This window comes from Staurois parvus, unplaced genomic scaffold, assembly GCF_062004578.1.
Source record: "Staurois parvus isolate SC_StPar_1 unplaced genomic scaffold, SC_StPar_1.0 ptg000004l, whole genome shotgun sequence".
Lineage (NCBI taxonomy): Eukaryota > Metazoa > Chordata > Amphibia > Anura > Ranidae > Staurois > Staurois parvus.
In genome coordinates, this window is record NW_028317800.1 from 4,460,227 (window position 1) to 4,532,315 (window position 72,089).

Genomic DNA, 72,089 nt, shown 5'->3' on the forward strand with positions numbered 1-72,089 from the left:
GGGCCACAGTTTGGAGACCACTGCTGTAGACCAAGATGGCTATGGACATATATCCCTGTGGGACTGCATAGTTAGGTGACAATATAGTTGCTGCCTTTTCTTTTTTTTTACTTAAAGGGTCCCAAAGGAAGTAGCCAGCAAAGAGGCAGGTACACCGCCCTCTGGTCCAGTAGACTCGTGGGGGGGGGTGCAAATCTGGCGGTGTTCAGGGTTGTTTGTCTGGCATTGCAGCTATTCCCAGTGGCGGAGCTGCAATGGACAGGGTAATGACCCTCTACACGCCTGATCTCGTCTGAACTCGGAATCTAATCCGGGTCAAGTTCTGGTTACTACTTGGAGGGGAGACTGCCTGGGCATACCAGGTAAGCTTTTGAAGGCTTTTAAAGTTTATTGCAGCCTGGAGGGCTCTAATCCAAGACAAGTGGGTAATTTCCAGAATTTCTCTGGAGTACAGACTAGAATTTTGGGAACACCCCCCCCCTTTCTAAAATCAAATGTACTGATGAATCCAGAGAAGAGAAAAGCTTTGTTACAGACACTCAAATCAGTTTCTAAATGTATGGTCTTTTCATATGGAATCAGTTCGGTCAGTAGTGGCCTCTTTACAGGAAGGAGATTTTTTTGCATCCATAGATATCAAGGATGCAGGGTGGTATCAGGAGTCAAGGGGCTCAGGCAGAGGTGAATTGCATTCTGACCTGGGCAGAGAGATACAGTTGTGTTCAAAATAATAGCAGTGTCTTGAAAAAAGTGAATAAAGCTCAAAATCCTTCTAATAGCTTTTATTTCCATACACAAAAATGCATTGGGAACACTACACATTCTATTCCAAATCAAAACATGAAGAAAAATATATCAAATTTGTGTTGTTCCTCTGAAAAAAAATTGAAGAAAAGTGAATATTAGACTGTTCAAAAAAATAGCAGTGTTTGTATTCTTCTTTACAAACTCAAACATTCACTATATAAACTGAAAATGTTTGAAGATTTTGCTTTCCTTTGAATCAATTAATATTTAGTTGTATAAGCACTGTTTCTGAGAACTGCTGTACATCTGTGTTGCATGGAGTCAACCAACTTCTGGCACCTGTGAACAGGTATGTCACCCCACAAGTTTTCTATTGGATTAAGATCCGGGGATTGGGCTGGCCACTCCATAACGTCAATCTTGTTGGTCTGGAACCAAGATGTTGCACGTTTACTGGTGTGTTTGGGGTCGTTGTCTTGTTGGAACACCCATTTCAAGGGCATTTCCTCTTCAGCATAAGGCAGCATGACCTCTTCAAGTATTCTGATGTATTCAAACTGATCCATGATCCCTGGTATGCGATAAATAGGTCCAACATCGTAGTATGAGAAACATCCCCATATCATGATGCTTGCACAACCATGCTTCAGTCTTCACAGTGTACTGTGGCTTGAATTCAGTGTTTGGGGGTCGTCTGACAAACTGTCTCTGGCCACTAGACCCAAAAAGAACAATCTTACTTTCATCAGTCCACAAAATGTTGCGCCATTTCTCTTTAGGCCAGTCAATGTGCTCTTTGGCAAATTGTAACCTCTTCAGCACATCTTTTTTTCAACAGTGGGACTTTGCGGGGGCTTCTTGCAGATAGCTTGGCTTCACATAGGCGTCTTCTAATTGTAACAGTACTCACAGGTAACTTTACACCTTCTTTGATCTTCCTGGAGCTGATTGTTGGCTGAGTCCTTGCCATTTTGGCTATTCTTCTATCCATTCGAATGGTAGTTTTTCGCTTTCTTCCACGTCTTTCAGGTTTTGGTTGCCATTTTAAAGCATTTGCCATCATTTTAGCTGAGCAGCCTATCATTTTCTGCACTTCTTTATATGTTTTCCCCTCTCCAATCAACTTTTTAATCAAGGTACGTTGTTCTTCTGAACAATGTCTGGAACGACCCATTTTCCTCAGAATTTCACAGAGAAATGCACTGTAACCAGCATGTACAACATTTGCTGCCTTCCTTCCTTAACCACTTGCCTACCAGGCACTTATACCCCCTTATTTACCAGGCCAATTTTCAGCTTTCAGCGCTGCCGCACTTTGATTGACAATTGCGCGGTCATGCAACATTGTACCCATCTGAAATTTTGATAATGTTTTTCTCACAAATAGAGCTTTCTTTTGGTGGTATTTAATCGCCACTGGGCGCTTTACTTTTTGCGCTATAAATAAAAATAGTGCAAAAAATGTGAAAAAAAAAAAAGTTTCTTTGTTTCTTTTATAAAATTTTTCAAACAGGTATTTTTTCTCCTTCACTGATGTGCGTTGATGAGGCAGCACTGATGGGCACTGATAGGCAGCACTAAAGGGCACTGATAGGCAGTACTAATGAGGTGGCACGGATAGGCGGCACTGTTAGACAGCACTAATGAGGTGTCACGGATAGGCGGCACTAATATGCAGCACTGATAGGCGACACTGATTATGGGTACTGATAGACGGCACTGACTGGCATCACTGCTGGGCACTGACTGGCGGCACTGACTGGCAGCACTGCTGGGCTGCACTGGTGGGTGGCACTGGTGGGCAGCATTGGTGGGTGGCACTGGTGGGTGGCATTGGTGGGTGGGCACAGGTGGGTGGCACTGGTGGGCGGGCACAGGTGGGTGGCACTGCTGGGCACAGGTGGGTGGCACTGCTGGGCACAGGTAGGTGGCACTGCAGAGTGGCACAGGTGGATGCACTGCTGGGCACAGGTGGGTGCACTGCTGGGCACAGGTGGGTGATCTGCTGGGCACAGGTGGGTGGAGCTAGTGGGCGCACTGCTGGGCACAGGTGGGCGGAACTTGCGGGTGGCACTGCTGGGCACCGATCATCAGGGCACTGATCATCAGTGCCCTGATGATCGGTGCCGATCCCCGCTCTGACAACTGCCGGTTCTCGGCAGTACTTTCCTCACGATCTGACAGCGTGAGGAAAGTGCAGCCGAGAACCGGCACTTGCATTTCCCTCTGATCAGCGTGTCATTGGACACCGCTGATCATGTGGTAAAAGGCCGCTGTGATTGGCCTTTTACCACATCACGTGATCAGCTGTGTCCGTAGGACACAGCGATCACGGAGATCGCCGGGTGCGCGCCCCCTGGGGCGCGCAGGAGAGCGCGTTCTGGAAGGACGTCATATGACGTCCACTCAGAACTGGCCGGCCACAGTGCAGCCGTCATTCGGCTATCTGTGGTCGGCAGCTAGTTAAATAAGGGCAATAATTGCCACCTGTTTTTCAAAGAATGAATGACCTCACTAATAGAACTCCACACTGCTATTATTTTGAACATGCCCCTTTCAATTGGTGATTCAATTACACAGAATCAGCAGCATGTATGTCATGACTGTTGGGTCTGTTGGATTTCTATTACTCTACTACACCTGCTAGTAAATTATTTGCCATGTAGAAATATCATTTCTACCAAAAACAGTGATTGATCAGGTTAGTGATGTCTGACTGCTATTATTTTGAACACAACTGTATGTACGAAGTTTGTCAGCAGTGTTCAGTGGGGGGGGTGGAAGATTGGCAGGTGGATTATCTCAGTTGCTGGTGATTGATTCCAGGTGCATGGGCTTTGTATTTCAAGGTTTTTAATGGAACCTGCCAGCAATGGGGTTGCTCAGATGTAGATCTATTGGCAAGGCTCAACCGCAAAGTCCGTTTTTTTTCTTTCCAGGGTAAGGGACCCTCACGCGACAGAGGTAGATGCCTCACTGATTTATGCCTTCCTTCGATTCAGCTGCTGCCACGTGTCTTATGCAGGATTCGGGAGGAGTCTATTCCGGTGATACTGATTTGCCCAGGAGGGCCTGGTACATAGTGAAAATGGCAGTAGACGGGCTGTGGTCTCTGCCTTGTTGGCTAGACTTGCTGTCTCAAGGTCCTATATTGCACCCAGCTTTATGGTTGCTAAATTTGATGGCATGGCTATTAAAACACAGATTCTAAAAGATAGGGGAGTATCAGATTCTGTCATCACTATCATGTTGGGGGCTAGAAAGGTAGACTCTAAGAACATTTATTACAGAACTTGGAAGGCTTACATTTCCTGGTGAGAGGTCCAGAAATGGCACACACGAAAGTATGTGATTGGTAGGATTCTGTCGTTTCTTCAAACAGGTTTGGAGAAGAAATTGGCTGTTGTTACCATTAAGGGCCAGGTTTCAGCATTATTTTTTTTCCCCCCAGAGGCCCATGGCGTCTCACTCTTTGGTTTGCACTTTTTTACAAGGAGTAATGCATATTGCTCCTCCTGTCAGGTTACCTTTGTGTCCTTGGGACCTGAATTTGGTTTTGGAGGTTTTGCAAAAAACACCATTTGAACCTTTTAGAGATATTCCACTGGTAAGGTTTTGTTTCTAGTGGCAATCACTTCTGCAAGAAGGGTGTCGGAGTGGCAGCTCTCTCTTTCAAAGAACCATTTCTGGTTTTGCATCATAACATGGTTTTGCAACCTCAAATGATTTTTTTTCAATAAAGGTGGTTTCTAGTTTTCATCTCAAATCAGGACATTGCTCTGCCTTTATTCTTTCCTAGGCCTCAGGCAGCAAGAAAAAGATCTCTGCATACTTTGGATGTGGTACGCTCTGTAAGGGTCTTCTTGAAGGTGATGGCACAGGGCTGGAGCTCAGATGCTGTTTGTGCTGCCAGAGGGGCCTAGGAAGGGACAGGCGGCATCCAAGGTGACTATTTAACATTGGTTCCACCAATTGATCATTCAAGCTTATGGTCTGAAAGGTAAGGTCCTACCCTTTCGGGTGAAGGCACACTCTACCAGGAGTGTGGGGGCATCTTGGGCAATCCGCCATCAGGCGCCAGTGGCTCAGGTTTGCAAGGCTGCTACATGGTCTTCGGTCCACACATTCACAAGGTTCTATCAGGTGGATGTCAGAGCCACAGAGAATTCTGCCTTTAGCTGCAGTGTTTTACAGCTGGCTGAGTAGGTCCTGAGGGATTATTGACTGTGGCTATCATGGTGTCAGCCTGCCCTCAAATTTCTTTGTTTTAGGACATCCCACATAGTCATAAATAGCCTGCTCTGTGTCCCGTGATGTACAATAAAGAAAACTGGATTTCTCCTACATACTTACCTGTAAAATCCATTTCTTGGAGTACAGTACATCTTTCTGGAATTTCATTGCTTGCTACAAAAACTGAAGTACTTCCTGTGTAGGATGGGTTATATAGGGGAGGACTTCCACTCTGATTGGCCAGTGTCCATTCACCTATAGGGGGCATATAACCCACGTAGTCATGAATAACCTGCTCTGTGTCCTGTGATGTACTCCAAGAAATGGATTTTACAGGTAAGTATATAGAAAAAAAATCATGTTTTTACCGCCCACCAATCCCTATCCCCTTTAGCTGCTGAGCAGCAGCCAAAGCTGTACACATACCGAAGCAGGTATTAAAACCCCTGTTGTTTTTGGTAAATGCCTGCCAATCATTACTCATTCAAGTAAATGGGTCCACTCTGCAAGCGCTCTACAATTGCATGCTTCTGTGAGGTCCAAGGGGTTGAAGCAGGTGGTGAGAAAGCAACACACTGCTGCCTGCTTTAACCCCTTGTTTGCTGTATTGCGCAAGCTTGCAAAGCGAGCTAATTCACTTGAATGGGTCATGCTTGGCAGGTGCTACACCCATCAACTATGACAGGTCATATAACTCCTGCTGCAGCATGTGTACACCCCTGGCCACTGCAACTAAAAGGGGTGCCGGTGGGGCAAGGGTGGTAAAAACATGTTTTAGCTATGGGTGTTTACTATCCCCAAAACTGCAAATGTAAATGAATCCTTGCTGTTCTGAGCAACACAACGCTACTTGCTTTAACTCCTTGTTTGCTGTATTGCACAAGGTTGCAAACACTTGCAGAGCGGCCTTATTCACTTGAATGGATCATGCTTGGCAGGTGCTACACCCATCAACCATGACAGGGCATATAACTCTTGCTGCAGCTGCAACATGTGTACACCCCTGGCTATTGCAGGTAAAAGGGATGCCATTGGGGTGGCAAAAACATGTTTTAACTATCGGTTTTTTACTACCCCCAAACTGCAAATCTAAATTAACCCTTACTGTTCTGAGCCCCCTATAAGGCTGCTTTCACATTGATGTGCTGTGGTTTACCTGCACCTCGAGTGCAGTGCATCTGCGACTTTCCTGGATTAGCTGTACTTAGCCATAGCCTTCTATCCTATCCTGCAGGTATGGTGCACCTCCTGAAAGTGCACTAAAAGTTTAGTTTTGGGGCAATTTCAGAAAGCGCGCCAAACTTGCAGTATATAGTAGAAGTCTATGGCTAAGCACAGCAAACACGCAGGAAGGCTGCAGGTACACTGCACAGCATCCAGGGTGTGGGTAAATCACAGAGCATCAGTATGAGAGCAGCCCTATACTATTATGCCCAACGTATTGCTTCACACTGACCTGAAGATCTCTTCTTTCCTGCTGCTGACACCACTCCGGAGACTGCTAGCCGGGATAAGAGGTGGAGTGCAGTTGTTATCATTCTGCATGGTACAGGATCCAGCACTACTGAGTAGGTATTGGCTTATGTGGCTCTTGCTCCTTACTACAGCTCCAACTTTACAAGTAATCCTTCTGCATTGCAGTCTATCTGGGATGGCGGGTCAGCAAGCCCATATCATGATCTACCAGGCACCTGCCCGAGTCTACTGGTTCCAGACCCCCGTACAGTATATAAATACAATATAAAGTTGCAAAAATCAAGGAGAGTAGTAGCTATAAGAAGAGAATGGGGAGGGGCAGTATGGCAGCCAGATAAGCATTGGCTGTACATATTCACTCACACGTTTGGCAGAGGCAGATGCATAGCCCTAGGTGCACAAACTGCAATCGTACCTGTCAAACTCGGCTGTGTCGGTGAATCCGAACAAACAATGCATATCCCATTTACTTATAGAGGTTGCCTACAAGCAGCTTCATGCTGGTACAAAAAGATAAACAGCACTCTACGCCCATGTGAACTAGCCCTTACAAGCAACCTATCAGGGATAGGAGTAAGATGACATTAGCATTTTTATTTTTAATAAATTACAGGTCCAGGGCTTTCCATCCTTCTCTTTTTACACTTGCTGATTAGGATAAGCGTGTACATATGACAACACACTATATAGGCTTGTTCCTGCACAGTGACTAAGTAGTGAAGCAAGGAAAGTACCTTAATAATATATTAGCACTTTCAATATTCTTATTGCTGACTCATATCATGTACCTGTCTTCTTCTGAGTATTATAACGTCTTCAGATGAGCATTTGCAGTAAAGTTAAAATATTTTTGAACACTGTCTACCATTTTCACATGGTTATAAAGGACAAGAATACCACATGGTCAGATTAACATATTTACATTTATTTAAAAAATCTTTTTTAAAAAGAGGTATTAAAAAAATTATTTTAGTCCTGCCAGTCATCCACTTCCACCACAAATGGTTCTTTGACGTTGATCTGGCCACTGTTCACTATAACACACTCCTGGAAAGGATGGTCCTTGTCATCTGTTGCTTGGAGCTCTACAGAGTGCACCACAGCCTGGAGAAAGAAGGTGGACAGAAAGCATACCAGACATAAAGATTTATTTGAATGAAAGCCAGAAAGGTAATGTAACACTGCAGGGAACACTAGATTAAAGGAGAGCCCAGTCCCATTATCTGTCAGTCATGTGGCGGGTGTCCTCCTCCCGGCACTTTGAGGGTTTGTAAAGCGCACAGCACAATGATGATTGTTTGTTTTTTAAGCAGTGTTATGGTCATAAGACAATATTGGTGCTTCATAAATGGAAACTAGAAAAATGTTTTACTCTCACAACATATCTCTTATAAAAGTGCTTTTCTGAATTATTAGGTTGTGTATAAGAGTTTACAGGGGTCAAAACACCACCAATAAAATTATAGGTGTGTTTATATTAATGGGCACATTGTTGACATTCAGAATTTGTTTTGTCCAATACATCACTGAGAGATGATCTAGATTTTTGGTTTGTCATGGGGAGGTGTCACACAAGTCTTTTTAGGCCAATGATTGCGCTAAGAATCATCTCCCTCCTTACAGTTTCCTGAATCTCCCTATTGAGACTGCTCATTACATTATAAGTGTATCTAAAAACTAAACTTTTTTTGGCTAGAGTGCAGAAGGGTTAAAGTGTTACTAAACCCAGGCCCCTGCATTCACTATATCTGGTCTCCTACAGTACACACAACATGGACATGAATGATTTTAGTAAATATAAACTGCTAAACACCTTTTTCTCATCAGCAGTTAGAGCAGTCTTGTGACTTCTATCAGTGTCCAGCAGAGCACAGGTTAAAGTTTGTAGTTTTCATTCTCCCCTGAATGTCCTGTGAGGTTACATAACCCCTGACTCTGTCTGGACAGTGCTGATTGGCCCTGTGCTAATCACATGCAATTTCCCAAGAAAAGAAAAAAAAAAAAAACTAGCACAAAAACACCAAACTGAGCATGTGCAGCTTGCCCCCCAAGGCTCTGTTCTATCAGCAGATGGACTGGGGACAGTAGGAGGGGAGCATCAGAGAAGATAGGATCAAACCATCCTTTTTACACAATGCGGAGGATTAACCCTTTAGGTTCCACAGTGAGTATATCAAGCATGCTTTACTGCATATACAGACTGATTTTACTGTTGTGGGTTTAGTAACACTTTAAACCCCTTTTCAGATTTTTTTTTTTTTTTGCTGTCTATTAGAAGATTTTTTCTGACAACCACTGTTAGAACGACATCTTCAAACATAAAACACAGTAAAAGGTGAAGTATAATCTGCCTTGTCTGCAATGCAAAAGCATCTCAATAGGGCCCGCTGTGTTCAAATAAATGCAGCACAAAGTAAGTCAAGTACAGTCTCAGAACTGTCATCCACACCACACATTTGTAGTAAATGGAAATCTGATCTTCATTTGATGTGCGTTTCAAAATTCAGGAAAACAGCACCTATTTACACAGGTCTCAACTGTTTGTGGAAGGAGTACAAAATAAATGAAAAGCTGCAGCCACTGAACATAGTTATTTATATGCAATAAAAGAATACAGTTTTCTTACCATGCCGTCCAGAACTTTGCCAAACACAACATGTTTCCCGTTGAGCCATAAAGGTCTTGTTGTGGAGATAAAGAACTGTGACCCATTGGTATCTGGCCCTGCATTAGCCATGCTCACCCAGCCAATGCCATAGTGCTTCAGCTTAAAATTCTCATCTGGAAACGTATTCCCATAGATACTCCAACCTAAAAAATTGTAATATTCAGTTTGCCATGTTATCTTTTAGCACTATACAATATGGGGTTGATTTACTAAAACTGGAGAGTGTAAATTCTGGTGCAGTCCTGCAAAGAAACCAAACAGTTTTTTTTTATCAAAGCTTAATTGAACAAGCTGAAGTTAGAAGCTGATTGGCTGCCATACACAGCTGCACCAGATTTTACACTCTCCAGTTTTAGGAAATCAACCCCCAAATGTATCTTATGGCTTTTAAAGGGGCAAAATTCCTTTTCAGACAGTGTCAAAAATACCTGCTTATTCTAACAATAGAAAAATATATATTTATATATTCCTCATGTGACATGGAGTCCCCTGCAAAACAGAACTACATTACAGCATTTGAAAATGTACATCTTTTATGGTTTGGCCATGCTTGTATTTGCTATCTGCATGTGCAAGAATTTGTACAATTGTTACTGTAAATGACATTCATTCTCCTCTTTAGCATGTCATAGCTAAGCGGGTTTAAACCAGGGACACAAAATGCTTAAATTGTGCATTCCTAGGAATCTTATGGGGGTTGCCATTGCTGACTTCATACTAAAAATGTTAGTTGCCTGGCTTTTGTACTGACTGACATCAATGCTAGGACCCATCGACTCGGCACATATCCAGAAATCATAAGAGAGACATTCATATCTGTTCCGAGTTATTGGCTTAGAGTATTGAAACACAAGGCTCAGTATTACAGCCAGGCAATTAGCATTTGCAGTTAGAAATGGTGGCCTCCATGTTTCCTATGGAAAGGTTTCCTTTAACTCCTTTACAGTAAGGTCTCGTTCACACCATACGTGCAGAAAAACTGATGGAACCTGACATGCAGATCTCATTTGCAGAGACATCAGTTTTCATGTGCGCTTCAATGAGTTGTATACATGTTGCAGATTCCTGTGCAGAAAACACCTGTACGTGATATCAGTGTTGTGGTGTGAACAGGACACATAGTGAACATTTGATTTTGTTGTGTCCTTGCAGAACGCATGCAGAAAAATTGACGTCTCTGCACACTGGTGTGTACAAGGCTTAAACCTAAGAGAACAAATGAAAGAAAATCCCCAAGCCACCCTCACCTGCCCTAAGAAACTTTATTGATGTCTTTCCACCACTGTTGCGCTGTAAAAATAAATCCCAGTACTTTGGGGTACAAAGAACATGTGACATGTCACCTGCTTCCCCACAATGCAGTGCTTGGTAGCTGGGTGATCAGTCACTAGGGCCCAACATCGGGGCAGGATATGTCATTGGATATGCAGCTGTCTGCAATGGTTAGTCACCTTGTAGAAGTGGCGGTGGAGATTTGAATTCCAAACGTATGGTGGTAATAGGCACAGGTGGATGCGTAGGACAGGATGATGGGCTTGTGCCATGTCAATGGCTGGTCACTTTGCAGGGGTTGGTGGTGGGGATCAGAGTGACAAGGGAGTGCAGTTAAAGGCAAATAAGAGTGCCTAGGACAGAGGGGTGGTTTTTCTTCCTGTACCAATGTAACAGGAGCTTAATAGGTTCTCTGTTGTATTTCTAATAAGCAAAATATGGGGAAAAGCAAAACGTTTCTTAATGTATTCGATTATTTTCATCTATTAGCTGCATCTATTGCAAGCAGAATTTGATAAAGGGTAATTAAAAAACATTCCTAAGTGGGGCACGGTTAGGAGGCAAAATAGCCGTCTCATCAGCCTCCATTGAAGGATGCCATTCCCCATCTCTTGAGCCACAAACTAGTTAACTGCAGTAACGCTGAGTATGTCCAGCTTAAAGGCTAGGTTCACCTTTAGCAACTTGTTGCACCCTAAATATGGGTGCTGGGTTGTTAATCGCCACTCCCCATCACTCTGTGAGTCGTCTCCCCCCCTCCCATGACAGCAGACGGGTTTGTCTCTCCCACAGCCACTGTCACACTTAAAATAGGCATGACTGTGCAGGGTTCCACCCACACAACCACATCATTTGTTTACAGCAATCTCTCAGCCATCGTAGCCGATGGACTAGTTGTCAATGGATTAAGGACATGCTGATCATTGCCCTCGTAGTCCACTGACACTTCCTGCAGCTCAGCAACTGTCTGCCTGAACAGGGAGCTGTACGAAGAGCCTGCAGGAGGCCGACACTACACTCACGATCCGCAGATTGCAGGTGCAATGACAAAAAATATTTAATGCATATTTTTATTACTTTTTTTTTTTTTTTCTTTACACAAAAGGTGAATTTGGTCTTTAACCAAAAGTGATTACTGATATGTGGCAAGAGGATACTGCTTTCACCAGAGGATTCTGAGACACGCATTTCACTCTGCCAGTGAAAGCAATTTTTTTTACACAATAAACTAAATAAATGAACATTCATGAGTGTTTCACCCTTTTGCAAAGATGTAATAAAGACATTTTTCTCTTTAATTAAAAGCCTTAAAAAATGTACCTCCTGTCCCATCTCCAACTGAGAAATCCCCTCCTTGGATCATGAAGTCTTTGATAACTCGGTGAAACTTGGTGCCTTTGTAGCCATAACCTTTCTGAATTAGAAGGAAACAAAATGTTAGGAAACTGCTGTAAGAGCAGAGATATTAGAATACATTGCTGGAATACCACACTGTTTGCATTCTATGACAGCGGTTTGCCACCATCCAGGAAAATGTATGTTCTTACAGTCAGAGTTTGCAGGACATGCCTTTCGTTTTCAGCAGTATTCATCAGACAAGGCTTTTTAGATGCGGGTGCCTGATCCCATGCAACGTATATCTTGGCGTATTGCCCCTGTCCAGAAAGAGCACACATTGTGTACATCCACCCCCAGACATGAATGACTGTACTGGGGTATATACGCTCAGTTGACTGGCTATAGGCATCTGTGCGCAGCACCTGGTCTTTCTGTATGGGGGAAATGTGCCAGAATTGACATTTCATGGGCTCAGGTGCCTGGGTGCAAGAGGCCTAATTAGGAAATGAAGAGCCATAATGTCAGAAGTAAGAGCCTGGAAGGAATATTAGTTCAGGTGAAATGTGCTTGGGTCCTGTCCTTCACTTACCACCCACTCAGCCAATAACATAGTAAATCTTCCTGAGTTTTTCCTCAGTTACGTCTTACACAGAGTAAGCCAGCACAGCTATTAAGCAGCATTTACTTCTACAGAAAACAGAGGAGACATTGTGCATGTCACATCCTCCAGCTGCTCTCGCCATTATCCAAGCCTGCGCACTTGCCCCCACAGGAAGACATGAATCACATTTATGGACACCGACTATCTCTCACCAAACATTCTGCAGCCATTTCCATTGTACCATCACCCAACACACACAGACCTATGTACACTGACCCACTTCGGACATGCCCAGTTTTCATATTAATAAAAACAGGCTGGAAAAATAAACTTGGTTTCATTTAGTGGTGTGCTCACATGTTATTCTGGACTACTGACAGGGAGTCATATGAGGGATGCATTTGTTTCTTTATTTCTCTTCACCTTCTAACTGCTCCTGAATTACAGCTGGTAAATGATCCGTAAGGAAAAGTACTGCAATAATACAACTTTAATCTTTTCTATTAAATACTTTTAGGAACATTTTTAACAAATTTGTCTTGCTGCGCTTTTACATTTTTGATGTTTTCCCATATCTGGCTCCTCTAGGTTTCTATACAATTTAATTTGTGACTTGTACAGGTAAAACTTGAAAAATTAGAATATCGTGCAAAAGTTCATTTATTTCAGTAATGCAACTTAAAAGGTGAAACTAATATATGAGATAGACTCATTACATGCAAAGCAAGATAGTTCAAGCCGTGATTTGTCATAATTGTGATGATTATGGCTTACAGCTCATGAAAACCCCAAATCCACAATCTCAGAAAATTAGAATATTACATGCAATCAATAAAACAAGGATTGTACATAGAACAATATCTCTGAAAAGTAGAAGCATGCATATGTACTCAGTACTTGGTTTGGGCCCCTTTTGCAGCAATTACTGCCTCAATGCGGCGTGGCATGGAAACTATCAGCCTGTGGCACTGCTAAGGTGTTATGGAAGACCAGGATGCTTCAATAGCGGCCTTCAGCTCTTTTGCATTGTTCGGTCTCATGTCTCTCATCTTTCTCTTGGCAATGCCCCATAGATTCTCTATGGGATTCAGGTCAGGTGAGTTTGCTGGCCAATCAAGCACAGTAATCCCATGGTCATTGAACCAGGTTTTTGAGCTTTTAGCAGTGTGGGCAGGTGCCAAGTCCTGCTGGAATATGATGTCAGCATCCCCATAAAGCTCGCCTGCGGAAGGAAACATGACATGTTCCAAAATCTCCTGGTAGACGGCTGCGTTGACCCTGGACTTAATGAAGCACAGTGGACCAACCCCAGCAGATGACATGGCTCCCCAAATCAACACAGACTGTGGAAACTTCACACTGGACTTCAAGCATCTTGCAGTGTGTGCCTCTCCATTCTTCCTCCATACTCTGGGTCCTTGGTTTCCAAATGAGATGCAAAAGTTGCTCTCATCAGAAAAGAGGACTTTGGACCACTGAGCAACAGACCAGGTCTGTTTTTCTTTAGCCCAGGTAAGATGCTTCTGACGTTGTTTGTTGTTCAGGAGCAGCTTGACAAGAGGAATACAACATTTGAAGCCCATGTCCAGGATCCGTCTATTAATGTGCTTTGATACAGAACTTTCGAAACATCCAACTTATTTTTCAATTACCTTTTGAGGGTTTCCCTCCTTATGGAGGGTGTCAGTGATGGTTTTCTGCACAACTGTCAGGTCAGCAGTCTTTCCCATGATTGTGATTCCTACTGAACCAGACTGAGAGACCATTTAAAGGCTCAGGAACCCTTTGCAGGTGTTATGGCTTAATTAGCTGATTAGAGTGGGACACTTTGAGCCTAGAATATTGCACCTTTTCACAATATTCTAATTTTCTGAGATTGTGGATTTGGGGTTTTCATGAGCTGTAATAACAGTTATGACAAATCACGGCTTGAACTATCTTGCTTTGCATGTAATGAGTCTATCTTATATATTAGTTTCACCTTTTAAGTTGCATTACTGAAATAAATTATTATTATTATACAGTATTTATAAAGCACCAATAGTTCACTCAGCGCTGTACATTACAAAGGGGGACAGAACATGTGACAGAACAATACCAATACAATGCAAAACATGAGGGGATTGAGGGCCCTGCTCTTTCGAGCTTACAATCTAGGAGTAAATAAATGAACTTTTGCACGATAGTCTAATTTTTTGAGGTTCACCTGTACATTGCCATCCACAACATTGCCCCCAGCTACATCATCAACCTCATCTGTAGATATCGCCCAAACTGTCCTCTTCGCTCCTCCCAAGACCTCCTGTTACCTTGTTACCTCCTCCCACGTTCATCTCTAGGACTTCTCCAGAGCCTCTCCAATCCTCTGGAACTCCCTGCCCCAGTATGTCCGGTTAGCTCCTAACCTGTTTGCCTGTAGACGATCCTTAAAAAGTCATTTATTCAAGGAAGCCTACCCCACCTCCACTTAAGAACTTTTGGTATTCTAATTTTTTGAGTTTCACCTGTATAGTACCAACAACGGTCCAGTTACTGCTGGGTAATTTTGATAGGGCATAAAAGTCATCGAGCTACCAGCAAAGCTGTATAGAAGATAACATATGGCGTTTAACCACTAGCCTACCGGGCACTTTTACCCACTTCCTGCCCAGGCCAATTTTCAGCTTTCAGTGCTGTCACAATCTGAATGACAATTGTGCGGTCATGCAACATTGTACCCATTTGAAATTTTTTTTCACGCAAATAGAGCTTTCTTTTGGTGGTATTTAATTGCCACTGGAGTTTTGATTTTTTGCATTATAAACAATAAATTTGAAAAAAAAAAGGTTTTCTTTGTTACTATTATAAAATTTTGCAAACAGGTAAATTTTCTCATAAACTGATGGGCACCGACGAGGTGGCACTGATGGCCATTGATAAGAAGGCATCGATGATGCTTCACTGATATGCAGCAATGATGGGCAATGAAGGGTGGCACTGATGATCAGGGCACTGATTGAGTACAAATCTGCTCTGTGACATTTGCCATTTATCGGCAGTACTTTTCTCACACTGTGACAGCGTAAGGAAAGTGCTGCCGATAACCGGCAACTGTATTTACTTTGTGATCTGCTGTGTCATTGGACACAGCTGACCACGTGGTAAAAAGCCGCTGTGATTGGTCTTTTACTTTGTCATGTGATCACTGAGCCAGAAGCATGCCACTGGGGGCACACGGAGGGGGGGGAACGTGTTTTGGGAGGATGTCATATGACACCCTCCCAGAACTGGACAACCACGCTGTAACCGTCTTTTGGCTATAGTGCAGTTGTAAAGTGGTTAACCACTTAAGCTCCAGAAGATTTTACCCACTTCGTGACCAGGGCATTTTTTTGCTAATTGGCCCTGCACAAACTGGTAATTTCACAATCATGCAACACTGTACCCAAGTGAAATTTACATAATTTTTTCACAGAAATAGAACTTTCTTTTGATGGTATTTGATCACCACTGGGTTTTTTATTTTTATTATATAAACAAAAAAATATAGAACATTTTGAAAAAAATATAAGTATTTTTTACTTTTTAATATAAAACATCCAATAAAAATTTAAAAAATAATTTCTTCATAAATTTAGGCCAAAATGTATTCTGCTACATGTCTTTGATAAAAAAAAGATCCCAATAAGTGTATATTAATTTGTTTGCATGAAAGTTAGAGTCTGCCCTACAAACTATGGTGTATATATACTGGAATTTTTTTTTCATATACTAGTAACGGCGGTGATCAGCGATTTATAGTGGGATTGTGATAGCACAGTGACCAATCTGACACGGATACTTTGTGGGAGCTGGTTAACTGCCCCTGACACTAATACTGTGATGAGTGCTAATATTACACATTGTCACTGTACTAATGACACTGGCTGGGAAGGGGTGAACATTTAGGGGCAGAGAGTTAAGTGTTATGTTTTATAACTTCTGGCTGTGAATCTATATGGATCCGGCCTCTAGTTCCTATAGCGTAAGGCTGGGGTGGGCAACTGCCTCACTATGCAATGATACAGCAAGAATGTGGGCAGTAAAAGTGGGATCTCTCTTGGCAGCTTGAAGTAATATATGGTGAAAAAAAACAGGAAATGGGAAGCAGCATTGATACCCCCTTTCAAACATACACACCAACTGCAAGATCAATTGTACCAGAGAAAGCTATAGCACAATGCCAGTCCAACAATGTCCTAGCAGCCGATCTAAGGTGAGGGGATGAGCTGGGCCAGCACGGACAGTAATTTGACACTTCGGAAGAGGAGAGGGAACTGGGACTGTGCATGGGAATTGGCTATTCCTGGAGTTGTGAACTTCCCTAGAAAGTTCAAAGACACATTTCAAGTCAAAGATTTATGAAGAAAAACATCAAAGTACAGCTCTAAAATACTCGATTTTTCTACCAAGATAATAGGTTGTAATGGAGTAATACAGTCTACATATTGAATGCCACTCTAAAAAAATGGTAAGAGATTAGGTTTAGGTGGTGAAGATGTTGCTGAAGGACCTATGGAATGGGGACAGACATTCATTTCCTCATTCCAGGCATGTCTAGAGGTAGGCATGTGCACAAGGACATTTTGGCAACAGTTCACCCCAAGTTAAACTACTCATTCATCTGGGTTGGGAATCTGTCAAAGAGATGATTATTATTATTAGGGCTCATGTACACTGCAGCTGCTAAACCAACGTTCAGGAGTTGTTCAGCATTTTTTTCAGCAGTCCCTGAACTCTCCCTAACGTTTTCCTATGTGCCCATGTACACAGTCGTTTACAGTCATTTACAGGCAGTTGAGTTTACAGTCATTTTCTTAAAAGCAACAAAATCACGTTCAGGAGTAGATTCTACCGGTGTTTCAAACACCAAATGCTTATAAACGCGGTTAACCACGTTTATGCGCGTTTGCGTTTAGATGCTTTTTTTTGGCTGGTCCATATCTAGGGCACAATTCACTAAGCTTTATCTTATCGCATCTGAATATGATAATAAAAAAAAAACCTATTTGAATCCATTAAAAAAAGCTACTAAAATACAGCATCAATCCATACCCACTCCTAACATATATAAGAACTGTCAAACCAGCGTAGAGGCAGACAGCCAGGAGCCAGCGCTGGGAGCAGAGTGGCGGCAGCAGGCAGGCATTGTGATTGACATTGTCTTTTATCACACTACAGCTTTTTCTTTGTGTATGGGTAGCGGTGCCATGGACTCTATACTCATTCACGTGGGGGGGGGGGGGCAGGATCTGGGGCCCCCCCTGCAAAAGCCCATGGTTGTGGGGAAGAGGCCCTTGTCCCCATCAACATGGGGATAAGGTGCTTTGGGGGGGGAGCTCCCCCTACCCCAAAGCACCCCCCCATGTTGAAGGCATGTGGCCTGGTATTGTTCAGGAGGGGGGGGCGCACACTTGCCCCCCCCCCCCCTTTCCTGACCTGCCGGGCTGCATGCTTGGATAAGGATCTGGTATGGATTTTGGGGAGGGAACCACACACCTTTTTTTTTTTTTTTAATTTTGGCATGGGGCTTCCCCTCAAAATCCATACCAGACCAGAAGGGCTTGGTATGAAAGGGAGGACCACACACCGTTTGTTTATTATTTTTTGCTCTTTAGTAGGTTCATAGGTGGTGTGGGTGGAGGCGCTGCGATCTTTCATTTCTAATATCCCTGTGAATGTATCCCAATGTCAATAAATGAAACTTTGGCATAGAAACTAAAAAAGAGGCATTATCTAAACTGATCTGACCAGTCTGCATGTAAATATTAGTCGCCTCGCTGTCATACTCAATGATCAACTTCGATATTAAATTAGTCACTTACCCAGAAGAAGCATACATTATGCAGATGATGAGTTCTAATTCTACCATGACTTTTACTGGCTACATGCATGTTCCATGTTCGTGGCAGCCACACAGCTAGTTTCTGAAGAATGGCAACAAGGGCTGTCCTCTATATTTCACACAACAAGTTTTCTTTGTAAAAATTTGTAAGAAACAGTTGTCATACTTAATAAAAAAAATTTTCAGAAAGATATTTGCATCCAACAAAAGTATTATAGTCCCAATTAGGGATACAGTCAAAAGGAAGGAGGATGGGGGAGTAAAAGGTTCTAGCATAGACATCTGCAGGAGGAGACTGACATAGAATAACTGACAAATTCCTAAATTTAGATTGAAGGATTACTAGATGAATGGGCTCAGATCGCACTGCAAAGCATTGCATGTGATTTGAACAGAAATGCAGCGCGATTCCTGCCCAAAAGTGGTTTCCCTGCAGCTGTGGTGCAATTTGCAGTGCGATTTGAGCCATTCATTTTGTATGGGCTCAAATCGTACTGTAAAGGTATAGGTAATCGGTATCGGCAAGTACTAGAGCACAAGTATCAGTACCCGTACTCACTGATGAAAAAGTACATGGTATCTGTGCAACCTTACCTGTCAGTTTTCACTGCTATCCATGGCTCTGTTAGAGAGATTTTCCATCACTTCCTGTTCTGGAGACAACTTTTTACAGGGAAAGAGGCAACAATAAAAATCTGACAAATTCTTGCATTCTCCTACTTTTCTTAAAAAAAAGAAGAAGTAAAAACGTCTTCTGTATGTGTCACTGCTGGAAAGTTTCCTTTGCTTCCTCTCTGGTGAAAAGGTTTGGGGGCAGTAATGCTGGCAATACACAAATAGTTCAGCCAGCAGCTAAACATAATGAAACTAAACTAACAGATGCCTCCATCCACACAAGCAAGCTGGATGGAATATTTCCCCCCACAAGGACAATGTATCTGAGGCTCCATTCACATATGGGCATTTTTTATCGTGGGCAGAATTGTGTTGTTTCTGCCCGTAATCCCAAGTGGGACCTGCTGATTGATGGAACTGAGCAAACACACTGACCCTGGAGCATTCTCCTATATCTATAACCAACCTCACAGATGCTGCAATTAACAGACCTCCCATCACTCCCTCTCCCTATCCTCTCTACCTCCATTTTTTTTTATCAGCCCTCTCCTCCATGAACACCCTGTTGTGTCTATTAAAGAGCCCACCAACTGCCGCACAAAAAATGGGGAGATACATACCTGCCATCCAGGATGCATCCCCCTTAACCAGCATATTATTTATAAAAACAAATCAAACTTACTGTGGCCCTTGAAAATGTTAATATATAAATCTCACAGTATAAGCTGGAAATATTACACAGTAGAAGCCACAAAGTCAAACTGTATAAACAAATAGTCCTTCCAGCTGTTGGGGTCAGGAGCTGAATACAGGTCCCAAACTGTCCGATCTTGCTGAGACTTGCAGAGCAGGTTGGCAATTGTAGTTCCCATACAGCAGGATGACTGGGAGGTTACAAAGTAATACTGACAGATAAACTGAAATACTTCATAAATAGGAAAAGGATGTATGTACAGTAGATCTACATTTCCTATCTTGCAAAATAAGATATATACACGATTATCACCTTTTTTTTATCACAAAAAGGAACTTCAGTGTTATTTTCTTTTTAAAGGGTAGTATGGCCACAGCTTTTTTGGTCATGCTTCTCTTCTGGGGCACAGGCGTGCACTTACTTGTGCTCTCTCATGACACAAAATCTGCCGACAATGGGCAAAAGCCCACTGTTGGCTGATGTAGTCTGTGGAAGGATGCCTGATTGGAGCTGGCTCAGCCTCTTAATGAGCTGCTGGGAGTTCAGTTCAGTTATGAAGGGATGATGCTTGCTCGGTACCCTTCAATAAAACTAAGGCTTAGTTGCTTCCGTTTTTTCATAGTTACATAGTTAGTCTGGCTGAAAAAAGACAAACGTTCATCCAGTTCAACCATTAAAAAAAAAAAAGTTAGAATCCTACACCCACAGTTGATCCAGAGGAAGGCAACAAATCCAGCAAAGCATGATCCAATTTGCTCCTGCTGGGAAAAAAAATCCTTCCTGATCCCCAGAGAGGCAATCAGATATTCCCTGGATCAACTTTACCTATAAATATTAGTAACCAGTTATATTCTGTGTATCCAAGAAACAATCCAGGCCTTTCTTAAAGCAATCCACTGAGCTGGCCAGAACCAACTCTTGAGGGAGTCTATTCCACATTGTTACAGCTCTCACTGTGAAGAAACCTTTCCGTATTTGGAGATTAGATTTCTTTTCCTCCAGACGTAAAGAGTGCCCCCTTGTCCTCTGTGATGACCTCAGGGTGAATAGCTCTACACCGAGTTCACTATATGAACCACTGATGTATTTATACATGTTGATCATATCCCCCCTTAATCTCCTCTTCTCAAGAGAGAATAAATTCAGTTCCTCTAACCTTTCCTCATAGCTGAGCTCCTCCATGCCTCTTATCAGTTTGGTTGCCTTTCTCTGTACTTTCTCCAGTTCCCCAATGTTCTTTTTGTGAATTGGTGCCCAAAACTGAACTGCATATTCTAGATGAGGTGTTACTAATGATTTGTACAGGGGTAATATGATATCTCTCTCTCTGGAGTCTATACCTCCTTTAATAAAAGAGAGGATTTTGCTCACTTTAGAAACTGCAGCTTGGCATTGCATGCCATTATTAAGCTTGTGATCTACCAGAACCCCCAGATCCTTCTCCACCATTGATTCCCCCAGTTGTACCCACCCTAGTATGTATGATGCATGCATATTCTTCACCCCCATGTGCAGAACCTTACATTTATCAACATTAAACCTCATTTGGCACATAGTTGCCCAATTAAACAGTGCATTGAGGTCGGCTTGTAAGTTGGAGACATCCTGTTAAGACGTTATTCCACTTCACAGCTTGGTGTCAACTGCAAAGACTGAAATGGGATTTTTAATCCCAGACCCTATATACTTTATAAATATATTAAAAAGTAAGGATCCCAACACTGAATCTTGGGGTACACCACTGACAACCCTAGACCATTCGCAGTATGAATTATTAACCACTACTCTCTGAATACGATCTTTTAGCCAGTTTTCTATCCATTTACATACAGATTTTTCCAAGCCTGTAGACTTTACCTTACACATTAGCCGTGTGTGGGGAACTATGTCAAACGCTTTTGCAAAATCCAAGTATACTACGTCCACCAGCACCCCTCTGTCCAAGGTTTTGCTCACCTCCTCATAAAAAGAAATCAGATTTGTTTGACAACTTCTGTCTTTCATGAATCCATGCTGTCTGTTGCTTAAAATATTTTTTTTACAACAAGAACTCATCTATGTGGTCTTTTATTAAACTCTCCAGTATCTTCCCAACTATAGAAGTTAAACTAACAGGTCTATAATTACTTTTCATCATATAACTTTTATGACCACTTCTAAGATGGCGTTTTTGAGACTTCCGGTTTTAGCATGATGGCTTCTTGTACACTTCTGGTTCTTGTTTGCGATTAGATGAAGGAGGTCGGAGACCATATTCCCTATATAAGTTTTCAGCACTATCACCCCTTGAGAACGTCCTATTGGATGAAACGCATCGGGTGGAGTTATAGTGCTGACTTCACACTGCTGCATGATCCCGGGTCGGCAGCGGCCACACATGTAAGCCGGCATATTTGTGTTTACCTTTATTTGTACACATTTGGTTTTTGTAATAAATACTACACTGTGGAAAGCACTTTTTGCTCTTGGTGAGCCTTGTTTTGCTAGATTCTGCACTAGAGAGGATGCTCTTTTTACACTGATTGCCATGACAAGCTGCATCTGAGACTGGCTGAGGTTTACAGGCATTTATGCTGCTGTAGTGGCAGCCGATAGTTCCGGTCAGTTTGCAATTCACTGGAAGACATGGTTGGTATTCTTGTTACTTATTTGGCTGTCTGCTATCAAGAACACAGTTTGAGGGTGATGGATCAGCAAATACTTACTGAACACTGAATTGTGTACATGGACACTGATAATATTCACATGATCATTGTTTTTTCACTTTAATTATTAAGCCCTGCACTTATTTATTTCGTTATATTGGGTCTATATACTACCTTTTGTGCTAGCTTCTTCATTTTAGCAGTCAGCACGGATATCTGGTTTTTATTTATTGGATCAAGGGCCACTTGTGGAGAACTTCAGAAAGACCTGGAATTAGCAGGTACAATTGTTTCAAAGAAAACAATAAGTAATGCACTCCTTGGCTTGTACGCACGCTCACCACGGAAGACTCCATAGCTGAAGAAAACTCATGTAGAAGCTTGTTTAAAGTTTGCTGCACAACATTTAGACAAGCCTGTGAAATACTGGGAGAATATAGTCTGGTCAGATGAGACCAAAACTGAACTCTGTGGATGCCATAATACCCACCATGTTTGGAGGTCAAATGGTGCTGCACATCACCCCAAAAACACATTATACCAACAGTGATGTTTGGAGGTGGGAACATCATGGTGTGGGGCTGTTTTTCAGCATACGGTACTGGCAAACTTCATATCTCTGAAGGAAGGATGAATGGAAAAATGTACCAAGACATTCTTCATAAAAATCTGCTGCCATCCACCAGGATGATGAAGATGAAAAGGAGGGTGGACATTTCAGCAAGACAATGATCCCAAACACAAAGCCAAGGAAACTCTCAATTGGTTTCAAAGAAAGAGAAAATAAAGCTGCTAGAATGGCCTAGCCAATCACCTGACTTGAATCCAACAAAAAATCTAAGGAAAGATCTAAAAGATCAAATTTCATAGAAGATGCCCACAGAACTTTCAAGATTTGAAGACTGTTTGTGTGGAAGAATGGGCCAAAATGGGCCAAAATCACACCTGAGCAATGCATATGGCTAGTTTCTCCATACAGGAGGCCCCTTTAAGCTGTTATTATCAACAAAGGATTTTGTACGAAGTATTAAATACATTTCAGTTAGTGTGTTCAAAACTTTTTCCTTGTGTCATTCCATTTTATTACACATAACATAATTTCTGATTTTATTTGTTTTGGTTTCTTTGTATGTCTGGATTGCATGGATTACTGACGTGGTGAGAATTTCATATCAATAGCACCTTTAGAAATGTATTTACCTAGAAAATTGGTGACGTGTTCAATATTTATTTTACCTGCTGTATGTTTTTTTTTTGTTGAATTCCCACTTTTCTCCTTTAATTTCTAATATTACCTCCTTAATAGGTTTCTCTTAAAAAGATTAAAGCTTGTGAGACTAAGAACACAGAAATGTAACTTATTGTTAAAGGACATTCTCATTATATCCGTATTGCTATATATTTAAGATGCTTACTTCACCAGTTGCAAGCGCAACAAAGTTTTTCACTGTTTTTGGGACAACTTTTCCAAACAATCCAATGATAACACGTCCAGCATTTCTATCACCAATCTTTATATCGAAGAAAACCTGTAAAATACAAGAGCAATGTCACAAAATACATCACAATGTAGAGGAGATATCAATAAATAAAAGGCAGAAACAAATAACAAAATCACTTTACTAAGGACTCTTTCACACAAATGGCTGGAGGGTTTTACCATCCCCCCAGCTGCTTCCATAATGCTAAGGCTGTATTGACATTTGAGCGATTGGTTGCTTGAAGCTCGAAGCTCCAAAAACGCTCAGACTTAAAAATCAATTGTTCTCTATGATGCCTGTTTGTGCAATCAGATGTGAACAGGCACCATAGAGAACAACTGATTTTTAAGTTTGAGCATTTTTTTAAACTTCGAGCTAAAAAAAAAAAAAAAAAAAAATCACTCAAGTATGAATGCAGCCTCAAATTACAGCCTGATAGGGCTGTACCCATGCCACGGCATTTTGATTTCGGACTGCAGAGTTTAACAGGCTGCATCATCTGTCAAATTTGCTTACAGAGATAAATAGGGACGTACAGCAACTGAGAACCAAAAGCTTGACGCTTGACTCACAGCTGTGCCCGGTTCTGCAAAGAAAAAAACAGACATCAGGAGGTAGCAATAGCCCCACTTGAAAGCCTGTCAGTTGCTGCTCTACCACCCTCTACAAAAAAAAAAAAAAACCGCAAATCACTTTTCAAAGGGAGGTAGGGACTGCAAACAGGTCTGAAAAAGATCTTAGAGATTATTTAGATGTGTCAAAAGAAGGACATGGCTTTTAAAGTGATTTTAAGGACTGGTCCACCAGATATTTCAATTATGGGCAAACACTGGTTGGCAGAATCACTATCTCTCAAAAATTCCAGAAGTAGGAATTTTACCCTGCTCCCAGCATGTTCACAAAGTCTCACTGCTTCTGCTGCAGCCTTCTCTGTAATGTATAAATTGAACAAAGCAAAAAGCAACGGGTGATTTACAAATAACAGCCACAACTAGAGGATTAATAAAGGGTTTCCTGGACCAAGGTTTGCCCCAAAAGATATACGATTATGGGGGGGGTCATGAAACCTGTTATTACCCACTCAAACTGTATATCAACCTTTTATGAACACAATGTAAAGGGTGATGATGATGTACAGGACAGATAACCTACTCTGTATTATTTGAGCGATGCTTTTTCCATTTACTATGGGCAGACAACAACATACAAGGCTAGATTTAAGCACTTGAAAGTCAATGGAGCCATAGATTGAGCTGGTTTATAAAAATGAATGCAAGCGATGTTGTCCAGAACAGCATTGAGGAATGCAAGGAAGAGCTGTATGATCTTGTTCGTGTAAATGTGACACCGACTAGCTTTCAGGTAGAGGTCTATGAAACCTATTGGGGTCACATTGTTTGAAATCCTAGCAGTTTGCCCTGCAGTCTCCACCATAAATGTGGTTTTTTGATGAATGAGAATTCCTTTGTATTATTGATTAGAACTACATCTGTCAAATAAGAATGTGGTCAAGGTTACTATCAAAAGAGATAAGGAAATGATCAAATTATCTTGGATAAGGAAAAGATCAAATTATCCTGGTTTCTTTTTCTAAGCAACACATTTATTCACTGATTGCCTGTCAGTAAATATAACAATATTACAGTGTACCTCCGGGCAAAGACTTTTTTTTTAGTTTTGGATAGACTAGGGAAGGACTGGTCCATTGTTGTCTGAGCCTCCATTGAGAAGATTTACCTCTGTCCGTACTGGTGACTTACAGGTGAAATTTGAAAAATTAGAATATCATGCAAAAGTTCATTTATTTCAGTAATGCAACTTAAAAGGTGAAACTAATATATGAGATAGACTCATTACATGCAAAGCAAGATAGTTCAAGACGTGATTTGTCATAATTGTGATAATTATGGCTTATAGCTCATGAAAACCCCAAATCCACAATCTCAGAAAACGAGAATATTGTGAAAAGGTGCAATATTCTAGGCTCAAAGTGTCCCACTCTGATCAGCTAATTAAGCCATAACACCTGCAAAGGGTTCCTGAGCCTTTAAATGGTCTCTCAGTCTGGTTCAGTAGGAATCACAGTCATGGGAAAGACTGCTGACCTGACAGTTGTGCAGAAAACCATCATTGACACCCTCCATAAGGAGGGAAAGCCTCAAAAGGTAATTGCAAAAGAAGTTGGATGTTCCCAAAGTGCTGTATCAAAGCACATTAATAGAAAGTTATATGAAAGGGAAAAGTGTAGAAGAAAAAGGTGCACAAGCAGCAGGGATGACCGCAGCCTGGAGAGGATTGTCAGGAAAAGGCCATTCAAAAGTGTTGGGGACTTTCACAAGGAGTGGACTGAGGCTGGAGTCAGTGCATCAAGAGCCACCACACACAGACGGATCCTGGACATGGGCTTCAAATGTCGTATTCCTCTTGTCAAGCCACTCCTGAACAACAAACAACGTCAGAAGCGTCTTACCTGGGCTAAAGAAAAACAGACCTGGTCTGTTGCTCAGTGGTCCAAAGTCCTCTTTTCTGATGAGTGCAACTTATGCATCTCCTTTGGAAACCAAGGACCCAGAGTATGGAGGAAGAATGGAGAGGCACACACTGCAAGATGCTTGAAGTCCAGTGTGAAGTTTCCACAGTCTGTGTTGATTTGGGGAGCCATGTCATCTGCTGGTGTTGGTCCACTGTGCTTCATTAAGTCCAGGGTCAACGCAGCCGTCTACCAGGAGATTTTGGAGCACTTCATGCTTCCTTCCGCAGACGAGCTTTATGGGGATGCTGACTTCATTTTCCAGCAGGACTTGGCACCTGCCCACACTGCCAAAAGCTCCAAAACCTGGTTCAATGACCATGGGATTACTGTGCTTGATTGGCCAGCAAACTCGCCTGACCTGAACCCCATAGAGAATCTATGGGGCATTGCCAAGAGAAAGATGAGAGACATGAGACCGAACAATGCAGAAGAGCTGAAGGCCGCTATTGAAGCATCCTGGTCTTCCATAACACCTCAGCAGTGCCACAGGCTGATAGCTTCCATGCCACGCCGCATTGAGGCAGTAATTGCTGCAAAAGGGGCCCAAACCAAGTACTGAGTACATATGCATGCTTCTACTTTTCAGAGGTCCGATATTGTTCTATGTACAATCCTTGTTTTATTGATTGCACGTAATATTCAAATTTTCTGAGATTGTGGATTTGGGGTTTTCATGAGCTGTAAGCCATAATTATCACAATTATGACAAATCCCGGCTTGAACTATCTTGCTTTGCATGTAATGAGTCTATCTCATATATTAGTTTCACCTTTTAAGTTGCATTACTGAAATAAATGAACTTTTGCACAATATTCTAATTTTTCGAGTTTCACCTGTAGAGTATTACTAAACCCAGGACCCTGCATTCACTATATCTGGTCTCCCACAGTACACAAACAATGAAAATGCAATTATTTTAGTAAATGTAAACTGCTAAATACCTTTTCTCATCAGCAGTTAGAGCAGTCTTGTGACTTCTGTCAGTGTCCAGCAGAACACTGGTTAAAGCTTGTAGGAGGAGTTTTCATTCTCCCCTGATTGTCCTATGAAGCTGTATGACCCCTGACCCTGTCTGGATTGTGCTGATTGGCCCTGTGGTGATCACATGCACTCTCCCAAGAAAAAAAAAACTCTAGCAATACATACCAAACTTAGCATGTGCAACTTGCCTCCAAGGCTCAGTTCTATCAGCAAATTGACTGGGGGCAGTGGAAGGAGGGGAGGATCAGAGAAGACAGGATCAAACATCCTTTTTACACAATGCAGAGAATTAACTCCTTAGGTTCAACAGCGAGTATAACAAGCATTCTTAACTGCATATACAGACTGATTATACGGTCATGGGTTTAGTAATACTTTAAGTTGGCCATACATGGATCAAAATTCAGCTGGTTTATTAGGGACCGGATGAATTCCGATCCATGTATGGGAAGGCTGGTTGTACAGAAGTCGATCTATCACCGAAAGACTTCAGGGCAACCAGCCGATCAGGTTTTTCCCAATCAATCAGTGCCGCCAGCAGCACCGATCAGTTTGTTGTGACGCCGGGGAAGTCTCCCCAGTCAGAATAAAATAACTCAATGGGATTCCCCCATTCACATTGAGTGAATAGATGAGGGCATCGGGTCATTTTTTTTTTTCGTTCAACTCTTTGGCTAAACAAAAAAAAGTGAAGCATGCACAGTATATGTCTACCGATCGACTTCTGTACCAGCCTGTCAGGTTTTTCCCAAACAATCAGTTCCCTATAGGGTATTTTGCCTATAAATTCTGGGGCATGTTCCCCACAAATTATGGAGTATGCCCTTATAAATTTGGGATATGCCCCCTATGCTGGGGTATGTTTCTTATAAATGCTAAAGTATGTTCCCTATAAATGTTGCAGTATTTTCCTGTGTGGTTAATCCCTGGGACAGGAAGGGAAGAGAATTACCCACAATGGTATACAGATAATGATAAATCAATAATCTGGCAGGGGTTTTATCTCTTCCCTACTCTATCACAAAATAAAAATAAAAAATGGCTATAAACACACTTTAAACAAAATTCTGGAAGCTGTGCTCAAAAAAGGGAAAAGGGCCCATGGGCTCACTGCTGCCGACCTTATCCCATTACTGACTTACCATGCCTTGTTCTGCATGGTCTCTGGGTGGAAGCAGCCATGTTGGTGGAGGCAGGGCCTTGCTTCCTTTGTCAGAACCTCCAGCATGTAGCACAGTAGTAACATCATCGAATCTTACTCCAAATCAACTGAGATTAGCAGCAAGTGGCAGCAGTGCCCTAGATCTCACACTGCAAATAAACAGCAGTGAGTCTGTAGGCACACTCACATACAAAGAAATCAGGGATATTGATTTTGTATCGCCCGACACGTGTAGTTCCGGAAGCCGCAGGTAGTTTTTTTTCAACCTTCAGCCCTGCTGCTTGCCCGCAGCAGGGCTGAAGGTTGAAAAAAAAAAAAAACTACCTGTCCGGTGCCCGGAAGTACATGTCCTGGGCGTCAGGCGATACAAAGTCAACATCACCTGTCAGGTGGAAGCATTCGGGCGGCAGCACTACTGCCAATTGCTTCGACACAGTGCCAGCCTCACCCCCCCCCAGTGTAAACCTCCCCCCTGGCTATGTCTCCAGGGCCCTGCTTGCCCATCTGCGGGCCCAGGACCTGTTCACTGCCGTCAGCTAAAGCGGAGGGAGGAAAGCAGACACGTCCGCTCCCCTCCCGTTCTTGTCCTGTTCTTGTCCTGACCCAGAAGTGACGTTCTGATGTCACTCCGGGTCCCCATTACAGTTACCTGGCCATCAAGGCTGGGAAATGCGATGTGTGACATTCAGTCGAACACAAGGGAGACATGCAGGGTCTTTTATACCTTGGATGTCTCAATAAAGAGAACCTGTCACCAAAAATCATTGTAAAAAATTAAAGTTACACCCAAGCACATAACATCCCCCCCCCCCAAAAAAAAAAAAATGCAGGCCCCCCCACCCCCACATACAAATGTAAAAGTATACGCATAACGTCGTCGATTGCGATACACATTACATATTGCCAAATGAGAGTGAACATTCTAGCACCAGATCTCCTCTGTAACGTTAAACTGATGACCTATAAGGAGCTTTAAAAGTGTCGCCTATAGAAAATATAGGGTACTGAAGTTTGTCGCCATTTCACGAGCACAAACAAAATTTAAGGTTTGACAATTTGGATATATATTTACTCGATGCAACCTTCTTTTATATTTTACCAAAAAATAGGGTAATTTATTGCTTTTTTGTGTCCTAAAATTAACTTAATTGTATTTTTTACTGAAATTTTGCGGTAATATCATGCAACATAAAAAAATGGGAACTACCGCTATTTTATTCTCTAGGGTCTCTGCTTTCAGAAAATATATCATGTTTGGGGGTTTTATGTAATCTTCAGACCTAAAATAATTTTTTAAACTTGTGCAAAAAACGCAGCGAAAGGGATGAAGGATAAACCCAACACTCCCCTTTCCTGACAAGCACCCAATCGGTGCACATTTTACTTCAAGATCTCTCCCCTCCCTGCTAGTCCCCGGGTGCGGTGGTGGAGACAGGCAGGGAGTGGAGGAGGAGATAAACAGCACAATGTTAACAATTTTAAAAGCTTAAGTCGCCATAAAGCCCCTTTTGTTTTTAAAAGCCCCAGACATTCCTAAAATCATCTCCAATTTAAATACGGTTTTGGTTATTTTTTTTTTTTTTTTTATCTGGACAAGTAGATTGTCATGAGGGACAAATAGATTGGGGTCCTGATTTAGTCCCCGGACAAGTATTTTTTTAAAAAATCTCCACGCCTCTGGAAATGTACTGTTATTTTTCAGGAGGAATTCAAGACAAAGGGTACATTTTCCAGGTACTACTTTGGCACAATTAACATTTCCAAATATTCCATACATAGTTCACTTTCCTTTTCTTAAAGTGTTACTAACCCCCAAAACAATAAAATCAGTCTGCATATGCAGGAAAGCATGCCTGTTATATTCACTGTGGAAACTAAGGGGTTAATCCTCTGCATTGTGTAAAAAGGATGTTTGATCCTGTCTTCTCTGATCCTCCACTTTTTCTGCTGTCCCCAATCCACTTGCTGATAGAACAGAGCTTTGGGGGCAAGCTGCACATGCTCAGTTTGGTGTGTATTGCTAAAGCGTTTTTTTTTGGGAAGAGTGCATGTTATCAGCACAGGGCCAATCAGCATTGTCCAGACAGAGGGTTAGGGGTCGTGCAGCCTCATAGGACAATTAGGGGAGAATGAATCAGGGAAGAATGAAAACTCCTCCTACAAGCTTTTAACCAGTGCTCTGACTTCGGATGAGAAAAGTTATTTAGCAGTTCATATTTACTAAAAAATAGTTGCATTGCCATGTTGTGTGTACTGTGGGAGATCAGATATAGTGAATGTAGGGACCTGGGTTTGCTAACACTTTAAATTAAAAAAATGTGTAAAAAGAACCCCCCCCCCCCACAAAAATCAATTACGTTTATAATCATAACATTGCTATGATTAAAGTTGACTTCTTTCTAAGTGTGACTGTACGAGTCAGGTTAGGTAGCTCTGTTTTGTGTACAAGCATTTAACCTCGGTGTGACAGCTAATTTTGTAACAAAGAAATCCCATGACGATGCCACTTTTGGCAAACTTCCTCGTTATTTTTCAAATGATGTTAAAACTTTGTTTTCATTATTTACCCTGCCCAGAGATCCCCTTGCTTTATGTTTTACACAATGTAACACTTTGATTTTAAAAAATAAAAGGACATTTTACACTAGACCATTGCACATGTGCCTGCAGCATCAAAGGGCCACTTCAATCACAATGCAGTGACCACTTTCATCATTCATGTGTACTGAGCCAATTACAATAAAGATAACATTTTAGTAAAGGCCTTTACGGTCTTCCCAACACCTAGGGTTAGTAAAAGAATGCAGAGACAAGACGACAGCTTCCACCAATCAGCAGATCTGCAGTGTTCCTCTCTTTATATATTAAAAGCAGTAGTGTGCCAAGGCTAGTCACCTTCATAAGCTTTTATGGGCTGCCTTACATGGACTAATGTAAAGTCATTGACTAATGTACAGGCAACCAATGAACACTGGAATGTGCAAGAATTCCACAAATACTTACCTCCCTGGTCAAAAGTTTTCAGAATGACACAAATATTACATTTCACAAAGTCTGCTGCTTCAGTGTTTTTGGTTCTTTTTGTCAGATATCACTATGGTATACTGAAGTATAATTACAAGCATTCCATAAGTGTCAAAGGCTGTTATTGACAATTACATTAACCACTTGACCTCCAGAGGATTTACCCCCTTTAATGACCAGGCCTCTTTTTGCAACTCTAATTCAACTGATAATTGCGCGGTAATGCAATGCTGCACCCAAACAAAATTTATGTCCTTTTTTCACACAAATAGAGCTTTCTTTCGGTGTAATTTGATCACCTGTGTGCTTTTTATTTTTCATGCTATAAACAAAAAAAAGCCAAAAATTTTGAAGAAAAACAATATTTTTTACTTTCAGCTATAAAAAATATATAGTAAACTCAAAGTTGGTTATAAATTTAGGCCAAAATGTATTCTGCTACATGTTTTTGGTAAAAAAAATCCCAATGAGTGTATATTGATTGCTTTGTGTGGAAGTTATAGCGTCTACAAACTATGGTATAAATACTGCAATTTACGCCATTTTTCTGCTATACAGCGCTGCGCTAGTTTAACGGACAATTGCGCGGTCATGCAATACGGTACATAAATGAAATTTATATCCTTTTTTCCCCACAAATTGAGCTTTATTTTGGTGGTATTTGATTGCCTGTGCGGTTTTTATTTTTTGCACTATGAAAAAAAGGCTGACAATTTTGAGAAAAAAAAAAACAATATTTTGGACTTTTTGCTATAAAACATGTCCAGTAAAAAAAAAATGTAAAAATCAAATTTAGTCATAAATTTCTGCCAAAATGCATTCTGCGACATGTCTTTGCTAAAAAAAAACCCAATACGTGTAAATTAATTGGTTTACGTGAAAGTTATAGCTTTTACAAATGGCGGGAAAGATACTGGGATTTTGAGGTTTTTTTTTATACTAATAATGGCGGCGATCAGCGAATTATGGCGGCGATCAGTGACTTATGGCAGCGAACAGCGCCTTATGGCGGGACTGCGGCGGACATTCTGACATTGGGGGCTACTGACTTGGGGTCACTGACATCCCCAAAAACACTAATACAGTGTTCAGTGCAAAAAAAACCCACTGACACTGTACTAATGGCACTGGGGAGGAAGGGGTTAACTTTATTTTGCAGGGAAGGGTTATCTGAGTGAAGGGAGTGTTTTACTAGGGGGCAGGGGTGTGTGCTGGATGGGGACAGGCTGATCGAGAGAGAGAAACTCTTCTTTCTCGATCAGGTCGTCCTCGAGCTGTCAGGGAAGTGACAGACAGCACAGCTACTTCAGCTGTGCTGTCTGTCACGGTTTTCCCGCCGATCGCCGGGAAAGACGACTGACATCCACAGCAGTAATCGGCGGGACAGATAGGGTGGCGGCGCGCCTCGCGTGCGCCCCCTGTTTACAAAACACGCATTTTAAAACGTGGTTTTGCCTGCCAGTGCTGCCCTGCCACCGTATTTCTACAGTGGCAGGGCGGCAAGTGGTTAAGTTTCTGCAAAGAGTCAATATTTGCAATGTTGACCCTTCTTTTTTTTCCCAAAACCTTTGCAATTCACCCTGGCATGCTTGTCAATCAACTTCTGAGCCACATCCTGACTAATGGCAGCCCATTCTTGCATAATAAATGCTTGGAGTTTGTCAAAATTTGTGGGGGGGTTTTGTTCATCCGCCTCTTGAGGAGTTCTCAATGGGATTAAGGTTTGGGGAGTTTCCTGGCCATGGACCCAAAATTGCGATGTTTTGTTCCCCAAGCCACTCAGTGATCACTTTGCCTTATAGCAAGGTGCTCCATCATGCTGGAAAAGGCATTGTTCGTCACCAAACTGTTCTTGGATGGTCAAGAGAAGTTGCTCTCGGAGGATATTTTTGTACCATTCTTTATTCTTGGCTGTGTTCTTAGGCAAAATTGTGAGTGAGCTCACTCCCTCGGCTGAGAAGCAACCCCACACATGAATGGTCTCAGGATGCTTTACTGTTGGCATGACACAGGACTAATGGTAGTTCTCACCTTTTCTTCCACTGACAAGGTTTTTTCTGGATGTCCCAAACAATCAGAAAGGGGATTCATCAGAGAAAATGACTTTACCCCAGTCCTCATCAGTCCAATCCCTGTACCTCTTGCAGTATATCTGTCTGTCCCTGATGTTTTTTCTTGAGAGAAGTAGCTTCTTTGCTGCTCTTCTTAACACCAGGCAATCCTCCAAAAGTCTTCCCCTCACTGTGTGTGCAGATGTACTCACACCTGCCTGCTGCCATTCCTGAAACTCTGCATTGGTGGTGTCCTGATGCCGCAGCTGAATCAACTTTAACCAATTCAATACCGGGCATTTTACCCCCTTCCTGCCCAGGCCATTTTTCAGGTTTCAGCGCTCTCACACTTTGAATGACAATTGCGCGATCATACAATATTGTACCCAAACTAAAATGTTATCATTTTCTTCACACAACTAGAGCTTTCTTTTGGTGGTATTTAATCATCGCTGGGGGTTTTATTTTTTGCTAAATTAACAAAAAAAGACCGAACATTTTGAAAAAAAAACAAGTTTTTCTTTGTTTCTGTTATAAAAGTTTGCAAATAAATAATTGTATTTCATAAATTTAGGCCGAGATGTATTCTACTACATGTCTTTGCTGAAAATAACCCAAATTAGGATGTATTTTTTAGTTTGTAGGAAAGTTATAGAGTTCACAAACTATGGTATAGATCTGAAAATTGATCAATCCTGAAGTACTGACGGCTAATCTAATTTCTTGAGGTCCGAGAATGTCAGAACAGTACAGATATCCCCCAAATGACCCCTTTTTGCAAAGTAGACAGTGCGACGTACTTCATAAGAGGCATGGCGACTTTTTTGAAGTTGTATTTTTTTTGTCATAATTTTTCGGAAAATGAAAAAATAAAAAAAATTGTTTTCACTATTTTCTTTTTACATATTGTCACCAGTGCAGTACAGCGTCATCATATAACTGGCATGGCGGTGATCAGGGACACTGACTGGTGACAGTGTGAAAATATATATATATATTTTTTTTTTTTTTATTATTTGAACTTTTTTATTAAATTTTTTTCGTTTTTTTTTTTGAATGACATCGATTCATTCAGGGTTTTTTTTTTTGTGCTTAGCTTTGATTTGGCCACAGCTAATCACATGACATGTGCATGTGATTAGCTGTGACTATTCACAGCTACACACACTAGTATACAATGGATGGCATGAATGAAGCCATCCATTGTATACAACTGTCATGTGACCTGCTGTGATTGGTCACAGCAGGTCACATGGTACCTGCAATGGGGCCGATACTCATATCTGTCATTGGCCGCTCCGCGGCTCTGCAAGCGTGAAACTGTGCATGTGCGGGAGTGCACCATATGGCGGCCTCCCGGAAAGCTAGTGCATTTTTCCGGACGCCATACAGCTATTGGCCAGGTGTCAAATGGTTAAAGACAGTCCTGCTGGACCTTCTTGGGTGCCCTGAAGCCTTCTTCACAACAACTGAACATCTCTTCTTTAAGTTCTTGATGATCCCCTAAATGGTTTATTTAGATGCAATCTTAGTAGAATATCTTTGCCTGTGAATTCCTTTTAGTGCAAGCAATGATGACTGCACGTGTTTCCTTGCAGGTAACCATGGTTAACAGAGAGGAAGAACAATGATTTTAAGCCCTGCCCTCCTTTTAAAGCTTCCAGTCTGTTATTCTAACTCAGCATGACAGAGTGATCTCCAGCCTTGTCCTCGTCAACACTGACACCTGTGTTAACAAGAGAATTTCTGACATGACGTCAGCTGGTCCTTTTTGTGGTCCTTTTTGGGGGATTACGTTTTTTCATGACAAAGAGAGACTTTGCAATTAATTGCAATTCATCTGATCACTCTTCATAACATTCTGGAGTACATGTAAATTGCAACCATAAAAAATGAGGCAGCAGATTTTGTGAAAATTAACGTGTCATACTCAAAACTATTGGCCAGTGCTGTTTGTGTGGCTAACACCTTCCCGCCCGGCCTATAGCAGAATGAATGCCGGGCGGGTCACTCGCCGTTGTGACTGGGCGTCATATGACATCCTGTCAAAATGAGTCGCTCACGCAGCCGCAGGGCCGTGCAGTGGCGCGATCTGTCATCGGCTGTGACATATCACTACACCGGCCTGTTGCCAGTGTCATGTGACTGCAGTGACCAATCACAGCAGATCACGTCAATTGTATACAATGGATGGCTTCCTGCCATGCCATCCATTGTATATACAGTCAGGTCCATAAATATTGGGACATTGACACAATTCTAACATTTTTGGCTCTATACACCACCACAAAGGATTTGAAATGAAACAAAGAAGATAAGCTTTAACTTCAGACTGTCAGCTTTAATTTGAGGGTATTTACATTCAAATCAGGTGAACGGTGTAGGAATTACAACAGTTTGCATATGTGACTCCCACTTGTTAAGGGACCATAAGTAATGGGACAATTGGCTTCTCAGCTGTTCCATGGCCAGGTGTGTGTTATTTCCTCATTATCCCAATTACAATGAGCAGATGGTCCAGAGTTCATTTCAAGTGTGCTATTTGCATTTGGAATCTGTTGCTGTCAACTCTCAAGATGAGATCCAAAGAGCTGTCACTATCAGTGAAGCAAGCCATCATTAGGCTGAAAAAACAAAACAAACCCATCAGAGAGATAGCAAAAACATTAGGCGTGGCCAAAACAACTGTTTGGAACATTCTTAAAAAGAAGTAACGCACCGGTGAGCTCAGCAACACCAAAAGACCCGGAAGACCATGGAAAACAACTGTGGTGGATGATCGAAGAATTCTTTCCCTGGTGAAGAAAACACCCTTCACAACAGTTGGCCAGATCAAGAACACTCTCCAGGAGGTAGGTGTATGTGTGTCAAAGTCAACAATCAAGAGAAAACTTCACCAGAGTGAATACAGAGGGTTCACCACAAGATGGAAACCATTGGTGAGCCTCAAAAACAGGAAGGCCAGATTAGAGTTTGCCAAACGACATCTAAAAAAGCCTTCACAGTTCTGGAACAACATCCTATGGACAGATGAGACCAAGATCAACTTGTACCAGAGTGATGGGAAGAGAAGAGTATGGAGAAGGAAAGGAACTACTCATGATCCTAAGCATACAACCTCATCAGTGAAGCATGGTGGTGGTAGTGTCATGGCGTGGGCATGTATGGCTGCCAATGGAACTGGTCCTCTTGTATTTATTGATGATGTGACTGCTGACAAAAGCAGCAGGATGAATTCTGAAGTGTTTCGGGCAATATTATCTGCTCATATTCAGCCAAATGCTTCAGAACTCATTGGATGCCGCTTCACAGTGCAGATGAACAATGACCCAAAGCATACTGCAAAAGCAACCAAAGAGTTTTTTAAGGGAAAGAAGTGGAATGTTATGCAATGGCCAAGTCAATCACCTGACCTGAATCCGATTGAGCATGCATTTCACTTGCTGAAGACAAAACTGAAGGGAAAATGCCCCAAGAACAAGCAGGAACTGAAGACAGTTGCAGTAGAGGCCTGACAGAGCATCACCAGGGATGAAACCCAGCATCTGGTGATGTCTATGCGTTCCACACTTCAGGCTGTAATTGACTGCAAAGGATTTGCAACCAAGTATTAAAAAGTGAAAGTTTGATTTATGATTATTATTCTGTCCCATTACTTATGGTCTCTTAACAAGTGGGAGGCACATATGCAAACTGTTGTAATTCCTACACCGTTCACCTGATTTGGATGTAAATACCCTCAAATTAAAGCTGACAGTCTGCAGTTAAAGCACATCTTGTTTGTTACATTTCAAATCCATTGTGGTGGTGTATAGAGCCAAAAATGTTAGAATTGTGTCGATGTCCCAATATTTATGGACCTGACTGTAATTGTGTTGTTAGCTGTGATTGGTCAAAGCAGTCACATGCTACAGACAGGGCCACTCACAGACCATCTGTATCCTGCGATCAGCTTTGCCCAATCACAACTAATCACAACAAAAGACTGAATGAATCACTTTCATTCAGTAACAATGATTGCAAATATCAATTGCCGGTAAATACATTGGTATTCGCAAACTTGTGTTAAAAAATAAGAAAAATCCTGATCACTTGCCCAGAGTAGTTCAATGTTACTATGGTAACATTGTATTGTGTTGAAAAAAAAAATAGTAAAAAAAGAAAAATGTAGTAAAAAATAAAAAAAATAGAAAAATTTGAAGAAAAAAAAAAATAATTAAATTAGCATTATTATTTTTATTATTTTCACCAAATAAATGTAGCAGAATACATTTTGACCTAAATTTATGAAGAAATTTTATTTATTTGCAAACCTTTATAACAGAAACGAAGAAAAGTGCATTTTTTTTCAAAAGTTTCATATGATTTTGTTTTATTTAGCAAAAAATAAAAAACTCAGTGGTGATTAAATACCACCAAAAGAAAGCTCTATTTGTGTGAAAAAAAATTATAAAAATGTAATATGGATACAGTGTTATTGACCGCGCGATTGTCAAAGTGCGACAGCGCTGAAAGCTGAAAATTGGCCTGGGCAGGAAGGGGGCATAATTGCCCGGTATTGAAGTGGATAAAGTATATTATGGCTTTGTCACCCAATCAAATATTTTGCATTGCAGCTATCAGATACCACACCTATGCATGGCATGTCTTCAGTTCCCAAAGTCACCCCCTTAAGGCTAGAGGATGTAGTGTGCAAAGCCAACGTTTAACAGGTAAATGCCACAATGGGCCCTGGAACTTGAAGTTCTGAACCTGATAGGGGACACAGGAAAGGCGTATCCCTGACTCTGCAGACACAAGAAAGGCGTATGGTGGTCAGCTAAATGCGGAGTACTTCAGGGAAAAATTTATTTATCACTGTTTTGTTTTTTTTTTAACACTGACGATCACACAAATAGAGCATGCCTGAACTACAGCTGAGCTCATCAAAACTATAATGTTCACATATACTTTAACTGATTATTTCAACTAATCTTCTCTGTAATCTGTATTTGTCAGTCTTCCTGAGTGTTCGTGGAAAAAGGATTTTTACAAATTTTTATTTAACCACTTTGCCAGAGTTACCAATGAGACTTTAGATGCTCAGTATGTTCCAATGGGCTAGAAATGTGGGATATGTTCCCTATAAATTCTGTAGCATGCTCCCATAAAGGGTGATGTATGCCCCCTATTAATTCCGGGATATGTTCCCTTTAAATGCCGAAGTATGTTCCCTATAATTTTTGGGGTATTTTCCTATGTGGTTATAAATGCTGGAGTATTTCCCCTAAAAAATGCAGGTGTTTATTATAAATGCTGGGGAGTTTTTCCTACAAATTCTGGGATATGGTCCCTATAAATTCAAGGGTATGTTCCCTATTTATTCTTGGGTGTCCTCATAAATTCTAGAGTCTGTTCCCTACAAATTCTAGGGGTGTACTATAGTACTATAAGTTTTGGCGAATGTTCCCTATAAATTCCAAAGTGTATTCCCTATAAATTCTGGAATGTGTTCCCTGTATATTCCGTTGTTTGTCCCATTTAAACTTTGAGTTATGTTTGCTATAAATTCTAGGGTAAGGCACCTATAAATTCTAGGGTAAGGCACCTATAAATTCTAGGGTAAGGCACCTATAAATTCTAGGGTAAGGCACCTATAAATTCTAGGGTAAGGTACCTATAAATTCTAGGGTAAGGTACCTATAAATTCTAGGATGTGTTTTCTACAAATTCCAGGGTATGTGTCATATAAATCCTGAAGTATGTTTCATATAACTTTCAGGGTATGCTCCCTATATATCCTGGTGTGTGTTCCATATAAAGTATGGGGTATGTTCCCTCTAATTTCTGTGTTGTTTTCTCCATAAATTCCAAGTTTTGTTCCCTCTAAATTCTGGGGGTTAGTTCCCTTTAAATTTTGGGGTTTGTTTCCTATATATTTTAGGAAGCGTTCCCCTAAAATTCACAGGTTTGTTCCCCGTAAATTCCATGGTTTGTTCCTACTAAATGCCAGGATATGTTCCCTTAAAGGAGAAGTATGGCCAAAGCTCTTTTTGCTATATTTCTCCTATGTGTCATAGTAGTGCACTTCGTTCTGCATTTCTTTGACCTGTTTCCAGGCTCTGGAACGATGCCGACTTTACGGTCTGCATCCACCCAGATGCCTGGGCCAGCAGATGGTTCAGCCTCTCAGCAAGCCACTGAGAGCATGAATCAGCCACTCCTGCCCCCTCCACAGCCCAGCGCTCCAGTGAGTGCTGGAGGGGCAGAGCAGAGAGACTGACAGTCACCAGCTCTCTGCAGACTGAAGACCAAGAACTTTCAGTCTTAGAGCCAGTGGTGTACAGATGCAGTATCCAACTAGGTATGATTGTCTTTTAAATTCCTGAACATCTCTTTTAAAATTCTGGCATGTGTTCCCACTAAATTCCAGAGTTCATTCCTTATAATTTTTAGGATGTGTTCCCTCTAAATTCCAGAGTTTGTTCCCTATCATTTTTAGACAGTGCCCCTTACAATTGTGGGGTGTTTTATCCATAAATTTCAGCTTGTAATCCCTATAAATCCAGGGGTTTGTTCCCTATAGATTCTGGGGCAGGGGTGGACTGACAACTCATGGGGCCTCGGGCAATAGGGTTTCATGGGGCCCCTGTGCCCTTGCCCAAACTCAAAAAGCCTATGAAAACAGTACCAGGGGCATCTCATGGGGCCCCCTACTGACCCCGGGCCCTCGGGCAGTGCCCGAGTTTCCAAATGGTTAGTCCGCCCCTGTTCTGGGGTATGTTTACTATAAATATTAGTTTGTGGTCCCTATAAATACTGGGCTGTCTTCTCAATACATTTTTGGGTTTTGTTCCCTATAACATCTGGAGTATGTCCCTAAAGGTTCTGAGGGTCGTTCCCTATAAATTCTAGGGTATGTTACCTATAATTCTCAAGGTGCATTCATTATAACTTTTAGGATATATTCCCTATACATTCTGGGTTTCTTTCCTTATAAATTCCAGGGATTGTTCCCTAAAAGATGTGTTCCATAAATTCCAGGGCATGTTCCCCATAAATTCTATGAAGTGTTCCCTCTGAATTCCAGGGTATGTTCTTCATAAATTCCAAGGCGCATTTTCTCAAAATTTCAGGGTTTGATCCCTCTAAATCCCAGGGTATGTTCCTCATAAATTCTAGGATGTGTTTCATAAAATCTAGGGGAGATTCCCTATAAATCATGGAGTTCTTCCCTATAGATTGGAGCAATCTACCCTATACATTCTAGGGGTTGCTCCCTATAGATCGGGTCAATGTTCCCTATAAATCTTGGGGCATGCTTCCTATAGATTGGGGCAATGTTCCCTATAAATCCTAGAGCGTGCTTCCTATAGATCAGGGCAGTGTTCCTCTTAAATCCTAGAGTGTGCTTCCTATAGATCGGGGCAATGTTCCCTATAAATTCCAGGGAGTGCTTCCTATAGATCAAGACAATGTTTCCTATAAATCCTGCGGTGTGCTCCCTATAGATTGGGGTAATGTTCCCTACACATCCTGGAGCGTGCATCCTATAGATAGGGGCAATGTTACCTATAAACCCCGGGGAGTGCTCCCTATAGATTGGGGCAAAGTTTCCTATAAATCTTGGGATGTGCTCCCTATAGATCAGGGCAATGTTCCCTATAAATCCTGAGATGTGCTCCCTATAGATCGGGGCAATGTTCCCTATAAATCCCAGGGAGTGCTCCCTATAGATCAGGACAATGTTCCTTATAAGTCCTAGGGTGTGCTCCCTATAGATTGGGACAATGTTATCTATACATCCGTGGGGCATACGCCCTATAGATTGGGGCAAAGTTCCCTATAAGTCCCGGCATGTGCTCCCTATAGATTGGGGCAAAGTTCCCTATAAATCCAGAGATGTGCTCCCTATAGATTGGGGCAATGTGCCCTGTAAATCCTGGGAAGTGCACTTTATAGATCAGGACAATGTTCCCTATAAACGCCAGGGTGTGCCCCCTATAGATCGGGGCAATGTTCCCTATAAACCCTGGGGCATGCTCCCTATAAATCCCAGCACATGCTCCCTATCGATTGGGGTAATGTTCCCTATAAACCCCGGGGAGTGCTCCCTATAGATCAGTGCAATGTGCCCTGTAAATCCTGGTGAGTGCACTCTATAGATCAGGGCAATGTTTCCTATAAACCCTGGGGCATGCTCCCTATAGATCGGGGCAAAGTTCCCTATAAATCCCAAGATGTGCTCCCTATACAACGGGGCAATGTTCCCTATAAGTCCTAGGATGTGCTCCCTATAGATTGTGGCAGTGTTATCTATAAACCCCCGGGGCATACTCCCTATAGATCGGGGTAAAGTTCCCTATAAATCCTGAGATATGCTCCCTATAGATCGCGGCAAGGTTCCCCATAAATCCCAGGGAGTGCTCCCTATAGATCGGAGCAATGTCCCCTATAAGTCCTGGAGTGTGCTCCCTATAGATTGGGGCAATGTTATGTATAAACCCTGGGGTATGCTCCCTATAAATCCCAGGATATGCTCCCTATAGATCGGGGCAAAGTTCCCTATAATTCCTGGGATGTGCTCCCTATAGATTGGTGCAGTGTTATCTATAAACCCCCGGGGCATACTCCCTATAAATCCTGGAGCGTGCTTATAGATCGGAGTAAAGTTTCCTATAAATCCAGGGATGTGCTACGTATAGATCAATGCAATGTGCCCTGTAAATCCTGGGGAGTGCACTTTATAGATCAGGACAATGTTCCCTATAACTCCAGGGTGTGCCCCCTATAGATTGGGGCAATGTTCCCTATAACCCCTGGGGCATGCTCCCTATAAATCCCAGGACATGTTCCCTATAGATCGGGGCAAAGTTCCCTATAAGTCCTGGGATGTGCTCCCTATAGATTGTGGCAGTGTTATCTATAAACCCCCCGGGGAATACTCCCTATAGATCAGGGCAAAGTTCCCTATAAATCCTGGAGTGTGCTCCCTATAGATCGGGGTAAAGTTCCCTATAAATCCCGAGATGTGCTCCCGAGACTGGGGCAATGTTCCCTATAAATCCTGAGATATGCTCCATATAGATCGGGGCAATGTTCCCTATGAATCCCAGGGAGTGCTCCCTATAGATCGAAGCAATGTTCCCTATAAGTCCTGGGGTGTGCTCCCTATAGATTGGGGCAGTGTTATCTATAAACCCCGGGGCATACTCCCAATAGATCGGGGCAAAGTTCCCTATAAATCCCGGCATGTGCTCCCTACAGATCGGGGCAAACTTCCCTATAAATCCCGAGATGTGCTCCCTATAAATCGTGGCAATGTTCCCTATAAATTCCAGGGAGTGCTTCCTATAGATCGAGATAATGTTACCTATAAATCCTGGGGTGTGCTCCCTATAGATCGGGGCAATGTTCCCTATAAATCCCAGTTAGTGCTCCCTATAGATCGGAGCAATGTTCCTCATAAGTCCTGGGGTGTGCTCCCTATAGATTGGGGCCATGTTATCTATAAACCCCCGGGGCATACTCCCTATCGATCGGGGCAAAGTTCCCTATAAATCCCGGCATGTGCTCCCTATAGATTGGGGCAATGTGCCCTGTAAATCCTGGGGAAACCACTCTATAGATCAAGGCAATGTTCACTAAAAACCCTGGGGCATGCTCCCTATAAATCCCAGGACATGCTCCCTATAGATCGGGGCAATGTTCCCTATAAATCCTGAGATGTGCTCCCTATAGATCGGGGCAATGTTCCCTATAACCTGCATGGAGTGCTCCCTATAGATCAAGGCAATGTTCCTGAAAAGCCCCGTGGAGCACTCCCTATAGATCGGGGCAATGATCACTATAACACCCATGGAGTGTTCCCTACAGATCGGGGCAATGGTCCCTATAACACCGTGGAGTGCCTCCTATAGATCGGGGCAATGATCCCTATAACCCCCATGGAGCGATCCCTATAGATCGGGGCAATGTTCCCTATAACCCCAGAGGAGTGATCCCTATAGATCCGGGCAATGTTCCCTATAACCCCAATGGAGTTCTCCCTATGGATCAGGGCAATGTTCCCTATAAGCCCCGTGGAGTGCTCCCTATAGACTGGAGCAATGTTCCCTATAACCCCCGTGGCGTGCTCCCTATAGATTGAGGCAATGTTCCCTATAACTACCGTGGAGTGCTCCCTATAGATCGAGGTAATGTTCCCCATAACCCCCATGGGGTGATCCCTATAGATCGAGGCAATGTCCCCTATAACCCCCTGTGGAGTGATCCCTATAGATCAGGGCAATGTTGCCTATAACCCCCCGTGGAGTGCTCCCTATAGATTGGAGCAATGTTCCCTATAAACCCAGATGAGTGATCCCTATAGATCGAGGCAATGTTCCCTACAACCCCTGTGGAGTGCTCCCTATAGATCAGGGCAATGTTCCCTACAACCCCTGTGGAGTGCTCCCTATAGATCAGGGCAATGTTCCCCATAACCCCCGTGGAGTGATCCCTATAGATCGGGGCAATGTCCCCTATAACCCCCCATGGAGCGATCCCTATATATCGAGGCAATGTTCCCCATAACCCCTGTGGAGTGCTCCCTTTAGATCGGGGCAATGTTCCCCATAACCCCTGTGGAGTGATCCTTATAGATCGGGGCAATGTCCCCTATAACCTCCCATGGAGTGCTCCCTATAGATTGGGGTGATGTCTCCCATGGAGTGCTCCCTATAGATTGGGGTGATGTCTCCTATGGAGTGCTCCCTATAGATCGGGGCGATGTCCCTCGTAGAGTGATCCCTATAGATTGGGGTGATGTCCCCCATGGAGTGCTCCCTATAGACTGGGGTGATGTCCCCTGTGGAGTGCTCCCTATAGATCGGGGCGATGTCCCCCGTGGAGTGCTCCCTATAGATTGGGGTGATGTCCCTTGTGGAGTGCTCCCTATAGATAGGGGTGATGTCCCTCATAGAGTGCTCCCTATAGATTGGGGTGATGTCCCCTGTGGAGTGATCCCTATAGATTGGGGCGATGTCTCCCATGGAGTGATCCCTATAGATTGGGGCAATGTCCCCCGTGAAGTGCTCCCTATAGATTGGGGCGATGTCTCCCATGGAGTGATCCCTATAGATTGGGGCGATGTCCCCCGTGAAGTGCTCCCTATAGATTGGGGTGATGTCTTCCGTGGAGTGCTCCCTATAGATTGGGGTGATGTCCCCTGTGGAGTGATCCCTATAGATTGGGGCAATGTCTCCCATGGAGTGATCCCTATAGGTGGGGTCCCTATAGCCCCTGGCACTCAGTGTAGCTCAGGTAAGGGGTGCAGACACTCTCCTGCTGACCCCCAATCTCTGTAGCTCTCAGCTGAGAAGTTCTGCTCCGAGTTCCCCTTTAATGAAGGAGACGTTCCCATGGAATGATCCCGGACGGATCCCCATCCCCTGTAGAAGTCTGGAGAGGAGGACCCTCCGCTGAGTGTATGGAATGAGCAGCCTGGCAGGGAAGAGGTAAGTGCCCCCCATCTCCGGTACCTTGTGAGTGACAGCGGGTCCCCTCTTCCTGTACGCCTCGGCGGAGGGCAGCGCTTGGACGGTAAGGCAGAGCAGGAGCAGAGCTCGGCACATCCTCGGCACCATCTGTCCGCCACCCGACACAGGCAGCAACGTCACCAGATGACCGGAGGGGATCCCCCTCCTCTGCCTGCACTGTCCCGCTACATAGCCCCGCCCCCCGTACCGCCCCGCCACACATACAGCTGGACTTGTACCGCTTATCCCGGAGCGATGGTCATGTGACCAGTGAGAACCCCGCCCAGAGGCGATCTCACACACTGCGTACACACAGCTACCGCTGGAGGAATCTTCCACACTTCTCCGCTATCATGTCTTCCGTTCACATGGACTGTAAAAGTGCGGAGCCCCTCACCGCCAGGACGTTCCACCCCAGGACACACGCCGACTGCTCTCCACATTCACCATTCGTCCTTCTAGTCCTCTCAGAACATGGGAGAGCTCTGGACCTTGGGGACCTCCCTCCATAGCACGGTCCACTTCCTGGAAGCAGGGTCCTGCGAACTCCATTCTTTACAGTTACAGGCTGAAATGTTCATATATATACAGCAGGTAAAATGAGTACTGGACATGTCACCAGTTTTCTCAGGAAATATATTTCTAAAGGTGCTTTTGACATGAAATTTTCACCACATGTAACAACCCATGCAATCCATACATACAAAGAAACCAAGTAAATTCAGAAATGATGTTACGTGTATTAAAATGCAATGACAAAGGGAAAAAATATTGAACACATGAAGAAAGGGAGGAGCAAAAAAGGCATGGAAAAGCCAAGACACCAGCTGAAATCTGTCATTAATTAAAAAGCAATCCTACCCCTTGTCACTGCAAATTAATATCAGTTGGTTAAGTCTCAACTGATGGCCTATGAAAAGGTGTCTCAGTACCAAGGTGTCACGCAAGAAACATCTCATGATAGGTAAGAGCAAAGAGCTCTTTTAAGACCTTTGCAACCTTATTGTTGCAAAGCATACTGATGGCATTGATTACAGAAGGATTTCTATAGTTCTGAATGGCCAGTGAACACTGTTGGGGCCATAATCCGTAAGTGGAAAGAACACATTTCACCATAAACCGGCCACGACCAGGTGCTCCTCGCAATGTTTCTGACAGAGGAGTGAAAATAGTTATCAGAAGAGTTGTCCATGTGCCAAGAACCACTTGTGGAGAGCTTCAGAAAGACCTGGAATTAGCAGATACAATTGTTTCAAAGAAAACAAAGGGTAATGCAATCAACCGTCATGGCCTGTACGTACGCTCACCTCACAAGACTCCATTGCTGAAGAAAAAGCATGTTGAAATTTGTTTAAAGTTTACTGCACAACATTTAGACAAGCCTGTGAAATACTGGGAGGATATAGTATGGTCAGATGAGACCAAAATTTGAACTCTTTGGATGCCATAATACACACCATGTTTGGAGGCCAAATGGCACGGCACATCACCCCAAAATCACCATACCAGCAGTGATGTTTAAAGGTGGAAACATCATGGCGTGGGGCTGTTTTTCAGCATACGGTACTGGCAAACTGCATTTCATTGAAGGAAGGATGAATGGAAAAATGTACCAAGACATTCTTCATAAACATCTTCTGCCATCCACCAGGATGATGAAGATGAAACGAGGGTGGACATAAGCTGCTAGAATGGCCCAGTCAATCACCTGACTTGAATCCAACAGAAAATATATGGAGAGAACTAAAGATCAGAGTTCATAGAAGAGGCCCACGGAACCTTCAAGATTTGAAGACTGTGTGGAAGAATGGGCCAAAATCACACCTGAGCAATGCGTGCAACTAGTTTCTCCATACAGGAAGCATCTTGAAGATGTCATTACCGACACAGGATTTTGCACCAAGCATTAAATAAATTTCAGTTAGCGTGCTCACTACTTTTTCCCTGTGTCATTCCATTTTATTACACATAACGTCATTTATGAACTTCTTTGTTTTGGTTTCTTTGTATTTATTGATTGCATGGGTTGTTCCTGTCAATAGCACCTTTAGAAATACAGTTAGGTCCATATATATTTGGACACAGGCGCAATTTTAGTTTTTTTCAGGTATTTACCAAAACACATTCAAGCTATAGTTATATAATGGATATGGGCTGAAAGTGCACACTCAGGTTTAATTTGAGGGTATGTACATCCAAATTGGAGGAAGGGTTTACGAATTACAGCTCTTAAGATTAGCCATCCCCCCTTTTTCAAGGGACCAAAAGTAATTGGACAATTGAATGAAAAGGTGTTTCATGGCCAGGTGTGGGCTACTCCTTGGTTATTTCTTCATCAGTTAAGCAGGTAAAAGGTCTGGAGTTGATTCTAAGTGTGGTATTTGCATTTGGAATCTATTGCTGTGAACGTACATCATCATGCATTCAAAGGAGCTCTCCATGCAAGTGAATCAGGTCATTGTAAGGCTTCAAAAATGAAACAAATCCATCAGAGAGATAGCAGCAACATTAGGAGTTACCAGATCAACAGTTTGGTACATTCTGAGGAAAGAAGAATGTACTGGTGAGCTCAGCAACATAAAAAGGCATGGACGTCCAATGAAGACAACAATAGTGGATGATCGCAGGATCCTCTCTATGGTAAATAAAAACCCATTCACAACATCCAGACAATTGAAGGACACTCTCCAGGAGGTGGGCGTATCATTGTCAAAGTCTACAATCAAGAGAAGACTTTACAAGAGCAAATACAGAGGGTTCACCACAAGGTGCAAACCATTCATAAGCCTGAAAAATAGAAAAGCCAGGATTAGACTTTGCCAAAAAACATTTACAAAAGCCAGAGCAGTTATGGAAAAGCATTCTTTGGATGGATGAAACTATGATTAATCTGTACCAGAATGACGGGAAGAAAAAAGTGTGGAGAAGGCTTGGGACAGCTCATGTTCCAAAGCACACAATGTCATCTGTAAAACATGGTGGAGGCAGTGTGATGGCATGGGCATGCATGGCTTCCAGTGGCACTGGCTCATTGGTGTTTATTGATGTGACAGAAGACAGAAGCAGTCGGATGAATTCTGCAGTGTTTAGAGATATACTGTCAGCCCAGATTCAGCCAAATGCAGCAAAATTGATTGGAGGGCGCTTCACAGTACAGATGGACAGTGATACAAAACACACTGCAAAAGCAACCCAGGAGCTTTTGAAGGAAAAGAAGTGGAATATTCTGCAATGGCCGAGTCAGTCACCTGATCTCAACCCCATTGAGCATGCATTTCACTTGCTGAAGGCAAAACTAAAGGCAGAAAGACCCACAAACAAAGAACAACTGAAGACAGCTGCAGTTAGAGCCTGGCAAAGCATCAGAAAGGAGGAAACCCAGTCTTTGGTAATGTCCATGGGTTCCAGACTTCAGGCAGTCATTGCCAGTAAAGGATTCTCAACAAAATATTAAAAATGAACATTTTATTTATGATGATATTCATTTGTCCAATTACATTTGAGCCCCTGAAAATGGAGGGGCTGTGTATAAAAATTGTTGCAGTTCTAAAATTTGTACTTGATATTTATGTTCAACCCCTTGAATTAAAACTGAAAGTCTGCACTTCAAATTCATTTGGATTGTTTCCTTTTAATTTATTCTGGTGGCATACAGAGCCAAAAGTATGAAAATTGTGTCTGTGTCCAAATATATATACTGTATATGGACCTAACTGTATATTTATTGAGAAAATGGTGACATTTTCAATACTTAGTTTATTTGTTACATATACAGTATATATATGTATATATACACACACACACACACACACTATATTGCCAAAAGTATTAGGACACCCCTCCAAGTCATTAGATTCTGGTGTTCCAATCACCTCCATGGCCACAGGTGTATAAAATCAAGCACCTAGGCATGCAGACTGCTTCTACAAACATTTGTAAAAGAATGGGTCGCTCTCAGGAGCTCAGTGAACTCAAGCATGGTACCGTGATAGGTTGCCACCTGTGCAATCCAGGTAATCCAGATGGCCATCCTTGAAATTTCCTTGCTACTAAATATTCCACAGTCAACTGTTAGTATTATTATAAAAAAGTGGAAGCAGCTGGGAACAGCAGCAAGTCAGCCATGAAGTGGTAGGTCACTTAAAAAGACAGAGTGGGGTCAGCGCATGCTGAAGCGCATAGTACGCAGAAGTCGCCAACTGTTTGCAGAGTCAATAGCTAAAGACCTCAAAACTTCATGTGGCCTTTGAATTAGCACAATAATGTGTAGAGAGCTTCATGGAATGGGTTTCCATGGCCGAGCAGCTGTATCCAATCCTTACATCACCAAGTGCAATGCAAAGCGTCAGATGCAGTAGCGTAAAGTACGCTGCCACTGGACTCTAGAGCAGTGGATACGTGTTCTCTGGAGTGACGAATCATGCTTCTCTGTCTTGCAATCTGATGGACGTGTCTGGGTTTGGCGGTTGCCAGGTAAACGGTACTTACCTGACTGCACTGTGCCAAGTGTAAAGTCTGGTGGGGGGGGGATTATGGTGTGGGGTTGTGATTCAGGGGTTGGGCTTGGCCCCTTAGTTCCAGTGAAGGAAACTCTTAAGGCATCAGCATACCAAGACATTTTGGACAATTTCATGCTCCCAACTTTGTGAGAAGAGTTCGGGGATGGCCCCTTCCTGTTCCAACATGACTTCACACCAGTGCACAAAGCAAGGTTCATAAAGACATGCAGGGCTTGACAAATTTGCTTTGAATCTAGGAGCCAGCTAAAAAAAGTTAGGAGCCTGTTTTTTTTAACCACTTGCCTACTGGTTACTTTCACCCTCTTCCTGCCCAGGCAAATTTTCAACTTTCAGCTCTGTCACACTTTAAGCCCTGGTGCACATCTGTGCAATCATGCGAGCCGCGATTTGTGCGAGCATGAGAGCCCATTCATTTGAATAGACTCCTGTGCTCGGGACATGCAGGGAAGAAGTCCCTGCACTACTTCGGAAATCACATCCTGCATGGGAACTGAGGTTCCCAGTACAGTTGCGATTTCCAGTGCGTGTGGCATTCCATTAGAATTAATGGCACCTGCCTGCAGGTCCCACATTCCTCTGTGTGGGTGATGCAGCTGCAGGTATTTGTGTGGGTCCCGCAATGGCACCACCCACACAAATGTGAACCGAGGGTAAAGGAAAATTGCGCAGTCATGCAACACTGTACCCTAATTACATTTGTATCTTTTTTTGAGTCAGATAGAGCTTTCTTTTAGTCATATTTAATCACCAATGGGTTTTTATTTGTTACTAAATACACAAAAAAAGACTGAAAATTTGAAAAAAATAAGTAATTTTTCTTCACTTATGTGCGGTGATGAGGCTGCACTGATGAGGCTACACTGATAAGACTGCTTTTATGGGGCACTGATGTGGACACTGATGAGGCTGCACTGATGTGAATACTGATGAGGCTGCACCAATGGGGCACTGATGAGGCTGCACTGATGAGGCACTGATGAGGCTGCACTGATGTGAATACTGATGAGGCTGCACCAATGGGGCACTGATGAGGCTACACTGATAGAGCACTGATGAGACTGCATTTATGGGGCACTGATGAGGCTGCACTGATGTGGACACTGATGAGGCTGCACTGATGTGAATACTGATGAGGCTGCACCAATGGGGCACTGATGAGGCACTGATGAGGCTACACTGATAGGGCACTGATGAGACTGCATTTATGGGGCACTGATGAGGCGGCACTGATGTGGACACTGATGAGGCTGCACTGATGTGAATACTGATGAGGCTGCACCAATGGGGCACTGAGGAGGCTGCACTGATGGGGCACTGATGGGACACTGATGAGGCTACACTGATAGGGCACTGATGAGACTGCATTTATGGGGCACTGATGAGCCTGCACTGATGGGGCACTAATGAAGCTGCACTGATAGGCCACTGATGAGGTTGCACTGATGGGGCACTAATGAGGCTGCACTGATGGGGCACTGATAAGGCTGCACTGATAGGGCCACTGATGAGGCTGCACTGATGGGCCACTGATGAGGTTGCACTGATGGGGCCACTGATGAGGCTGCACTGATGGGGCTACTCATGAGGCTGCACTGATGGGGCCACTGATGAGGCTGCACTGATGGGCTACTGATAAGGCTGCATTGATGGGGCCACTGATGAGACTGCACTGATGGGGCACTGATAAGGCTGCACTGATGGGGCACTGATGAGGCTGCACTGATGAGACTGCATTTATGGGGCACTGATGTGGACACTGATGAGGCTGCACTTATGGGGCACTGATAGGTGGCTACACTGGCTGTCACGCCGCCTGTTTCTGCTCCGAGGTGAGGCTGAGAGTTTCAGTGGCGCAGGAGGTGTCACTGAGAGCCGCACGGGAACACTTCCTGTCAGCTCTGCTCCTCCTCTGACCTGCCCTTCCTACTAATGTACAGTCCCGCATCTCCCCTAACCCGCCCTTCACACTCCTGTCACTTTCCTCATTTAACCTGCCCTCACAATGCCACTCCTCCCTACCCACTCAGCCTCACACACGCAGCAGTGACACCTGCAGGCTGGCCGGCAATGTTGCACATGGCTGCGCTCCCCTATGCTACACCACTGGGCCTGACAACAGCCTGGGCGCCAGGCCATATTTTCTAGTCGCCATGGTGACCTGGAACCTGGGATTTGTTGAGCCCTGAAGACATGGATGAGCGGGTTTGGGGTGGAGGAACTTGACTGGCCTGCACAGAGTCCTGACCTCAATCCAATAGAACACCTTTGGGATGAATTAGAGCGGAGACTGCAAGCCAGGCCTTCTCTTCCGACATCAGTGCCTGACCTCACAAATGCACTAATGGCAGAATGGTCAAACATTCCCATAGACACACTCCTAAACCTTGTGGAGAGCCTTCCCAGAAGAGTTGAAGCTGTTATAGCTGCAAAGGGTGGGCCAACTCAATATTGAAACCTATGGACTAAGACTGGGATACCATTAAAGTTCATGTGCGTGTAAAGGCAGGTGGCCCAACACTTTTGGCAATATCGTGTATATTTATATACCATAGTTTGTAGACTCTACTTCACTTTCACGCAGACTAAATAATATACAATTATTTGGGTTATTTTACTAAAGATATGAAGCAGAATACATTTTGACTTACAATTATGAAGAATATTTTTATGCAAAATTTTAGAGCAAAAACTAAAAAATAATAGATTTCGTTTTTCAAAATTTTCAGTCTTTTTCCTTTATATAGCAAAAAATAACAATAATAATAATAGCAAAAAAACTAGTGGTAGTTAAATATGACCAAAAGAAAGCTTTATCTGACTCAAAAGTGATATAAAATTAATTTGGGTACAGTGTTGCATGACTCAGTAATTCTCATTCAGTGTCATTCAGTGCTGAAATCTAAAAAATGCCTTGGCTGGAAGGGAGTGAATCAGCCCATTGTTCGGGCTCATGTACACTGCAGCTGCTAAACTGAAGTTTAGGAGCAGTTGTGCATTTTTTTTCAGCAGCCCCTGAGCACTCCTTTATGTTTTCCTGTGTGTCCATGTACACATAGGTGTCCGTTTATGACACAGAGAATAGCTGCGATTCAACAGATCTCAGCTATTCTCTGGTCATTCACAGTTTATGACACTCAGGAGATCATGTCAGCCCTTCGCTGGAGATCTGTGTTCTCCCTCCAGATTCTCCAGCCCAGAGCTGGAGAATCAGAGGGACCGAAAACTAAGCAGAGATAGTTTACCTCTGTTTAGTAAACTGATCTTTTACTATAATCTCGAGAGATTATAGTAAAATGAGCCGTTTTTCAGAGTTTGTAGACCGTTCTCCAGCGTTTGGAGACCGTTCTCCCTTCGTTCGGAGAACTGCTTCATAAACTGCATTCACAGGAGAACTGTGTTCTCTGAGAATGCCGGAGAACTGAGCAGCGATCTATTACCGCTGGTTCACAAACGGACACCATAGTCCTTTACAGGCAGTTGAAGTTACAAGCATTTTTATGAAAGCACAAAAATTGTGTTCCAGAGTAAAGTTTACTGGCGTTTCAAATGCCAAATGCTTGTAACCACATGTAAACCCATTTATGCGCATTTGCATTTAGGCGCGTTTTTGGGCTAGTCCATATCCAGATGTTGTCCAGAGCCTTTATTCTTCATCAAAAATGCATGCACAGCATTTTCCATGTATTGAAATGGACCTAGTACACCAGTGCAGTCAGTTCCAGGTTTCGCGGGCAGGAAAAATGGTAGAACGTGCTGCATTATTTCTGCACAGAACTGTACTGGAACACATCAAAACACAGCAAAAAAGCAGGAGTGTTGTGTGCACTCCAGAATGCATGCGGAAGCATTACAGGCATTACAGCACTATGTAGCTCCTCCCACAGTGCCAAACATGTTTCATGAGCCAGTTTTGCTACAGTTGTAACATCCATCAGAAAGTAGTGTTCTCTCTGCTTCTACTCTCTCTATTTCTCACAAAATGTGTGAAATCATGAATAATTTAATATTTTTCAGTTCATTCTTGGCATTTGGGAGGGTCTCCTGAAGTTATCTTTTAAAAACGCTTCTAAACGCAAACGTGCATAAATGCGGCACATCACGCATAAACGCAGTACGTAAACATGACATTTTTAACCTACGTTTTCTAGCAGTCAGTTTTCAGCGTTCAGAAAAGTTTTTCAAATGCCCCGTGTACATGAGCCCTTAAAGTGGTTAAATAATTGTACGCTTTGTGAGTACAGTATAGAAGCACCTGAGAGCTTAAAAAATGTTATAAAAATAATCATTGTATTTGTCTACATAAGAGAGATACATTTGTATCTCTTATGCATCTCTCAAATGTATCTCTTTCTTTGCTACACAATTGCAATGATTACTTCTTTGAATCTATACATTGTTGTGCTCTCAGCTGTGTCTCTGCTGTAGTCATAGAAAGTACATTTGTTTACTATTCCATACCCAACAATTCATTTATTTCCATTGACAAAGTGTGTTTAATAAATAGTGACTGTAATATTCTGCTGGTTTTTATTAAGCTATTGTCTATCATTCTTTTCATTTCACTGTTTGCAAATGAAATATTGTGACCTCTGGTCTGCTATTTACTGGAATCAGATATTACATACAAATGGGTATATACCCTTTGACTTTTAAATTCATTATTTTGTACTTGTATTATAATTTTTTATATTTATGACCTTTTACCTTTAGATTCATCTCCATTGTAGTTGTACTCATTTTGTAGCCCTGATGAATGTGGAGTGTATATGGCTCCAAAACGTGTTGGCTTTATTCTTCTTTGAATCTATTTTATCACTACGTAACCTTGTACTCTGGGACATTTGTTTAGCACTCTCATTGGATTGTATGTGTGAGGATAAAGTAACGGACTGAGATCAGGGGTCAGGAGCAAGTAAAACACAGAGTTCAGAGCACTGGAGTAAGTAACACATGGAGGGCAGAGGTCAAGAGCATGTAACATGCAGAGTTCAGAGGTCAGGTGTAAGTAATGCAGAGAACGCAGGGTAGTAAGTGCAGCTGCAGTATATTTAAAATATATCATACCTCATCCTTTGTCTTGGTGGCTCAATGGTTGCGCTTGGTTTCTTCTTGACATATGCGATTTGTTTTGTTACAAATCATAATTCTGATTAAATGTTCGTTATTCGGAGATTTGGTTGTATCCATAGTTTCAAATGACAGTAGCAATGAATTTCGGCAAATCCAAAATAAATAGTAATGAAAACAATGAATTCATTCCCATTCAATCATTTCTTTCGTTTGCGACTTCAGAGGGTTTTGTAAGTTCAATAATATTATTATGATTGGCCAAAGCCAAAGTAGCAAATGTCAAAGTCGCAAGCAAGTCACATGGAAGTCGTAAGTCAGCTGCAAGTAGGGGCGGACTGACCATTCGGGCATTTGGGCATTACCTGAAGGTACAGGGTCAGTAGGGGGCCCGGTGAGAAGCTCACTGGGCACAATTCACTAAGCAGTATCTTACCACATCCAAGTATGCGGTAGGATACCGCACAGCATTTAAAAAAAAATTTGAATTCACTAGAAATTGCTACTAAAGTACTGCATGAGTTATTTTATCAAGTCATGCGATATTTTAGTAGTGAAAACCATGCAGTAATGTTTCAGCTGTCAGCGGGATTCCCCACTGACAGCTGAATGTAAAAGAAAGAATTGTCAGCAGTCGCCAATTCAACAGTTGCACTGTGCAAGCTTCAATCCAAACTAGCATCTCTAGAGTTGCCTGGGTGTGTGCAGCATCGCAGATTGTCCAGGGGTGCTATTTTCAATTGAAACTTGCACAACTGGCATGTGCGCGCTGCAAGGTTTATGCTGTGCTGCCAGGTTTATGCTCTGCTGCCAGGCTCCCTGGAATGATGCCACTAACATCTGTTTCCGGGTGATAGACCCCTCGCAATAGGGACTGTTCCTGGGAAGTTGGGATGAATGGTAATCCTTAAATAAAGAGTGTAGGGCTAGAAGTATGTCATATACAGCCCAGTGTAAAGAGTGCAGTGCTCAAAAATATTTAACGTACACCCCTTCATACAGAACTCAGGAGTTCAGACCAGTAGCTATCAGTGTGTAACAGGGGCAGACTGACAACTCATGGGGCCCCCAGGCAATAGGGGATCATGGGGCCCCTGTGTCCTTGCCCACACTCAAAGCACACCCAAAGAAGCCTATAAAAAGGTACCAGGGACATTTCATGGGGCCCCCTACTGACCCCGGGCCCTCGGGCAGTGCCTTAGTGCTCCAATGGTCAGTCTGCCCCTGGTGTGTATTGTACAATAGTAAGTGTGGATTCACACATGTGTGGTGCGGATTGAAATTCAGTTTTCAAAGTTAATTGATAGTTGTTCAGCAGTTCAGGGCACATTTACATCAGGTTCAGGTCAAGATTCTAACCTTACATTGTTACATAGTTAGTCTGGCTGAAAAAAAAAGTCCATCCAGTTCAATCATAAAAAAAAGTTATAATCCTAGACCCACAGTTGATCCAGAGGAAGGAAAAAAAAAACCCAGCAAAGCATGATCCACTTTGCTCCTGCTGGGGGAAAAATTCCTTCCTGATCCCCTGAGGGGCAATCAGATATTCCCTGGATCAACTTTACCTATAAATGTTAGTATCCAGTTATATTCTGTGTATCTAGGAAGAATCCAAGCCTTTTTGTAAAGCAATCCACTGAGTTGGCCAGAATCAACTCTTGAGGGAGTCTGTTCCACATTTTCACAGCTCTTACTGTGAAGAAACCTTTCCGTATCTGGAGATTAGATTTCTTTTCCTCCAGATGTAAGGAGTGCCCCCTTGTCCTCTGTGATGACCTCAGGGTGAATAACTCTACATGGAGTTCACTATATGAAGCACTGATGTATTTATACATGTTGATCATATCCCCCCTTAATCTCCTCTTCTCAAGAGAGAATAAATTCAGTTCCTCTAATCTTTCCTCATAGCTGATCTCCTCCATGCCTCTTATCAGTTTGGTTGCCCTTCTCTGTACTTTCTCCAGTTTCCAATGTTATTTTTGTGAATTGGTGCCCAAAATTGAACTGCATATTCCAGATGAGGTCTTACTAATGATTTGTACAGGGGGTAAAATTATATCTCTCTCTCTGGAGTCTATACCTCTTTTAATACAAGGTAGAATGTTGCTCGCTTTAGAAACCGCAGCTTGGCATTGCATGCCATTATTAAGCTTGTGATCTACCAGAACCCCCAGATCCTTCTCCACCATTGATTCCCCCAGTTGTACCCCCCCCCCCAGTATATATGATGCATGCATATTCTTAGCCCCCAAGTGCATTTGCTTACATTTACCAACATTAATCCTCATCATGTTAATCATGTTATGTTCACTGCTACCCAAATGTTCTTTTATATGGACATTAGTAATAAGCTCTACATGGTTTGAGATTACCAGGTCCAGCAAAGCATCATTCCTAGTTGGGGCCTCTGTGAACTGTACCATAAAATTGTCCCATAGTAGGTTTATAAATTTATGCCCTTTAACTGTTCCTGCAGTGCCATTACTCCAGTCAATTTCTGGCCCAGTCATGTGAAGAATGAAGCTAAAATTCAGCAATACCAATTAAATCATAATTCTCTTCATGCACCAAAGCTCCCAACTCACCTATTTTGCTTGGTAGACTTCTGGCATTGGTAAACAAAAACTTTAACCAATTGACACCTTGTGCACGCGTATTTTGCATATTTTTTATTTTCGTACAAATGGTACCAATTCCAATGGGAACAAATGGTACCAATTGCAACATAGGAACCTTCTTTACATTTGCCATAGCCCTCCCCCCATCTTTCCTCATTCCACCCATCAATAGGGACTGACCCCTGTCTGATCTCTCTGCCCCAATATAATCTAATTCTCCCTCCCCCTTGATCCCAGTTTAAATACTCCTCCAGCCATCCCATAAACCTCTCTCCCAGCACAGCAGACCCCCTTCCATTTAGGTGCAAACTATCTCTAGCATGTAGGTTGCACCCCAATGAAAAGTCAGCCCAGTGCTCTAGAAACCCAAATCCTTCCCTCTTTCACCAGGTCTTCAGCCATGCATTCAGTTCTGTAATCTCCCTGTCTTTCCTGAGTTACACATGGGACAGGTAATATTTCAGAGAATATCACCTTGGAGGTCCTTCCCTTCAACTTGCAGCCTAGTTCTTTAAATTGATTCTTAAAGAGCCTCCACCTACCATACATTCTGTTATCCTGTTCACAACTGATGACATATGTGGTTTATAAACAGTTCCCATAGAAGTCAATAGCCTGTAGCCCGCACCTGAATCAGATGGAACTGTTCAGAAATTGGACATGACTCTTTTTCAATCTGCACCGAATCCACACTGCCAGTGCACCAGACATATGTAGCAATGTTATTTCACGTCATACGGATTGGATGGAGTTCCAACCATATCCTATCCGCATATATGTGAACCGGCACTAAGGGGTTTGTAACATACGGAGTATGGCAGTCAGGAGTATGTAATGTAGAAGGTACGTTACAAATTCTTAACCACTGCATTACATACTCTTGACCACTGAATTCTGTATGTTATGGTGTCCAGTGCTGTCCAGTAAAACCTTTTCCCCAGAAAATATACTAAAAAAAACCCCATCATTCACCTCTGCATCCTCGTCAAAATCTCACCTTTGCACCACCTGTCCACAACTCATCTCTGCACCCCTTCAAAGCTCACCTCTGCGCTTCCTGTCCATAACTCATTTCTGCCCCCCTGTTTATACCACACCTCTGCACTTGCCATCCTCTGCTCATTTCTGCACTTCCTGTTTGCAGCACATCTCTGTAACCCTCATGCACAGCTCACCACTGCACCCCCTTCAATGGACACAAAGAGCACACTCAGGAGTGCCCACGCCCGAGTGCTCCCATAGCAAGCAGCTGGAGGCAGCCGGCAGGAGGGAGAGGCCAGGAGCGCTGGCGGAGGACCTCAGAAGAAGAGGTTTGGGGCTGCTCTGTGCAAAATCATTGCATAGAGCAGGTAAGCATAACATGTTTGTTTTTTAGAAGACAAAAATTTTGCATTTAGAATAACTTTAAGGAAAAAAGGAGGTGTAATGACAATTTGCTAACAGGAAGTAACTTAGTCTAGCAGTGAAGTTGGTCAGTGAAAGCATTTACTTGGGTAAAGGTTTCAGCCTGTCAACCAAACCCTTGGAAGAAACCTAGGACAGACAAGGTTAGTGTCACAATCGTGCATACAAGAGCCAGGCACGGCTCTCACTGCATTAAGAAGTCTTAATGTGATCCCCTCATTCCCCCTCCCTCAGGAATGCAATCAGCTTTGATGCTGAGCCCCTGCCTAACAATTCTTTGCCAAATAAGGCTTGGCTTGTCCCTTGTGGGAAGAGACACCCCATTGATTTTGAGTAGAAAAAGAAGCTGTTATGCTTTGTGTGTAGTCAGAGAAGTGAGGACTTTCGGCGTTTTGACCATCTAGCCGACCGACAGCAAAGGAGAATCGCGCTGTACCAACGAAACTGAGTGCGAGACCAGAAATCCCTTTTTAGCTCATCAGACTTGAAACTGCTTAACCCCAGGCATTTATTTGGCAAGTACATATATACCTAAACTTCTTTCTGTTATCTGTTTGCTGTGCTGTTGTGCTCTGTATATATATATATATATATATATATATATATATATATATATATATATATTGGTTACATCTTCTTTCTGTAAATATTTTTACTGCACCCTTTTGACCTTTTGGTAATAAATCTTACTTTCTAAAAGTGTTGAACTGTTTCTATAGCTCCTCAATGTAACTTATGAATCCCTGCCGCTGAAGAGCGCTACCTATGAGTGTTTAACCCTCTGTATAACCTGTCTGTAGAGATAGCAGGATACTGACGGTTAACCAATCATCCTAGTGTATTGCTGAGTTTCCTCTTTCTCTGTATAAAAAGGAAGTGGTAGCAGTGTGAAGGGTTAATTGTGTAATTAACCTGACCCAGTAACAATCACATTCAGGCTGCCGGTGCGTCGATTGTGGTCCAATTAGCTGGAAAATCGGTGTGCAGGGTGCAGCTGGGTGTGGCATTGTTACGCATGTGACATCACGGTTTTAGATTGGCTAGTCCTTCGGTCACGAGTTTGGTGAGAAGATTTGGGGTCTGACGCTGCGCCCGTCACAGTTAATCTTCAGGATATGAAGCAAGTAGTAGTTTGCTAGAGATTAGGTGGAGTACCTAAAACCATAAAATCATAGACAGGACATTCAATAACAAAAAAGGCATGTTCTTATGTAGGAAAGCTATCTTCAAAGGAGATAGACATGGATATACTGTATAAGTTCTCTGAGCAGGAGGAAAATGAATAAAGAGAAGGAATCCTTGCTCTTTACACTTAAAGGCACTGCAGGGATGTGATGGTCACATTAAAACCTGCCTGATCAAGTAGAAAAATCACGCAACATCGCCAAAATCCGCACGTTCCTAACCCCAGAAACCACTAAACAGCTCATCCACTCCCTCATCATATCACGACTCGACTACTGCAACTCCCTCCTCACTGGCCTGCCTCACCGCTGGCTATCCCCGCTTCAGTTGATCCTGAATATGGCTGCCAGACTCATTCACCTTTCCAACCACTCCGTTTCCACCACCCCCCTCTGCCAATCCCTCCACTGGCTTCCGAATGCGTAACGGATCAAATTTAAAATCCTAACACTGACGTACAAAGCTGTCCACCATACTGCCCCGATATACATCACCGACCTAATATCCAAGTACCACCCAGCACGCACACTCCGCTCCTCACAAGACCTCCTTCTCTCTAGTTCCCTGGTCTCCTCCTCCCATGCCCGCCTCCAGGACTTCTCCAGGGTGTCACCCATCCTCTGGAACTCCCTTCCCAAACCCATCAGATTATCACCTACTCTCCTCTCCTTTAGGCGCACCCTGAAAACCCATCTCTTCAGGGAAGCCTACCCCCTGCTAACTTGACCGACCTCCTCCACTCTTCCTACCACTCCATCCCCCACAGCTATCTCCTCCTGTACCACTATCCCGTCCCTTCTAGATTGTAAGCTCGAAAGAGCAGGGCCCTCGATCCCCTCATGTTTTGCATTGTATTGGTATTGTTCTGTCACATGTTCTGTCCCCCTTTGTAATGTACAGCGCTGAGTGAACTATTGGCGCTTTATAAATACTGTATAATAATAATAACTGTATAATAATTATCAATTTGTATCTGTAAAGGAGGAGAATCCACCACAGAGGAATAAGGGTTGGGAATCCACCTAAAAGTTCTTGAAATAAAAAGTGTTAAAGGGAACCAGAAAAGGGATTACTTATGGTCCTAAAAAAGGCTTGTGGATGTACAGTATCTCAGCAAGAAGAAGAGTACTAGCAGATAATAATACAGAGTTTTATCTACTGATCATCCAAGGTGCAGGATTAGCCAAGATGGATGTTTTCTTGCAACGAGAAGGCAAATCCATCAAGTGCATAACTCTCAGTGTTCAGTTGAGGAAAAACACCAAACAGTTGTATAATGCCATACTAGATTCTGCAACTGCATTAGAATGAGTGTTCAGAGCCATGGCTCTTGACCTGAAGAGCACTCTGTGGCTATTTAACACTGTATTGAATAGGGCCAAAAAGCAGAGCCAGTTGCCTGTAAGTCACATTCCAGGCAAGCCCCATAATCCTTGGTCCAGCATGGTCTTGGTATGGCCTCCAAAGCTGGTGAGAAAGATACACTAATTCAGATAGCTGTTATGAAATGATAAGTTATGTGACGTCCTGTATGAATTTATCAAAAAATATATCCATAGTGTAATAAGTATCTTTATGGAAGAGAACAAAATAATAAAATTATAACTATTATTTTCTAGATAAGAGCTGAAGAAAAGTTGTCCAGCCTCCTCAGACACTAGCATGGTGGTTGAAGGCAGTGTTATAGGGGGTGACCAAAGGTTTTTTGTTTTGCCAGTGTCCAAACCTCCAGAAGACAGCTGTATAACCCACATGTCTAAGACTTATAATCCTGTGTCCCTCAATTAACAATAAATAAAGAGGTTTTATGGCTAACACTGGTAATTTTGGATTTGATTTAAATGGTGTGAAATCCTTATACTTTCTTGCATTAATAATATCACAGAAGTACTCTTGTTGCCCAAGAAAGTGACATAGAAAGACACCTAGCTTGCTGCACCAGGTTTTAGTTACATAATTGACCGGTGTGACTGTGGAGTTTTTTGTGATTAACAATTTTTATTGGTTTTCACATATATATACAAACAGCACATTTGAAAGAGCAAAGAGGAAAAAAAAGAGCACATCGATGGTAAAAATCTGCATGGTTACAAAACATATAATGTCACAGAGTAACAGTGGGGAGACCATTAGAACTGTACATTTGGAGAAAGGTGAGAAGAGGTAAAATTATCCCATGGGTGCCACACTGCCTCAAACACAGCAATCGTACAGGCATGTAGAGCGGTCAAGTATTCCATCTGTCTCACATCAGCAATAATTTTAAACAAAGTCGGCATCGAAGGAGACTGTGGAGTTTTAATTTCAAAAGTTTACAAAATAATAATAAAAATAAGGATGAGTGGTATAATCATTTCTGTAAAATTTACTTTCTACAGAAAATGTAAAAAAAAATCTTTTTAATACTGTATACCTAGATAAAATATGAGAGAGTTGATGAAGGGTGTGTGGCACTTCCTGGACTATAACCGCATGTATTGAGCTGTCACCGCTGCCCTCCCAGTGCAACAGTTAATTCCCTTTCCCCAGCCTCAAGTAAAGTGAGTGGAGAGATAGTACATGGGCACCATGACAGGGCTCTGGAGGAGAGGCCAAGCAACAACCTTTCTGATCTCCACCTAACAGGATAGCACCACCCTAACTTGGAACATAGTTTGTGAATTTATGCTATTTACTGTGGGATACAAATAGGCCTGAATGCTCCAACAAAGGGCCTTAACATCCAATATCACACTAGCTAATTGGGAGGGGTTTTTGAGAGACTTAAGGGACTTTCAACTTGTAGGCAAGTACCACCTTTAGTTAGGATCCCTCCCCTTGGTTTAAGATTCAGGTACGGAAATACTTGGTCCTCTCATTGTTTTGTTGTATTGTTCAAATTTGTTTTATTTTGTTACTGTTTGCTGCTATTGCCGGTTTTGCTGTTGTGGCCTCATTCTGTGCATATCCCAAATAAATCCTCCTTCTTCAGCCATTAGAATTGGGAACAAGTGACCCGAACAACAGCAGCTCTGGTGGTAAGCACTACAGTTGGTTTCAATTCCCCTCTGTTAACCCACACAGTCTTATACATTGTAACAGTGGCAGGGGCGTCCCTAGGCAGGTGTGGGGGTGTGCGCCACACCGGGTGACACTTTTTGCACGGCGTGACACCGGACCCACTCCACCAGGGATGGACTGACCATTCTGGTGCTCGGGCACTGCCCGAGGGCCTAGGTTCACTACAGGGCCCCATGAGAGGCTCAGTCCGTCCCTGTATATGTCGCTGCTGAAATAAGCAAGCATTGAGGGGATGGACAGTGAGGTAGGCACTTTGGACACATCTCCTCCTCAGAGCTTCAGCAGAGGGGCGAGTCCACATCCCTGCCACGATTGCTGAAGTCATAGAGCTGGAGGGGAGGGCAGAGTATGAAGCAGGTAAGTATGTAATCCCCCGACCCTGGTGACAGCACTGCAGCTTCATGTAGTAGGTAGGGGAGAGAGAGACAGGGGAGAGGGGGGGGGGAGAAAGAGGGCAGAGAGGGGGGGAGAGGGCAGAGAGAGAGAGAGAGAGAGAGAGGGGAGAAAGAAGGCAGAGAGAGTGGAGGGGGGAGAGGGCGGGGGGGGAGAGGGCAGAAAGAGAGAGAGAGGGGGGGGGAGAGAGAGCAGAGAGAGAGAGAGGGGGGAGAAAGGGGCAGAGAGAGAGAGGGGGGGAGAGAGCAGAGAGGGGGGAAAGGGCAGAGAGAGCGAGAGGGGGGGGGAGGGCAGAGAAAGAGGGCAGAGAGAGAGGGGGGGAGAAAGAGGGCACGGGGGGGAAGAGGGCAGAGAGAGAGAGAGAGGGGGGAGAAAGAGGGCAGAGAGAGAGGGAGGGATAAAGATGGCAGAGAGAGAGATGGGGGGGGGGAGAAAAAGGACAAAGAGAGAGGGGGGAGAAAGAAGGTCGGTTTGCTTTAAAACTTACCTTTTCATGGACCTTGTGGAGAGATCAGTTAACCCCGTATAGGTTGCAAGCCAACAATCCCTGCAGGATGGATTGGATCTGCAGAGTGGGGAGGATAATGGATCAGAATCTGATCCATTATGCTCAATCCGCAGATCCGATCCATCCTGCAGAGATCGTCGGAGGGGGTGTCACCAAGTGTTCCGACACTGGGTGACACCAACCCTAGGGACGCCCCTTAACAGTGGGAATGATTTACTAAGGGCAAGTAGGGTGTTCACGTGCAAGGGACATTGTGCTTTGCAAGGAAATTTACTGAATATGGTAAAATTTCACTTTGTAAAGAATACCCAGGCACATGCAAGGAAAATAGAAAAACTGCATTTTTTTCTTGCACATGATTGGATGATGAAAACCAGGAGAACTTCACCTCATTCACTAAGCTCTGGGAAAAATTCCCTTAAAAAGTGCAAATTTCTTTGAAAAACTAACAGTTTATTTTGTCTATAAATAAATAAAGTGGGTGCCGCGCTCTATTAATTGTTTAAAGATAAAAAATGTAATATTAAAAATAAAAAATTAAGAATAAAAATCATTTTTAAAACAATATATAGTAGTCTCTCTCAATATTCACCGTGAATAAACATAAATACACCTTGTGCAAATAATTATATAAATCAAATTGTAATTACAAAATAAAAATAAAAAATTGAAAAAGGTGGAATAATCCAGCTATGACCTTAAGCTGTACATAAAAGGTCCCATATGCACTGTAATGATATCAAATTTCATTAATTTCATATAAGTTCAATAGAAGGATGGATTGAATTTATATGAAATTTGATATCATTACAGTGCATATGGGACCTTTTATATACAGCTTAAGGTCATAGCTGGATTATTCCACCTTTTTCAATTTTTTTTTTTTATTTTGTAATTACATTTTGATTTATATAATTATTTGCACAAGGTGTATTTATGTTTATTCACAGTGAATATTGAGAGAGACTACTATATATTGTTTTAAAAATGATTTTTATTCTTAATTTTTTATTTTTAATATTACATTTTTTATCTTTAAACAATTAATAGAGCGCGGCACCCACTTTATTTATTTATTGTTATTTGCTGTTGCACACCACGTGAGGGTGAGCAAGGACGCCTGCGACATATTATATTGTTTATACACACATATATATTTATCCCTCAGTGGCTCACAAGTAAATTTTACATAAGTATTAGTTTATTTTGTCTAACCCCAGTGTCTTCTCTAACTATCCTGCACCCAGTTTGTAATGTTGATTTACCAAAGACAAATAAGCTGTTCATTTTGCAATGGAAGTTGCACTTTGCAAGGGAGCTCAGAGTTGGTGAATGGAGTGAAGCTCTGCTGGCTTCCATTATCCGATCCTGGACAAGCAAAAATGCTTTTTTTTTGTTTTCCTTGCATGTGATTGAAACTTTACCTCATTTTCGAAGCTCTGGGGCAATTTCCCTTGCAAAGTGAACAGTATTTTGCCTTTAGTAAATCAACCCCGTTTTGTTTCCCCCCATTCATACCTGAATTATATTGTGCAATATACTGTAGCACCCTACCCCAAAGCACCCACAAGATCAGCCAAAAGACTATTTGCTGAAGCCACAAGCCTCCATAAACCCTTTCCTGTATCCTGGAGCTTCAGTTTATGGTCTTGTGACATAATAAAAAGGCATGATTACAGCATTTGCATAGGCTGATATATTTAATGTTACATTAAATTAATCCATCATAAAAATGGCTTATGTTTCAGCTTTTATCTATCATAAAGTTCATTTATTCTTGGAGAACATTGCAGAGATGTTCTCATATTAAACACAGTTTAAGTATACATTCATAACTCATAGTTATTTTTTCTTACAGGTGGAAAAAATATTTTATGCAGTTCCCAGCTTTACACTTCTCTAAAAAGTGCTTTGACTTCAGCAGCACATAAATCTTTAAGATGAGCCAGTGGAAAGTTGTTTGGGTTTTGTGTAGTAACCTAGTAATGGGAGTTTAAGATTGAGCTTATTATAGTTAAAATACGCAGTACGCCTGACCTGGATATAAAGTTTTGCTCAAACAACTGCTGGCAAATGGCTCTGCGTTTACAGATACACTTTTTCAGGTTTTATTGTACTGACGGACTCTGAGGGATGTGTTCTTTTGTAAAAACAAAGCGTAATCTGACATAAATCATTAGCGCAGTTACAGCGAGAAGTAAACACTTGTAAAATATGAATCCATTTTTTGAGCCTACATTGGAACACTCAGAACACAGATTTAGCAAACACACAATAACAAGTCAGATTTGATTAATATAAAAACACTCTATTTCTATTTATATATATATACTGTACTGTATATTATTTATGTACTGTATATATATATATATATTAATGCCATGACTAGTGCACAATTGAATTTTCATTTCACTACAGGTTATTAAATTTAGATAGTAGATATCCTAGTCATATAGTCATAGTGAATGGACACACCCACATATGAAATCACAGAAGTGGGTACCATTGTGTGTTGCTGAGAATGAGAAGGGCTGGGTAGGGTATGCTTTCAGCATCATTTACGACTTGTTCATACCAGGTTTGTTGAGCTGTGTTGATCTGCATTGTTCAATTCAGGCTCAATGCAAGGGCTTGTAGAAAATGATTGCTCTTTATGTGATTCATTTACAACATACAAGTGTGTACATGTCAATGTGCAGCATCACAACCCACTGTGGTGCACAGATGTAGCACCCTCCAAGATAGGTGCTCACGTAGGTCAATTTACTTCTTGGCTCACTGTAATCAGTTGAGCTGCATGTGACTATTTTGGTGTGTTCTCTGTTGCACTGGCCGCATGGTTGACTACTTCCCCTTGTCTGTCTGGAGAGTTCTATAAGATAATGGGCTGGGAAAATTAAATCAGCAGCTGAATATTTAGGAAGTACTAGCCAATCCCTGGGGGGTGATGTGCAGATGGTGGCTGGGTGGGAGCATAAATAGCCTGGGACTTGGAACACGGGGGTCCTTGCTCTAGAGGAGAAGATCCCAGTCTGGAGGGCTGCTGCCCTTTTGGGCAGGCCTGCCATGCATCTATTGCTCATAGAGGACCAAGCTATATTAGCTGGGGGGCTATTCTGCTGAAGTTTGCTGGAGGTGACCGAGGGACTTCTTTTTGGGGATCTGATCTGAAAAATTCACAGGAGAGGTGTCTGAAAGGTATCGGAAGGAGGCATCCAATTATCCAAGGACATTAGCAAGTACTAACCGGTGTGAGAGATCCCATTGACTGTATGCTGCTACTATCCCTCTTGCATTAGAGTCAGCGTTGCCCAAAGGGAACATCGTTCATGGTCCTCAAGTTACTTATTGTTGTTGGAGTATCCCACAGTTACCCTGTACCCATCCTAGTACAGGTTCAGCAAAAAAGCCTCAAAAAGCCTAGACTGATTACTGAGCAGTGATTGTGTGCTTGGCTCAGTTGCATCTGATCAAAGTGAGGTGTTGTATGATGCATGGTTTAGTACGCTCTTGGCACAGTTCTCACATGACAGCCTTTTGACTTAAATGGGCTGCCTGTCACACGAAAAATGAGCCAAAGAAGCTCAGGTACCACATTTTGGCAGTGTGCATTTTTTCACGTTTTTCGTGCACTTAGTGCACGACTGCTACCTGTATTTGGGGTGTCGTATGGAAACAATGGCACCACGTGCACAACACACATTTTTTGGCAATTCTGCCTGCATTTCCACTACACCCAGGTGTGAATTGTGTCTTACATTTAGACATGAAGCTAACATTGCCAAGACATGCAGCTAGCATTGCCAAACCTCTGAAAAAATGATCCACTGTAGACTGCTTTTCAGAGGCATTTGACAGGAAGTGAGGAGGCGATATGTCACCTCCTCCCTACCTGTTTTAACCCTATAAATGCCACATCATAATGCTACAACTGTGTGCAATGGTTTTGCATAGAACTGCCCTGATCCTCCTCTTCTTGGGTCCCCACCGACGCTTCTGGTCCCTTCCCCATGCCGAGTGCCCTCAAAGCAAGCTGCTCGTGCATGCTTGCTCCAAAGCCACCTCTGTGTGTCTACACACAGAGCATGGCTGGATTCTGTCCTCCGCTGCCTCATCACTGGCTGTGATTGACATTGCCAATGCCTCCTGCTGCTGTGTCTCACAGCCAGTGAGGAAAGAGAGACCCTAGAGAGCCTCTCGGGGGGAGGGGGGTGGGTGCGGGAGGAGCTGCCTTTACAACCACTTTAAGAAGCAATGGCACCCCCCCCCCCAATGCGTCTGCTACCTACAGCATGTTTTTTGCTGTGGGTGTGGGAAAGCATGCAGTTTACACTCAGTCCTGCACCTGCAGAAGAGAGAGGAAGATGGATGTTGAAGAGTTATTTTATATGAAGCTGAGTTATGCCCTCGGTGTCCTCTCTAAATTACATGTTGGATGCAGCTAGGCCACCAGTCCATTTCCCATATTTGTAATTAGGTGTCCCAGCAGATTCCAAGCAGTAACACACAGGTGGTTTTCTCACTAATTTTGCAAACTTGTAAGATATGCACTGCCAAACAGATCATGCTAGATTGTAGCATGATCAGTATGCTCAGTCATCTTCATAGACGTTCTCAAAATCTCCCTGCAGGTCGTCTGACATTGAAGACTGGCTGGCTTGCACTGCCTTTGCAGCACCAGTAGAGCACGACTGGGACAGGTTGATATGGACCCAGGATATCTTGCAGTCCTGTTCCTCCCATGCAGGGGCGGACTGACCATTTGGAAACTCGGGCACTGCCTGAGGGCCCAGGGTCAGTAGGGGGCCCCATGAGATGCCCCTGGTACCTTTTTTATAGGCTTTTTTGAGTTTGGGCAAGGACACAGGGGCCCCATGATCCCCTATTGCCCGGGGGCCCCATGAGTTGTCAGTCCGCCCCTGCTCCCATGCCAATATGATTCCTCTAGGTCCAGGGTGTCATTGTCCATTTTTTCATTCAAATTATAGGTCCTCCAAACTGAACTTACATGACCGGACTATACATATGGGTAAGGTTTTCAACCCCTGTGTGTACAGAGAACTATTGAGAAATACTATTTGACTTGTTCAAAAAAGTTGTGCAAGGAACAATGACAATGAGCCAAGACCACTATCCCATACATAAATTATCATGTAGTTACAGTAATTATGGTCAAGAGATTCCGACAGAAGACAAACGAAAACTGCTAGGTAGAAATAATCATATACAGGATGTTCAAAAAGTGGATGAATGCAATGAATTCAACAAAACAGGTTTTCAAAATGTCTATGTATGTGCATAAAATAATGTCTAATCTGTAGATCAGCCTTTCTCAACCCTTGAAATAAATTTCATATATCGGGGGAACCCCTGATATATTATTACATCTATAGCTCATGGGACATTTGTGTGGTCGGTATGTTGTAAATAAAATGATACATAAAGCACAAAGAATGTAGTATATCTAGCATATTTGACACCCAGTGGGGTTTGTTTACTAAAACTGAAGAGTGCAAAATCTAGGGCAACTCTGCATAGAAACCAATCAACTTCTAGGATTTATTGCCAAAGCTCAATTGAAAAAGCTGAAGTTAGAAACTGATTGGCTACCATGCATAGCTGCACCAGATTTTGTGTGCACCAGTTCTGGTAAACCTACCTCAGTGTATCTAGCTTATATAATACTGTTCCATTTCAGTAACAATCATGAATGGAAACAATAATAATAATAAAGTCCAGAAAAGAAACACTTACTGTGAAAATTGTGTCCAACAATGGTGGTCAGTGGAAAAGTACCTTCTTATATTGGTAGTTGGTGTAGTGGTTCCATACATTGGTGGCCACTGGGAGAAGGACCACTTACAATAATGGGTATTGTGAGAAGGAGACTCTTACATTGTTGACCAATGGGAAAACTGCCCCCTTACACACAGATAAAAATATAATTAATATGAGGGGTTACTGGGAGTTAGAAATTTCTCATTGCTCAGAGAACCCCTAGCAACCCCAGGAGGAACCTCAGTGTTCCACAGAACCCCAGTTGAGAAACTCTGCAGTAGAGAATCACATAATTCCTGTTGCATGATTTACCACAAAATTAACAAATCCAGTTAATGCTGAATGATAAGAAACTCAATTGAACAAACAAGTGAATTTGTCCAGAGAATCATATATCCAATGCATTGTGACTGCCCGATTCTTTGGCAGCTCAAGCAGACCGGTATGCAAATATCCAAGAGAATCATTTAGAGACTGTAAACTGCCAATTCTCCTTATTTACTCCCCATTGCGTAAGCACATATCCAGGATAATCAACACATCACTTTTCAGGAAAAGAACAGTTTGAGTTAAATGAAACATTTGTGTCATTTTTAAATTTGCTTATCTCTACTCAGTTTTAATGTAATGAGTTTTAATTTTGCATTGTTATATACATTTATTGGGCTCATTTTCTGAACCTAAAATCTAACCCCAGGAATATTTATTTGTTTAGTTTTAAATAAAATAGGGAAAGGATAGAATTTCTGTCAGTTTTTGTTGTTTTCCTTACCCCTCTCGCCCCGTTCTGATGACCACAGTTCCGTTCTTATATACAGGAAGTAATGTTAGATCTCCCTAGTGAAGTTATGGACAGCAATAAAAACCTGTTAGGGGTTCTACGTTTTCACCACTCTAATACAAGTGTTTGTGTTGCTATTTGTATCACCATGGTTGAGGGCAGGGAGTAAACAGATATGTGTAACCCACTAGGGACACAGACAGCAATGCCAACCTCGTAAAGGTTCAATTCCTTCTCCATTCTACCCAAAACTGGTTGGGATTGGACTTTAACCCCTTCACGCCGGCCGCACGCAAATGTGCGGACTCCTGGCGTCTGGGCCTAGACGCCGAGTGGCCGCATATTTGCGTTCATGTAGCAATAAACATATGTGCTGAGAGCGCGCGCCCACACATGTGAGGTACACACATGTGAGGTACTCACAGAAAGGTCCCGTTCCACTGTTTCGATCAGGACCTTTCCCGATCATGTGACCGGCCGTGACGTCACGACAGCCACATGACACTAAGCCATGCCCCGTCCCGCCCACCTCCCCGCACAGGAACTCCTTTTCACGCCGGGATGATCCGGCGTGAAGGGGTTAAGGGCTATCAGCATGTTGGTTAAAAAATTATCTCCTGAACCTTTAAAGAACTGTGGGATAGGCAAAAAAATTACCTTAGTACACCCCCTCCAACCCTACACAAAACACTAAACAGTTAATAAAATGTTGAAAATCCTTACCATTTTGGAGAAAAGTCTAACTGAATTTTCATGACCTCATCTCTGTAATTCAAAAGATAACAGCATCTGCTCTGCCAAGGAGGAGCTGTAACAGCAGAGATTACACCATATCCTCTCCTCTCTAGACCTGTATTTGTTAAATGTGTCTGAGAGCCTTGGTCTACCAACCACTGCAAGTGGGGCTGAATTACATCACTGTTTCCTAAAGAAAGAACTACAGAAGGGATGTGCCAGGACCAGTAGCTGGGGGAATAGGAGGCATAGCAGTCACTGGTCTTACATACAGGAAACCAAAAATAATTAACGTTTTGATTTGAAAATAAATAGGCTATTTCAGAGCAACTACTGCGTGAACCAGAAGATGGATGACATATTAAGTGAAGGTAAAAAATCAGCAACAAGGATATGTAAAGAAGTTTTTGCCTGGAGTTCTGCTTTAATAATTTGTGAACATATTATATAACCCTGTATGTACAGTATAGCAATAAATCAACATATTCTAGGGTTTCCTTGACCACTTCCCAGCCGCCCTATAGCATAAATACTGCTACAGGGTGGCATAGAGTGTGCAAAATCACATATACGTATATATTCGTGGCCAGTAGAGATGAGCGAATCGAACATGGCGAAGTGGAATTCGTTTCGAATATTAGGAAAAATTCGATTTGCGCCGAATCCGATAATTAGCAAACTTCGGATGCACGAATCGAATTTTCCCCGATCGGCCGATTTTCATCCCTTCTACAGCCGGCAAAAAGTGTCCCTGCAGAGAGCTCCGCTATTTCTGACAGTTCTCTGACAGTTCCTTCACATTTACAGCTGTTGAAACATTGTATCTATTTGTTTCCATTTAGGATACAGATGTTTTTATTCGGAAACAAATAGATACAATGTTTCAACCGCTGTAAATGTGAAGGAACTGTCAGAGAACTGTCAGAAATAGCGGAGCTCTCTGCAGATACACTTTTTGCTGCACTGGAATTCTTCTTCATCCTCATCCTACTTCTTCTTCTTCTTCTTCTTCATCCTTATCCTACTTCTTCTTCTTCTTCTTCTTCATCCTCATCCTTCTTCTTCTTCTTCTTCTTCATCCTCATCCTACTTCTTCTTCTTCTTCATCCTCATCCTACTTCTTCTTCTTCTTCTTCTTCATCCTCATCCTACTTCTTC

General features: G+C 42.6%; 1 protein-coding gene across 1 annotated transcript; it reads right to left on the reverse strand.

The window, feature by feature from the left end:
• Window positions 1-7,360: 7,360 nt before the first annotated feature.
• On the reverse strand, window positions 7,361-45,070 carry PPIC (peptidylprolyl isomerase C). The gene is made up of 5 exons (XM_089674843.1): window positions 44,886-45,070; window positions 23,568-23,681; window positions 11,717-11,810; window positions 9,083-9,267; window positions 7,361-7,560 (listed from the first exon to the last, which is right to left on the reverse strand). The coding sequence occupies exons 1-5, from the start codon at window positions 44,988-44,990 to the stop codon at window positions 7,426-7,428; spliced, it is 633 nt and encodes a 210-aa protein (XP_089530969.1). The 5' UTR covers window positions 44,991-45,070; the 3' UTR covers window positions 7,361-7,425.
• Window positions 45,071-72,089: the final 27,019 nt, after the last annotated feature.

Bases quoted from the DNA above. Each gene is read 5' to 3' on its own strand.
- PPIC (XM_089674843.1), bottom strand. From the start codon at position 44,990: ATGGTGCCGAGGATGTGCCGAGCTCTGCTCCTGCTCTGCCTTACCGTC. The intron at 23,682-44,885 runs GTACCGGAGATG...TGTATTTTACAG, and splicing joins GACCCGCTGTCACTCACAAG to GTTTTCTTCGATATAAAGAT. The intron at 9,268-11,716 runs GTACATTTTTTA...ACAATTTTTTAG, and splicing joins AGTTGGAGATGGGACAGGAG to GTTGGAGTATCTATGGGAAT.